Source organism: Ictidomys tridecemlineatus, chromosome 9 (genome assembly GCF_052094955.1).
Source record: "Ictidomys tridecemlineatus isolate mIctTri1 chromosome 9, mIctTri1.hap1, whole genome shotgun sequence".
Taxonomy (NCBI): domain Eukaryota; kingdom Metazoa; phylum Chordata; class Mammalia; order Rodentia; family Sciuridae; genus Ictidomys; species Ictidomys tridecemlineatus.
Genome location: NC_135485.1, coordinates 148507476 through 148568423, shown reverse-complemented (window position 1 = coordinate 148568423; position 60948 = coordinate 148507476). Strand labels below are relative to the sequence as shown.

Below are 60948 nucleotides of genomic sequence, written 5' to 3'. Positions count from 1 at the left end.
TAACAGAGATCTATGAGAATGTTCTGTTTGTGTGGCACTATGTAATATGCAGGACTGCATTTTATATACATATATCACAAAGCCTGCTCTTTTGAATAAATCACTTTCCAAGTCTGATGAGAATAAGGAATGTTGCAAGAGTCTTGTGATCTGGTGGAGGTGTTTCAGTTTCGGAGTCAGACACAGCTCATCCTGATTATTAGCTGTGAGAGTCTGTCCACAGGAGAAAACATATATTACAGCCTGGCCATTGCGTATAAACCCAAATTGCCAAATATGTTTGCATTTGATGTATTTAAACAATAGAGTGAAGACTGCTGAAGATTACAGGCTATGTGTTCCTAACCTCCTGGGATCCCAACTTCCTTTTCTTTTTTTAAAAAAATATTTATTATTTTTAAGGTGTAGATGGACACAACACAATGCCTTTATTTCTATGTGGTGCTGAGGATGGAACTTGGGTCCTGCCCGTGCTAGGCTAGTGCCCTACCGCTAAGCCACAATCCCAGCCTCCATCTTCCTTTTCTTGCTGTCCAATACCTACAATGGGAAAGAACCTGAGACCAGTATGATGTGGGAAAGAGTGATCTACTTTTGGACACTTCCTGGTTGGAGCTTCCTGCTCCCACTCAGGGCATTGTTTCTCCTAATTTTGGGCTTGAGGAGAAATATTAGTAAGAAACTGTATTACTCAGCTCTAGCATATAAAGAGATAGACCATACCCTTAAAGTCCCTGATATTAGGGGACCCATAGCTCTCAAATCTGGAATGTGGTTCCTGTGAACTGAGATATGATGGATCGAGTCAAACTTGAGGATGTAGTTCCAAAAGCACACGTACTTCATTAGTAGTATTCTTAGTCACAGAAAGATAATATTCTGGATATTCTGAATTATGTTATTACTATCAATTTCAACTGTCACTTTTAACATTATTAATGTGAATATTAGAAATATTTAAATTACCCTTGTGCCTTATGTGTTGTTTTCATTGGATATTGTTGTTTTGGGGGTTGCTCCCCAGTTCAAATTTCAATCTGTCTCCTAACAAGAACAGAGGCCAGAAAAGTTAAATGAAATTTTATAGTAATTGTCATTGCATTATTTTCATTCATGAATAATATACAGGCATATATAATCCATAAACTGAAATGACCTTATATGTAAGGTTAGATGCAAATGTTCTGCTGGTTGGTCTAGATCCTACTTTTGGAAGGAAATCTTGCCATAAAATAGCATCAGCCTGAGGCTCTGAGGTGTAATTACCAGACCTCAAAAGAAAAAAAAAAAAAAGAAAAAAAGAACCTGCCACCAAGAATCTGTCATTCTGGCCTTATGCATGACTGGACTGGGTATTATTTCCTATTACTCAAAAAGAAGGTTACTGGGCTCAGACTCAAGAGCACAGTCTGAAGCCCTGTCCATTCACCAGCACTGAATGAGAACTGTCCAATCCCGTGTGCAGCCAGCGATGAGGGGGCGGGCTTCCGCAATCGGGTCCCCCCCCCACTCCCCGGAGTCCGCCATTTCTGCCATTTGTCTCCAAGTTTCACTCTCAAGCTTCGGAGTCCGGGTTGCTCTGCTGTGCGGGTTCTGAAGATCCTTAGGGAGCAAGCCTGGCTCCTGAGCACCAGGAAATGGTGAGTGTGCAGTGGCACCTGGAGCCTGGGCAGGGAGGCTGGGGAGGGAGGCTTGGAACCCGGGCACCGGCTGGGGCGGGACAGGAGATCGCAGACGGGGTCCGGCCGTCTCTGGAGCCTGGGCAGGGAGGCTGGGGAGGGAGGCTTGGAACCCGGGCACCGGCTGGGGCGGGACAGGAGCTCGCAGACGGGCCTCCGACCGTCTCTGGAGCCTGGGCAGGGAGGCTGGGGAGGGAGGCTTGGAACCCGGGCACCCGCTGGGGCGGCACAGGAGCTCTCAGACGGGCCTCCGGCCGTCTCTGGAGCCTGGGCAGGGAGGCTGGGGAGGGAGGCTTGGAACCCGGGCACCGGCTGGGGCGGGACAGGAGCTCGCAGACGGGACTCCGGCCGTCTCTGGAGCCTGGGCAGGGAGGCTGGGGAGGGAGGCTTGGAACCCGGGCACCGGCTGGGGCGGGACAGGAGCTCGCAGACGGGACTCCGGCCGTCTCTGGAACCTGCAAGCCTGAGCCCGCCATTGGGGCAGTATGCCCCCAGTCCTACCGGCCATCTAGGTGGAGAGATGACAGTGGCCGAGATCCATGGCCACCTTTCTGATCCTCGCAGGGCATCCTGTCTGGCAGGTGTGCGCCTGCAACCCAGACTCTTGACGAGCGCTGGTGACAGGTGGGACGATCCTCATGACCACATCTCCACCTGTTCTTTTCCTGCAGGAGAGAAGCTGTGTCTATAGGGACCTCACTGTGGTCTATAGGGACCTCAGCTCGTTTTCATTTTTTTTTTTTTTTTTTTTAGTTACTGAAAGTTGAACTGCGGGATATTATACTACTGAGCTATATATATCCCTGGTACTATTTACCTATTTGTTTGTTGAGACCGGTTTAGCTAAGCTGCTGAAATTGGCTTTGTTAGGGTTTGATTTATCTAGACTTTTCTATTGCAATTAAGTATATATTTTTACATACATATGGATTCATATATTGATTTTGCTAAATTGTGATTCCTTGATATTATGGTAATATAGTATAGTTTTATAATATACATGAATATCAGGTAATGATAAGTACTTATTTTACTTTTATAGTTGAAAAGTTTCTTGGCTAAAGTTATATATAACTTTGTGGATGAATTTTAGAACTTCATGCCTTGGTTAGTTATTTCATTAAAAGTAAAGAATGTTGAATTTTTTTTGTTATGGCATTATAGCTATACATAATATTGGGTTCATTTTGACTTAATTATACAAGTATGGAATAGAATTTGCTCCACTTCATTACCCAGTGATTCCCCTTTCCCTCTTCCCTTCCCTCTCTTCCATTTATTTATAGTTTTTAAAATTACTGCTTTATAGATACACATAAAGCTAGAATTTACTGTGATATATTCATATATGTAATAGCAATTTTGGTGGGAATATATTTTGTAGGTTAATTTGGGAAAAATTGTCATCTTTATAATGATGAGTTTTTTCATGTACACATGGATGTGTAATTGAGTCTCTGATGTAGTTGTGATGACTTTTGTTTTCTCATAAGTTATACATATTTTCTTTCTAAACATGTGTACATGTGAAATACACATGCATATATACAACTTAAATATGGTGTTTTACACTATTTTTTAAACTGGATAACTATGACCAAAAATGTGACTGGCCCCTAGTGACCATTTTTCCACAGGTTATTATTTATCTGTTCCAAGATGTGCATTCTCCTGAACCATCCCCCTGGGTTTCAGGTGTTCAGATGCGTGCTGTTGTGTTCTACATATTGTCATGGTCACATAAGCTGTGATCTCAGGAAGTCTATGATGGGGAGTATTGTTACATTCAGTAGCATACAGTTTCCACAAGCAGGTCATACTAACTTAAACTGCTCTTGAGTTTAATGAGTATTCATTTGTTTTACATCTTCATCAATATTTAATTTTGTCTGTGATGGGATTTTATTTTATATTTCTCTAATTTTTAAAGATGCTGAATTTTTTATGATTACTGAATACTTAGGTTATCTCCTGTATGAATTGGCAGTTCAAGGCTCTTCCCTGTATTTCTTTTGTGGTTTCTGGCTTCAAAAATAAGCAAATAAATCCAACAAGGCAGATAGAGTTTGATTTCAAGAAAAAACCAATAATTTTACTTTTAATTATTTAAAAAAAATCACCTTTTTTCTTCCCCTGAGTATATATTGTATGTTTCTTGTCTGCTTTATATTTAGAGGTTATTTCAAATAAAATTCTAGACCTTATCTTTAGAAATTCTATTCTTTTTCTTTTTTTCTTTCTTTTATTTTTATTTTTTTTGTGGTACTGAGGGTTGAACCCAGGGCTTTGTGCATGCAAGGCAAGTACTCGACCAACTGAGCTATACCCAGCCCTTATATTTGGAAATTCTAACAGGAAAAATAAATAAGGAAAATCTCCCTTCCCCTATGGCTGCAGGAAAATGAATATATTTCCTCAAAATTATTTAGTAAGTAAATAAATTATTGAATGACACATTTACTAAAACATCCACTCCTCTTCCTTGAAGGTCTTTTTTTTTTTTTTTCTTCTTGAATGTTTTTGACAGTGAATCATGCATTTTATTATCTGGATTTTGGAATTTACTACAAAATCATATTCGATAAGATTTGGCAAATCCTAGAAATATTCATCCAAACTTTATTGTTTACTGAATGATGTGCTTAGAGATAACTACCAAAGAACATATTTATTTTTTGAAATAGTTACCTCATTTTTCTTTCAATTTGTTATGAGCCTTTTGGATGTATTTCTTTTCTGAGTCAGACTCTGGTCCTGTGGTGTGCTTTTTTGCACCCTGAAAGCTCTAAGCATTTACCCTCATAAGGAATCTGGGTTGATAGTTGTGCTGGTGAAGAGTTCCTTAACCTTAAAGAAGGAAAAACATTTGTGTTGCTCCTGGGATGTCTTTTCTAGGCACTCTCTTCAAAATGGAGAGAAAATATTTCTCCAGACTGACATCCCCTAGATCAGGAGCAAACCAGCCTTTGAGGAGCTTTGAAGGGATTTCACACGGCTCCGTCTCTGGGTAGTTCTCTGTGTGCTACTGAGTTTCCATTTAATGTCCAGAAACCTGTGTTTTCTCATCTTTACAATGGGAATAATTTTAGGGGACACAGATGAATCATGCTCTTCATGGAGGCTGCTAATACATGTGTGTGCTGTGGCCCACGTCTGACAAACCACTGTGCAGATACTAATCGTTTAACCATTATCTGCCACTCACATGAATTTTCTTTCAAAAGGTTATAATAATCTTTTCACTGTAGACACCCATGTCATCCACATCCCCAAATATAAAAGGTTGAATCTTCTTTGTCTGAATTCCAGATTCCAATTCTCTTGTGTTCAAGGTGGCAAAACTTCATTGTGTTTCTCCTTGTCTTTTTACTTTGTGTTCCTGACAAAATATTTCTCTGCTTCATGCCTCTGTTACTGTTCATCTATGTTTAGAAAATGACATGGAAACCTTTATTATTTGCTGGTTGTAGAGGAAGGTTGAGAATACTTCTGGCTGCTGTCTGTCCTTGTTACAAATGGAACCAGGACTCTGCTGGGTCCTGGAAAGGGAGCCCCTTAACCAATCAGGTACATGAAAAGGTCTTGTTGATATGTTATATATAGGTATTACATATGTGCATATTACATATAATATGTACATATTTTATACACACACACACACACACATAGGTGCAGGTAAGTCTATTGAGTGCATTTCTTTTAGGTGAGGAATACAGTTCTTTACCAATATTTCTTCTCAGGTTCAAAAGAGAGATATTGCCCTGTGTGAGAGCAGGGAGTTTACCCAGAAAGTTTCCAGAAGTAGACATTTTCCCACCAAATGCTGGCCGTGGTCCATTCCATTCCATATATCAGACAGCAAGCAATATATATGTATATGTAAATGTAGTGTACAATATATAAGTGTATATATTACATAGTAGTATGTACACACTCATACATAGAAATCCTGCTTTTTTGAACAAATATCACTAACAACTCCTAAATTAATAAGAAAAAAAGAAAAGTTGTATGAGTCCTGTGGTGTAGTGGAGGTATTTGGGTTTCAAATTAGATGCAGTTTGTTTTTGTACTGGGATTGAAACCAGGGGCACTTAACTACCGAGGCACATCCCTAGCACATTTTCATATTTTCTTTAGTTTACAGGGTCTTGCTAAGTTGCTCAGTTTTGAACTTGCAATCCTACCTCAGCCTCCCAAGCTGCTGGGATCACAGGTGTGTGCCACATGCATGGCCACAAAATTCATCTTTTTTCTTAATATTTATTTTTCAGGTGTAGATGGTCACAACACAATGCCTTTATTTTTTTTTTAATGTGGTGCTGAGGATCAAACCCGGGTCCCACCCATGCTAGGAGAGCGCTCTGCCGCTGAGCCACAATCCCAGCCCCGCAACAAAATTCATCTTGATTCCAAGCCCCTTGCTTATTGAGGGGCTTTCATCATAGGAAGAAAAAAATGTAATGGACTGGCCATTGGGTCTAAGGCCAAATTGGAAAATTTTGCAAAATTGCAAAATACTTCATTAGTAATTATGGTCAGATATTGGTAATATTTACATAATGATTATGTTTCATAATGTTATTAAACTCAATTTCTACTGTTTATTGTTTTATGTGAACACTAGAAAATTTTTTAATTACCCTTGCACCACATATTAGTATTGATTATTGTTGCCTTAGGGTGATTCTTCCCAGGGCAGGGAAGTTAATGAAATTTTGCAGGATTTTCACTTTGTTATTTCCACCCATGAATAATACAAGACTTATATAATCCAGAAATTGAAAGGCCTTATATGCAAGGTTAAATACAAATGTCCTCCTGGCTGGGCTAGATCCCACATCTCTAAGGAAACCTTAACTTCAATTAGCTGCAGCCTGAGGATATGGATTTCAATTCCCAGCACCTCAGAAGAAAAAAGCTACAGGCAATGACCTGCCATTGTGACTTCATTTATTTCTGCATTTGATGTCACCTCCTGTCACTCAGAAGACTCACTAGGCTCAGTCTGAGCATGTGAAGAGGTAAGCCCTGTCCACTCAGGACCCCTTAGGTAAGCATTGTCCAATCCAGCACACAGCCAGTAAAGAGGAGCAGGTTCTGACCACCTGGCGTGGCTTTTCTCTCTGGAGCCACCAGTGTTGGTGTCCATCTCTAAGCTTCCTCTTTTATGTCAGGGGACCTGATTTGCTCTGATTTGCAGGTGCTGGAAGATCTATATGGAGAACACTGGGCCCCTCAAAATCTAGCAAATGGAGAATGTGCAGTGGCATCCTGAGGCAGGGGGTGAGGCTGTTTGAAATTGGCTGCCCCAATTATGGTGGGAACTGGCAGTTGTGGCCTGGAATCCTGTGGTAGTCTCTAGTGTCTGCAGGCCTGGGTCTTCCTCTGGGGAAGTTTAGCCCTGAATCCCCACTGGTCAGTCAAATGGGCTTATATCAGCAGTGGACTCTGGAAGTCCTGTCCTATCCCTGCAGATTATCTTCAGCCCCTGCCTGAAGTCCTATCTGAGCACATATGTACCAGCATTCCAGCACCTTCCCGGATGGTGGGGGATTGTGGAGTGGAACGATAATATCATGGTGATACTGGCTTCATAGAATAAATTTGGGAGGGTTTTTATTTTTCTATATCAAGGAATAACTTGAGAAGCATTCTGTTAATTTCTTCTGATTATCTGATGGAATTCAGTATTGAATTCACTTGTCCAGAAGTTTTTGTGTTGGAAGGCTTGGTATTAGTGCTTCAGTTACATTGCTTTTTATTGTTATTTTAGGTTTTCAATATCCACTTTGTTCATTTTGGGTAGGTCATAGGTACCTAGAAATTTAACCATTTCTTTTAGATTTTCCAATTATTAGAATATGAGTTTTCAAAATAATTCCCTGATAATCCTCTAAATTGCATTGGTTTATGTGATAATGTGAGCTCTTTCATCTCTAATTTTATGTTGAGTTTTCTCTTTTCTTTGAGTTGTTTGTCTAAGGGTTTATTCATGTTGTTTATTGTGTCAAAGAATTGACTAGTTTTTTTCATCAATCCTTTATATTCTTTTATTCTTTATTTCATTAATTTCATCTCTGGTTCATATTCTTGTGCTCATTTGGGGAATAATTTGTTGTTGTTGTTATAAGACTGGGAGACTGATATGTAAATTATTTGATTTGAATCTTTCTGGTATTTTATTTAGGAACACAACTGCATTTTCCTTTTAGAACTGCCTTTAGAGTATCCCAGAAATTTTGGTACATTGTATTTCTGTTGGTTGATTCTAAGATTTTTATCTCCTGGTTTTTATGACATACACTCAAAAGTGTGTGATTCAATCTCCATATGATTGTATACTAGCTTAATTTTTCTTGCTGTGGATTTTAGGCTATAATTATCTGATAAGATACAAGGCATTGATTCCACTTTTCTCTATTTGGTAGGACTTTATTTGTGGCCATAAATATGATTTATTTTGGAGAGAGTTCCATGAGCAGGTGAAAATAAGTGTGATCAGCTATTGTTACTCATAAGTGTGATCATCTATTGTTACTCAAAATATCTTATAGATCCTTATTATTTCCATTTTATCTATAGTATGATTGAATGCAAGCCATTTGTTTTCTTTAAAATCAGGATTGATTTTGTAATTGAACAGTAGATATGGTCGTGTTAAATCAGTTTCATATGATTGTAGGGAAGGCAAATGGATACAGAAGCGAAGTGCAGAGGCAAGTGCAGAGGCAAAAGCAAAAACTGCTCACCTTAGATGCCAGCTTTATTTATATCAATAGATGACTTTAGGTCATTGGCTTCATTAGTACACATTGTTCATAGTCAGGTTACAGACTTAGCAACATTATGCAGCTCATCTCTCAGTTACATAATAAGTTGCAATGTGCAATGTTAGGAGCTTTGTGTAGCTCTCAAGAGAATCCATTGTAAAAAGTTACTGTTATGTTGGCAGCTTTAGGCTCAGTGAAACATTGTGGTGTCCAACAAGAGAGATCCTTTATTTCTAGGAAGTGCTTGAGATCAAAGTCAAGGCTGATAGACTAGCACAGAGCCTCCTCATAAAGGACATTACCATAGCAGCTAGGCATTGCACATGTATTAGTTATCTGACTAGTTCCAGGGAGTAACTGCAGAGCATTCTAAGGGTTGGAAACAGGGTGCCAGTTATCCCCCAGGAGTTTGCTCACCAGAGGAATGCTTCCCTGTATATTTCCACAGTCAGAATCCCTACAGATATCATAGTGAACTTGGAATAAAACTGTGGAAAACCTGTGGGAGTTGGATTTTGAAATAGTGATGTTGGTAATAAAATGATCAGGTAGCTATCTAAATTGGATTTTTGTCATGAGCATATGTCTACAGTATTCATAAGGACAATCTAAAAATAACATGTTAGATATCTTCTTTATGTTCTACTTATTAGTCAGGTTTCATTTTTCTATTATTTATTGCCAATATGGCTCATTTCTCATGCAGGTGACTGTCCCTTTTGTACAGTTGCTTCTGTATTAGTACAGGAATATCAGATGTAGGTTTTGTTTGTTTTTCCCAGCACAGTCTTGTGTCTAGGTGTGGTAGATACAAAAGTAGGGCTTATGTACTAGTGTAGATTGGAGCCATTGCAAGACTGAGGAGACTATAAAGTCCAGAGTACTGAATACATGGTGAAATTGATGACACTGATCATCAGGGAAACAAGGTTTGATTTTGAGTTAGATACACAGGCAATTATAAAAGACATATGTGTAAAATAGTACAAGATTGTGGTTGACCACATGGAATTCTTAGCATGTGTATTGAAGATAATAATAACAAGAATAATAATGATGATGATGATTATAATAATAGGATATTACTTAAGATATGAGAAAAAATCATTTTAATAATAATAATGGTATAAAACAATAAAACAATAAATATAAGAAAGAGTGAGATTAGATTATTTAACAGAAAGAAATAATCAAGATTAGAAATATACATTTGTGCTGGAGATGGGACTCCATGGTAGAGAAGTTGCCTTGCTTGTGCAAGAACCCAGGTTTAATTCTTACCACTACAAAAAAATTTTTTTAAAGGAATTTTTTTCTTAGAGCATTATAGTTATACATATTAATTGTGTTTATTTTGACAAAATCATACAAGGTTCAATTTGATTTGCTCTCTTTCAATCCTCATTACCTTCTTTTATCTCTATCCTCCCTCCCAATATTCTCCCATCATCATGCCCACCCACAAGAATAGGATCCTAATTAGAATACAATATATCCCATGCTTGCATAATTTCATCACAATGGATTCTACTGTCGTGTAGAACTAAGAAGAACCAATAAAATTAAATAAAACATGAAATTGTTTGAAGAGTGAGATAATTTTATGCTGTTAGAAACATCACATATTATATACATGTATCCCAAAATTTTTATTGCATAAATATGTACAATTTTTATTTTACTATTAAAAATAAGTTTAAATTTAAAAAACAAAAATATTCAAACAAGATTGTTGTTTCTATTTGTTATTTTAATAATATACATAAATACCATAAAATATTTGAATTCAAATTCAATATTTACTAAAGTAAATATTTCCTTTAGTTTTCTACCTTATTGCATTTCAAAAGTTTGTCTTATACCACTGGTATTGGAATCACTAGAGAGGTTGCTACATATTCAGAAAACTCAGTTCCATCCCAGAACTATTGAATCATATTCGGCATTTTAGTAAATCTCTGATTCATGGTTATGCAATTAAAATTGAGAATTCCCCTTCTTAATCATCATAACTTTCTCATCTGAGAGATATATACAACTTAGATTATGATATAAAATAACAAATGTATATTCTTGTGTTGATGCCTGAATTTTTATATTTTATTTCATAAAAGTGGAACATATACACTCTTTTTGGACTTATGTCACTTTTTCTTCAGAGGTAGATAATGGTATCACTGTGTTTAAAAGTATCTTTATAAATTTAATTAAAGTCATCACTTACATGAGAGTCTTTTTACAAACTCTCATCTCAACTTTAATTAGATCACAAACTCTGTGGATTATCATTTGGTCAATGTGCTATTTATTTACCTATTCTTGTTTCAGGAACTGTTGACATTCAGGGATGTGGCCATTGATTTCACTGAAGAGGAGTGGGAATGCCTGCAGCCTGCTCAGCAAAAATTATATAGAGATGTAATGTTAGAGAACTACAGAAACATGGTCTTCCTGGGTATGTATAACTTCCATTCAGAATTCTTAATTATTGTTATTTAATTTTCTTCCCTTGCAGAATATCTTCTGGGAACGTCTCTGCAAGAATGAGTTTTAGATTTGTGCTTTCAAGAAAAAGGCATTGTTTGGTACAGATAAGTGTTAATGATATTCCTTTGAGTCTTTAATCTCTTCTTTTCTTGGTTAGTTATATATTCTTCACTTTACACAACGGTACTTAGACAAATTCAGTGATGTAAAATATTGTGGCCTACACATAGCATTGGACACATTGAGAGGCCCAAATGTCAAGGAGGACGTCAAACTTCAAATGTTCATGGAAAAGTTATCCACCAGAAAATATTTTTTTAGAAGCTTAGGTTTATTTCTCTTGAACACAAATGCTCTATGTTTATCATGCTTTCAAATTCTTTAAAGTCTCCTTTTTTCTCCAGTGATGTACCAAGTACATTCAAATTAACCACCAAACTCCCCTTAGCTTATGAGGATCAGCATGGTCTAAAAGATATACCATTATTTGTGGGTCTCTAGGAAATTGATGCACATTTTTGGAGAACTTTAGGTCAAACCATTGTAATAAACTAATATTATAAAGCAGTCTCTCTAATAATATTCATATATGTATTTATTAAAATTTTATTATTAGAGCTCTAAAATACTTTAATGGATTTTCTGTGAAGTGAATCAAGGTTTTCAATGAATGCTCTTTTGGGGTCTGTAGTCACAGTTGCAAAATGTAGTTATATAAAAGGGCTTGTAAAATAGTATATCTGTGGTTATATACAATTTTGTTGGTTAAATTTTCTTTTTCTTCCATTTTATTGAATAGGTTTTATGTTGTGGAGTAGATTTTCTCACATAATTTGGTTCTGCTTTATTTTATCCATTTTTTATGATTAGATGGCAATTTCCATTATTTCACAAATTAGGACAATGTAAGTTGAAATTAAGATATTCATGATCCTTGTTTCTATTGCCAATAAAATTACATGTGCTTTTACTTGCTTGCATAAATATTATTCCCTTTTAATGACATTTATATTTTATCTGAATTAGTTTTTCATCCTCCCTATGTACAGAGTAATGTAAATTTTGTATATGTTAATGTAATGGGGATAAAACCAGGCATGAACTAGTAATGAGCTGTGCCCCAGTCCCTTTCTATTTATGTTTGGAGGAAGGTTCTCACTAAATTACTGATGATGGTTTTGAAATTGCAATCTTCCTGCCTCAGAATTCCTAGTACCTGGATTACATGCATGTGTGTGTATGTGTGTGTTTGTGTGTATAATGACATTTTTAAGGTAGCTTTAAAATATTTTGCAATTATTTTTATATTTTATGTGTTGTTTGAAATTTTAATCAAAACCACAAAACAAAACTTGCTGTCCACCATATCAAGTATATTGTTCAGTAATGTTAATTCAAATTTTTATGTAATATATCTGTAGAAAGTTTACATCTCAAAAATCAATACATAAATTCTAATGTAAACAAAGGCTCATTTCTATCTTCTCCCCTCAGTAATGCCATTCTCATTTCAGTTCAGAAAGTTTTTGTTTGTATGTTTGTTTTTGTTTTGTTTTAGGCATCTTATATAAGTAGAATTCTGCCATATTTTTCTTTTTGGTAGGGACTTATTTCAGTTAACCTAATATACTGAAGATTTATCCTGATGATAGATTTCGCAAAAATTTATGGATTTTTTAACATGAAAAATATTCTCTAGTTTCTATATTACAAATTGCCTCATCCACTTATTTCAAGGAATATTTGGTGTGCTTTCTCATGGTAGCTCTTTTAGGTAATACTGTAACAAACAATGGCATGCAAATGTTTTAATTTGCTACATATGCAAGAGATTATTACACTCCCAATTTAATGTGCCTATCTGTTTAACTTGATGTCAGTACTACCCATTGAATATTGTAACTTATAATGTTTTTAAGTCATGACACAACATTCTCCCAATTTTGTTTATATTTTGAAATTTTGGGGGCTTTTCATACAACTTGAGATTCCATAAAATTTCTGGAATATGTTTTTCTGTTTGCAAAAGGAAATGGGAGTTTGATAGATATTTACATGAAGTCTCCAGCTAACTGAGGTGTACAAAGGTCTTTTTTTATCTTTCATTTCTGGAACAAGACCATGTTCAAGATTCTTCAAGCAATTGCCACATATTTCTAGATTTTTGAGCATCCCTTCCACTTTTGATTTCTAACTTTATGCTATGATATTTACAAAATAATTTTACTATTTTCATACCTATTAACCTTTGTTTTATTCCTTACCAGTTGGTCAATCCAGTTTAATATTCTATTTGCTATTGAGAACATTTAGTATATGTTTAAAGTATTTTTCAAAGGTTTTGTTTTGTGATTACCATTTTGTTTGACTTTTTCTTACAGTAAATGGGGATTAGTGTCTCCTAGTATTATAGTGTTGCTTTCTATTTCTGTATTTACTTTTTTTAATTTTACCTTTTTAATGTCTGAGAAGACTTGAAAATATATCTATTCTCATGGCAGTATTCTAGGGAAAAGTTATTTTTATCTTTGTATAATCTACTTTGCCTCTTTTTAATTTTTTTAATTTAGAATATATTTTATGCCATATAACTTCTTGTTTTAAATGGTTTCTGTATTATAATTTGGCAATCCCAGCTTTTTTTTTTTTTTTGGTCACTTTTGTATGTAACACTCATATTTTTTTGCTTTCATCGACTTCTTTCCTTAGATTTAGGGTTCCCTGTAGATTATATACAATTAAATTTCTTTCAGATTTATTATTTTTTATTTTTTGAAATTTTTATTTGTTCTTTTTAACTATACCATAGTAGATAAATGTATTTTGACATATTTTACATACATGGAATATAACTTTTCATTCTTGTGGTTGTACAAAATGTGGAGTTACACTGGTTGTGTATTAATATATGAATATAGAAAAATTCTGATTCATTATTCTTTCTTATTCCCATCCCACTCCCTTCCCTTCATTCCCCTTTTCTTATCCAAAATGAACTTCTATTTTTGCCCACCTTCTTGTGTATAAGCATCTGCATATCAGAGATAACATTCAGTCTTATGAAGTAATATTTTACTTCCTCTATATTTAACACACAACAGTCACTTCTAAACATCTATACAGACTAGATTTTTCAATTAAGGACTCAATTTGTCTCCTACATACATGACAGTCTTGAATAAATTGCACATATGTAACAATAGTCCTAATTTGAAAATGTCTTCAAAATATGATCATTCTGGCCCTTCCCCAACCCTGTGAACTCTAATGATCACATTTTTAGAAGACAATTCTTCCCAAGAATTTTAACACAAAACATACAAAATTTGTTTACTAATTATACTTTTGTCATACACTGGCAACCTCTTTAACAGCTAGAAAAGCTAGATGTAGATTAGGACTTGTTGGTCCTTTATATACACTAAGTACACAGCACAGTAAAACAAAACCCACAGACATAGGAACAGTGGTTACTCTTGTCTCACTGTAAGCACACTGGCATGGTACTCCAGAGAATCAGCACACAATATGTATTACTCAACAGGGGTTTTGGCTATTTCCCCACCCGCAAAAAAACATTTCATATGAATTTTAAAAAAAATTTATACAATGTGTTATATTTTACCACTTCTACTTTTGACATATATTAAGTACTTTAGAACATCTAGAAAGTCTAGATATTTCTTTTAAAAAGTACTTAGCATTAGTAATTAGTACTTAGTAATGAGGAGTAAAATACACATACAAAATAATGGTTATAATAAATGAAAAATTTCTTTTACATATAACCAGTCTGGCACAGGACAATTTCTTCTTGTGGTCCAAGTCTTCGTAATGTCTTCTAACCCACTGAAAAAAATGTGGATAACTGCCACTGCTAGATGTGGTCTAAAAACTCCATTTCAGGGCTGGGAATGTGGTTCAGGCGGTAGCGTGCTCGTCTGGCATGCGTGCGGCCCGGGTTCGATCCCCAGCACCACATACCAACAATGATGTTGTGCCGCCGAGAACTAAGAAATAAATATTAAAAAAATTCCTCTCTCTCTCTCTCTCTCTCTCTCTCTCTCTCTCTCTCCCCTCTCTCACTCTTAAAAAAAAAAAAAAAAAAACTCCATTTCAAGGTCAATTCCAGAAGATGTTTCTGATTTTTTAAAACAAATGGCCATTTTCAAGACATTATTATGTAACTCTATTATATGTTGTCAAACTATTTACATTTAGAATGCCCAGATGTGTGGCCTGGGGATGTGGCTCAAGCAGTGATGCGCTTGCCTGGCATGCACAGGGCGCTGGGCTCGATCCTCAGCACCACATAAAATAAAATACAGATGTTGTGTCCACCAAAAACTGAAAAATTCTATCTATATCTCTCTTCTCTCTCTCTCTCTCAAAAAAAAAAAATGAATGTCCAGATGTGGCAAAAGTTTTAAAAGTTTGAGAACAGCTTTTTCATATTATATACACAGGCCTTGTACAACAGGCCCGTGAATCTACCTGAAGTGTGGTAGACATTTTCAATTGATCGAATATAGTATGTTACCCTACAGTTTCTCTCTTTGGTTGAATAACACCAAATACCCAAGGGTGTCCACCCTTCCACCCATCATGCTCCAGGGCTTCACTCAATTCCAGGGTGGATAAGGCCTTTGTTTGCCTTGTCAGGACAAGTTGTGTTCTCGTGGAGCCCTCCTGGAGTGGTCACTGAGAGCCCTCGTCTGTGCTGATTGGCTGCAGAATCCATCATCCACTCACCTTCTTAGGCCCTCAAAGCCCCCGATGGCCTCTAGGCATTTGGTTGGCCACCATTCTTCTTGACATGCTATGCTCCCACCATACAGAGTGGCCATTTTCTCAGTGCTGGCTTTGCCTAGGATGGACAGGATTGGGCCAGGAGATTTGGCAGCCCAGAGATCCTGGGTCTGAGGTTCTGTAGATCATTGCCATTATCAGGTCATCCAGGCAGGGGGACAGGCTCTCAGATTCCTCACAGCCTTGGCCAACCAGTGGACAGTAACACTGGGAGCTCCAGGGGTCTGCAGGGCAGAAACTGTAGGCTTTCCTGGGCTCCCCAGCTCCTCACTAGCCTGGGGCTAGAGCACCCCTGAGCACCCTAGGGAGCAGGCCATGCTCCATTTTGTACAACACTCTGTGGAATTAATTCAGCAATTCCTTTTTCCTTTTTAGATCTAATTTTGTTAGTAAAGCTTTTCCTTTTGATTTGTGGCTTGTAATAATGCATTAATAATCAAATGAATTTTTAAAAGTGAAGAACTTGCTACTGTTACTTTGAAAGTTGTTTTCTATATTTCTTATAATTGTTTTTCCTACTTTGCTTAATGCTTTAACCTGTGGCTTGTCACTTTTCATAGTGGCATACTTGAATTTCTCTACCACTTTCCTTTACATATTCTATAGGTTTTTAATTTTGCACAGGATCTCACTATGTTGCTAAAACTGGACTTGAGCTTATGGTCTTTCTGCTCAGCCTCTCCCAGATTGCTAAGATTACAGCTTTACACACCATGAATGCCTCTTTCAGACATTTTTTTTTTCTTGAGGAATTATTCACATTCACAATTTCTGCTTATTTATATTAACAATCTTTGTCTAAATTTAGTTATCTAATCTCCCTTCAATGTTTACTTAGTGTAGTTTGGGTAATTTATGACTCTCACTATCCTAATGTTCAATTCCTAATGTTTTGGGGTTTTTGTTATTGTTGTTGTTGTTGTTGTTGTTACTTTGATTAAACCACGGTTTCCTTTATCTTTATGTGCTGTACTATTGTTAATTGATTTGTCCATTAAAAAAAAACAGACAATAGTAGATTATATATTCCTTGTGGAAAATAGTTTTAAAATAAATTTTAAAAGGCAAGTATAGTGCTACAAGCTTGTAATCATAGCTAATTGGAGGCCATGCAAAAGATTTCAATTTTGAGGCAAGTCACAGAAATTTAGGAACATCATGTCTGAAACAATTTTAAAAGCTGTGTTGTAGTTTAGTAGTATAGAACCCTTGGGCTTAATCCCAAGCACAACACATAAATAATTAAAAGTAGAATGACCTCATGATACAGAAAACATTGTTCTCAATATTCAAGATATGGTCTCAAGATATGATCTCATCAATATTCAAGATATGGTCTCAAGATATGATCTCATCAATGATCAAGTTAGTAAAATTGTGGTATTTATATGCCATTGCTATTTAGATATAAAAATATCTTGCCATTTAAAGGAACATAGGATGAATATGCAGGACTTTGCATTAAGTGAAATAAGGCAGATACAGAAAGTCAGTTGCAGGAAAATTTGACTAACATGTGGAAGTCAGAAATCCACAGAGTAAAATTGTGGTGACCAGGTACTGTGTTTTGTGGAGTGTTGGCATATTGTTAGTCAAAGTTTAGAAATTTTTATTTGAATGGGCATAAGAAGGTCAAGAGTATTTTTTTATCACATGGTGAGTATGTTATGTTCTTAGTAAGTACTAATAGAATGAATGCAATACTTTGTAAGCACAAAACTGATAAATATATGAAATAATGCATGTAGTAATTCACTTCATTTAGTCATTTCGCTTTATATGTATATACCTTAAAATACCATGATATAATTAGCAAATACACAAAGTTGAATTTTTCAATAAAACAAATCAGCAAATAACACAAATTAAAAAACATAAAAAACAACTTTTTAGTTTTGAGTGCCATGTTGGCTTCATCCAAATAATATGGATGTAGGCTGTGTAAGGTTTTTATTCCCTCCCAAACTAGTTTTCATGGAGAATTTTCTAGACATATGTGTGTATTTTTCTTATTAAAAAATTTGTCCTTATTTTTTTAAGAGTCCATAGTCTCTTTGCTCTTGTTGGATAACTGTGGTATTATCATCCAAAATCTATCTGTTATTTCCAGATCTCTCTGTCATGGTAGATGGAAAGTAGTTTTCAAACACTTCAAGAAAGCCACAAATGCTTGTGTGTCTTTTATATTTTTCTTATTCTACTGAGAATGAAGGTTGGTGGTGGATTTTTTCTAATTGCACAATGCTATATTGTGGAGAAGCTGTATTTGGAAAAATTTACATTTTTTTCTCTCTATTATTCTCCTTAGTAATATACTCATCTTGGATACTATGATCTCTACAATAGTTTGAGTAATTTTCACAAGGTAATTTTTGTTTGTACATTTTTACTTATATATTTCTGGAGTAATGATGACCTTCGATTTACTAATATGCTATCCCACTGATTTCCTTACATTGTGATAATTTCATATCTTATCTATGAAAAATATATTCATCCCAGTCTAGTAAGTAAAATAATTTCTATATTGGTTTATTTCAGGCATGGCTTCTCATTATATGCAAGAATTTTCACAAGAACAGGGCATAAAACATATATTTCAAAAAGTAATAAATGGAAAATATGGAAATTATGAACTTGACGATTCACAACAAAGAAAAATATGGAAAATTGTAAGTGAGAATGAACATCAGACATTATATTATCAAAAGTCAGCCCTTATTCACAACCATAGAATTCATATTGAAGAGAAGCCCTACAAATTTAAAGAATGTGAGAAAGTTTTTAATGAAAAATCTCACCTTATTTGCCATCAGAGAATTCACACTGGAAAGAAGCCCTACCAATGTAAAGAATGTGGTAAAGCATTCATTAAAAAAACACACCTTATTCACCACCAGAAAATTCATACTGGAGAGAAGCCCTACAAATGTACAGAATGTAGCAAATCTTTCATTAAAAAAATGCACCTTATTTATCATAGCAGAATTCATACTGGTGAGAAGCTCTACAAATGTACAGAATGTGACAAAGCTTTTAGTAAAAAATCAAGACTTATTCGCCACCAGCGAATTCATACTGGAGAGAATCCCTACCAATGCAAAGTATGTGACAAAGCTTTTAATCGAAAAAGTAGCTTTATTCGCCACAGCAGAATTCATACTGGAGAGAAGCCCTACAAATGTAAAGAATGTGACAAAGCTTTTAATGACAAATCAAACCTTACTTACCACAGCAAAATTCATACTGGTGAGAATCCCTACAAATGTAAAGAATGTGGCAAAGATTTTATTAAAAAAGCATACCTAATTCCCCACCTGAGGATTCATACTGGAGAGAAGCCCTACAAATGTACAGAATGTGACAAAGCTTTTAATGAAAAATCAAGCCTTGTTTGCCACAGCAGACTTCATACTGGAGAGCAGCCCTACAAATGTACAGAATGTGACAAAGGTTTTAGCAAAAAATCAAGCCTTGTTCGCCATCAGAGAATTCATAGTGGAGAGAAGCCCTATCAATGCAAAGTATGTGGCAAAGCTTTTAATCGAAAAACTAGCCTTATTTATCACAGCAGAATTCATACTGGAGAGAAGCCCTACAAATGTGAAGAATGTGGCAAAGTTTATAGTCAAAAATCAGCCCTTAATTACCACAGCAGAATTCATATTGGAGAGGCTTACAAATGCAAAGAATGTGGCAAAACTTTTAATCATCCATCAAACCTTACTAGACATCAGAGAATTCATATTTGAGATGAGATCTACAAATGATAACATTATGCCGTTTCTTCAAGGGTGGGTCAAAATTTATTCCACACCAGAGCAATTGCAGCAGAGAAAAATTAGTCAAATGAAAAACTGTGACAATGTAAAAATGTCTCTAACAGTTGGTCACCCCTTACTCAGCACCTGAGAAAACATACTAGTAGGAGAGAGTATGAGTGGAAAAAATTGTTTTAAAACTCATAGCCATTGCTCAGACACTATTGAACTTTGGAGAATTCATAGTGCTTAGCAATCTTAAAAAGTTAAATAATGTTCCCAAGCCTTTATTTAAATTTCAAATTTATTGAACATCTGAAACCTTATACCTGTAGTGAAGGTTAAACAGCATTTGTCCAAAATATGTGTTGTATATAACAGCAAAATATTTACAATAAAAAAACTTGACAAGTATAAAAGAAGTATAGTAAAGTCCTTATCCATACCTCATAACTTGATATATTTGAGAGTCAGTAAAAGAGAAAATCATTTAAATATAGAAAATGAGCAACTGGCTTCAACATTTGCTTAAAATTTATTAATTATTATTAGGAGATATGGAGAAATAAGAAAATCATTGTAAATATTATACATCCAGAATGCAAATAGCTCATCTTTGAAAGGATACACATTTCTTATAAATCAAAGATTACTGAATATTTGTACTTTTGAATACTGGAAAAAAAATTATAAGAAACAATTATAAGAGGCTTTACATTAAATTTTAATGTTTTAAACTTTATTTATTGTACTGTGGGTTAAATTAAAGGATGCTTAACCACTGAGCCACATTCCCAGTCTTCCCCCCTGGCCCTTTTAAATTTTGAAGCAGGGTCTGCTAAGTTGCCTAAAACCTCATTAAGTTGCTAAGGCTGACTTTGAACTTGTGAAAATTTTTCCTCAGCTTGCCAATGTGCTTGGGTTACAGGCACGGACCACCATGGCCAGTTTACAGTGCATTTTTACCTATATTCACACTATGTATGCAACATGTTAATGAATATAAGTGAATGTTAATATGTTAACACTGTCATGTATTGAATCATGTCATTATCTCAAAGATATCACAGTTTTCCACTTGACTAAGGGATTTATGTAGCAGACATACTATTGGGAAAATAGTACTGTAACATCTCTTAATTATTTAACACATTAATCAAACTTATTTGGGAAATATAATTTGCATAAATCAAATTGTTATAGTTTTTCTGTTTGTGTTTGTGGAGATATTAAGAGAGTTATAAGAATGATATTGAGATATGAAAATGAGCCCTAGATCTTTATATTTTGAATTACAATATTAATATCTTACCTTATAGAATGACAGTACTCCTAAAGGCTGGGCATCTCTGGAAAGTCATAAAATCTCCCAATCAGGTGAATTATGAACACCCCAGAGACTAGGATCCTACAGTGCATATTTTGTTTAGAGGAGTCATTGAAGAGAGAGAGATTCTCAGTGCTTGCATGGGAAATCCTGTGGTCAACAAGAAACTGGCCTATCATGGCTCTTGGCATGTTCGGTAGAGAAAAAAGACTGAGGAAGACAAGCATTCCTCATAAACTAAATAAGAGTAACTCCTGACTGGCCTCCAAAAATTTAGAAAAACAGCCCAGAATAGGACCACCTGTTTAGTCTTGGACACCCCACAAGGAAATATGACCAGAAAAAAAGTTTAAAATTACATAGACATTTTAAACTCCTACAATTTATTTTATTAGGTATCTTTTGATTTTAGAGACCTCTTTTATTCTACTTTATAATATATAAGGGCTATTACAGATTGTAGGATAGATAGTATATGGCATGCTTTCCCAGTACATCTGTACATCTCAGTCCTTATATTGTAAACTAAACCTGTCCCTTTTTAGGTCTTACAGGTACAGTAGCACATGTCTCCACACAGAAACACAAAATTTGATTCAAATGAACACCAAAAACACACAAAAATTATCCTATACTTCCTCCATGTGTTAGCACTGTGGGTCAACAAAACACCCACAAACTTTGATTTCATTTAAATTAACTTGGATATAAAACATTGCAATCTAATTATAACTTTTCTGGGCAAGAGAACTGTGGAAATAGTAATAATGTGTGTGTAATTTTTTAAAAATTTATTAATTTATTTGTTTGTTCAAATTTGTTATCCATAACAGCAGAATGCATTTCAGTTCTTAGTACACAAATGGAGTACAATTTTTCATTTCTCTGGTTGTGTACAAAGTAGAGTCACATCATTCGTGTCTTTATACAAGTATCTGGGGTAATGATCTCCATCTCATTCCACCATCTTTTCTATCCCCATGCCCCCCCTTCCCCTCCTTCCCCTTTGCCCCATTTGAACTTCCTCCATTTCTCCCATGCTCTCCCATCCCCATTATGGATCAGCATACACTTATCAGAGAAAACATTTGGCCTGTGGTTTTTTTGAGATTGGTTTACTTTACTTAGCATGACATTCTCCATCCATTTACCTGCAAATGCCATGATTTTATTCTCTTTTAATGCTAAATAATATTCCACTGTGTATATATACCACAATTTCTTTATCCACTCATCTATTGAATGACATCTGGGTTAGTCCCACAATTTAGCTATTGTGAATTGTGCTGCTATAAACACTTGATGTGGCTACCTCCCTGTAGTATGCTATTTTTAAGTCCTTTGGGTATAAACTAAGGAGTATGCTAGCTGGGCCAAATGGTGGTTTCATTCCCAGTTTTCCAAAGATTCTCCATATTGCTTTTCATATTGGTTGCACCAATTTGCAGTCCCACCAGCAATGTATGAATGTGCCTTTACCCCCACATCCTCACCAACACTATTTGTTCTTTGTATTCTTAATAGCTGCCATTCTGGCTGGAGTGAGGGAAAATCTTAGAGTAGTTTTGATTTTCATTTCTCTAATTGCTAGAGATGTTGAACTTTTTAAAATATATTTGTTAATCAATTGTATATCATCTTTTGAGAAGTATCTGTTCAGTTCTTTAGTCCATTTATTGATTGGTTCATTTGTTTTTTAGTGTTAAGATTTTTATGTTCTTTATATATCCTGGATATTAGTTCTCTATCTGATGTGCAAGTGGTAAGAAATTGCTCTCATTCTGTAAGCTTTCTGTTCACCTCACTGATTGTTTTCTTTGCTAGAAGAAGATTTTCAGTTTGAATTCATTCCATTTATTGATTCTTGATTTTATTTCTAGTGCTTTAGGAGTCTTGTAAGGAAGTAGTGGCCTAATCTGGCATGATAAAGATTTGGGCCTACTTTTTCTTCTATAAGACACAGGGTCTCTGACCTAATTCTAGGTCTTTGATCCACTTTGAGTTGAGTTTTGTGCATGGTGAGAGATAGAGGTTTAATTTCATTTTGCTGCATATGGATTTCCAGTTTTCCCAGCACTGATTGTTGAAGAGGCTATCTTTTCCCCAATATATGTTTTTGGCACCTTTGTCTAGTGTGAGATAACTGTATTTATGTGGATTTGTCTCTGTGTCCTCTGTTCTGTACCATTGATTTACAAGTCTATTTTGGTGTGATTACATGCTGTTTTTCTTACTACTGCACTGTAATATAGTTTAACGAATGGTATTGTGATGCCACCTGCCTCACTTCTTCACTTTTCTTGTTAAGGATTTCTTTGACTATTCTGGGTCTCTTATTTTTCCAGATGAATTTCATGATTGCTTTTTCTATTTCTATAAGGAATGTCATTGGGATTTTGATTGAAATTGCATTAAGTTTGTATAGTGCTTTTGGTGGTATGGTCATTTTGACAATATTAATTCTGCCTGTTCAAGAACAAGGGAGATCTTTCTATGTTCTAAGGTCTTCTTTAATTTTTTTTCTTTAGCATTCTGTAATTTTCATTATAAACATCATTTACCTCTTTCGTTAAATTGATTCCCCGGGTTTTGTTTGTTTTGAGGCTATTATAAATGGGGTAGTTTTTCTAGTTTCTCTTTCAGTGGATTTGTTACTGGTGTATATAAATGCATTTTTTATGGATCTTAATTTTATATCCTGCTATTTTGCTAAATTCATTTATTAGTTCTAGAAGTTTTCTGGTGGAATTTTTCAAATCCTATTAGAATCATATCATTGGCAAATAGTGATAGTTTGCTTCTTTTCCTATCCATATCCTTTAATTTCTTTCATCTGACTAATTCCTCTGGCTAGAGTTTCAAGAACTATGTTAAATAGAGGTGGTAGAAAAGGGCATCCCTGCCTTGTTCCAGTTTTTAGAGGGAATGCTTTCAATCTTTCTCCATTTAGAATGATGTTGGCCTTAGGCTTAGCATAGATAGCTTTTACAATATTGAGATACGTTCTTATTATTTTATTTTTTCTAGTGTTTTGAAAGTGAAGCAGTGCTGTATTTTGTTGAATGCTTTTTCTGCATCTATTGAGATGATCATTACAATTCTTGTCTTTAAGTCCATTGATGTCATAAATTACATTTATTGATTTTCATATGTTGAATCAAGCTTTAATCCCAGGGATGAACCCCACTTGATAGTGGTGTACTATCTTGCTAATATGTTTTTGCTTTCAATTTGCCAGAATTTTATTGAGAATTTTTGCATCTGTGTTCATAAGAGATATTAATCTGAAGTTTTCTTTCCTTGATATGTTTTTGCCTGGTTTTAGAACTGGTGATATTGACCTCATAGAATGAGTTTGGAAGTGTTCTCTCTTTTTTCTATTTCATGGAATAATTTGAGGAGTATTAGTATTAGTTCTTCTCTGAAGGTCTTGTAGAACTCAGCTCTGAATCCATCTAGTCTTGGGCTTTTCTTGGTTGGTAGGCTTTTGATGGCATCTTCTATATCATTGCTTGAAACTGATTTAACTTGTGTATAATGTCCTGATTTAGTTTATGTAAATCATATGACTCTAGAAATTTGTTGATGTCTTCAATATTTTCTATTTTACTGGAGTACAAATTTTTTAAATAATTTCTAATTATCTTCTGAATTTCTGTAGTATCTGTCATGATATTTTCTTTTGTATCACAGGTTTTAGTAATTTGAGTTTTCTCCTTCTATTCATTAGCATGGCTGAGGGTTTATAAATTTTACTTATTTTTTCAAAGAACCAACTTTTCATTTTGTCAATTTTTAAAAATTGTTTCTTTTGTTTCAATTTCATTGATTTCAACCTTGATTTTAATTATCCCCTGTCTTTTATTGCTTTGGGTGTTGTTTTATTCTTTTTCTAGGGCTTTGAGGTGTAATGTTAGGTGATTTGTTTGTTGATATTTTTCTTCTTTTAAGGAATAAACTTAATGAACTTTCCTCTTACTACTTAATGAACTTTCCTCTTACTACTGCCTTCATAGTGTCCCAAAGATTTTGATATGTTATATCATTGTTCTTATTTATCTCTAGGAATTTTTTAATCTTCTCTTTGATGTCTTCTGCAACCCATTCTTCATTTAATTACATATTATTTAGTCTCCAGGTGTTGGAGTAGCTTCTATTGTTTGTTTGTTTTGTTGATTTGTAATTTCATTACATTATGATCTGATAGAATGCTGGGTACTATCCCTATGTTTTTGTATTTGCTAAGAGTTGCTTTGTGGCATAATATGTGGTCTATTTTCGAGAAGGATCTATGTGCTGTTGAAAAGCAAGTATATTCACTCATTTATGGATAAAATATTCTATATATCTGTTATGTCTAAGTTATTGGTTGTATTATTGAGTTCTATACTTTTTTTGTTTAGCTTTTGTCTTGAAGACCTATCCAGTGGTGAAAGAGGTATGTTAAAGTCACCCAGTATTGTTGTGTTGTGGTCTGTTTGACTCTTGAAATTGAGAAGAGTTTGTTTGATGAATGTAGATGCCCCATTGTTTGGGGCACATATACTTATAATTGTTATGTCTTTTTGATGGATAGTTTCTTTAAGCCATATGAAATGACCTTCTTTATCCCTTTTGGGTAACTTTGGCTTGACATCTACTTTATTTGATATGAGGATGGAAACCCCTGCTTGCTTACACAGTCCATGTGAGTGGTATGTTTTGTCCCAACCTTTCATCTTCAGTCTGGATTTCTTTTCTTATGAGATGAGTCTCTTGAAGACAGCATATTGTTGGGTCTTTTTTTTTTTTTTAAATCCAATCTGCCAGTATATGTCTCTTGATTGATAAGTTTAGGCCATTAACATTCAGGGTTTTTATTGAGACCTAGTTTGTGTTCCTGGTCATTTTTGTATTTTAATTTAACTTGATTTCTCATTTGATTGATTTTTTTCTTTAGTGTAATACCTCCCTTTGTTGATTTTCTTTTTTTTATTTCCTCCTCATGAAATATTTTGCCACAGATGTTCTGTAGTGCAGGCTCTCTAGTTGTAAATTCTTTTAACTTTTGTATATCATGGAATGTTTTTATTTAATCATCAAATCTAAAGCTTAATTTTATTGGATATAAGATTCTTCATTGGCATCCATTTTCTTTCAGAGCTTGGTATATGTTGTTTCAGGATCTTCTAGCTTTCGGGGTCTGGCTTGAAAACTCTGCAAAGATTATAATTGGTTTTCCCCTATATGTAATCTGATTCCTTTCTCTTGCGGCTTTTAAAATTTTCTCCTTATTCTGTATGCTGGGCATTTTCATTATAATGTGACTTTGTGTAGATCTGTTGTGATTTTGCACATTTGGTGTTCTTTAAGTCTCTTGTATTTGATTTTCCAATTTATTCATCATGTTTGGAAAAATTTTTAGTCAGAAATTTTTCATTGAATAGATTGTTATTTCATTGAATAGATTGTTTTTGGTTTGTAAGTCTATGCCTTTCTCTATTCCAATAATTTCAAATTTGGTCTTTTTATGATATCCCATAATTCTTGAATGTTCTGCTTATGGTTTTTTGCCATTTTCACTGTGTGGTTGACTTTATTTTAAGGATTATATACTTTGTCTTCATTGTCTGAGGTTCTGTCTTCTGACTGATTTAATCTGTTGGTGATGATTTCTATTGAGTTTTTAATTTGGTTTATGTTTTCTTCATTTCAAGGATTTCTGTTTGTTTTGTTTTGTTTTTCAGAATCTCTATCTCCATATTAATGTAATGCCTTGCTTCTATATTGCTTATGTAGCTCTTTATCAAAATGATCTTTAATGCCTGTATTTGCACTCTTATATCATTCTTTAATTCAAGGAACATTTTAATCACGTACACCCTGAACTCCTTCTCTGACATTTCTTCTTCTGTGCTGGCCATGGATTCTAATAATGTAGTATCTTGGTTTGTTTGGGGTACTTTCTTCCTTTTTTTTTTTTTTTTCCATGTTGGTCTTGTGTCTTCCCTTCTAGCACTGTGGATCTTAGGTGTTAAAGTTTTTACCCTATAGATTTATACTGTCCCTGTAGGGTTTCAGTACTTGTCCTTTAAGGGGCAGGTCAATATTAACAGATCCCAATTCAAACAATACACAGCCTTAAACCAAATAGCTCCTATTAAGACATTTATGTTTTTGTTACAATATACAGAAATGGTGAGTTCACTTATTATCTACAATATAAACAGTAGGTTTGCAAAAGGGTCTATAGGTTTTTTTAAAATTTTTTTTAATTTTTTTAAGTTGTAGATAGACACAATATCTTTCTTTCTTTCTTCCTTTCTTCTTTCTTTCTTTCTTCTTTCTTTTTCTTTCTTTCTATGTGGTGCTTAGGATCAAACCCAGTGCCTCACATGTTCAAGGCAAACACTCTATCACTGAGCTACAACCCCAGCCCAAGGGTCTACAGTTTCTGATGGTGGACAAAGAGAGAACTGGGGGTGGGGTGTAGGATAAGATGGTAAGATAGTGGGAGGTGAAGATACAGAGGTACTAGATTTTAGGAAGCATGAAAAAGGAATTGAAAGAAGTTGGCTGTTAGCAGGAGAAAAGAGAGAAAGTGATTTGGGGAAGACAGGTAAGTGGGAAGATAATAGAAAGAGTACCCCCCCCCAAAAAAAACCCAAACAAACAAAAATTAAGAAATATAAAAAATATAAAAATAAGATATAAAAGAATATACAACACAACTGTAATATACTATTCTGACATCACAGTCCTCAGTAACCTAATCCATGAAAAGTATTTGGGCAAAAAAGAGAGAGAGGAAAGAAAAAAAAGAAGAAAAATCCTGAAAAAAAAATAAAGATTTTTTTTCTATTGGAGTTTTGTATCTTTCCTGCTTCCCTTCGTATCCAGTGAGAGGGGTTGTCTGCTGGTTGCTGGTATCTTCACCCTCAGGATGGTGAAGGTTATCAGGGAGGGAGGGTTGGTCTTGGAGGTGGGGTATAGCACTTTCCAGTCCTTGTTGGAAGATTGCACCCCAAAGATATCCTTTGGGGCCTGCACCTGATCTTTTCTTCTTATCTTGCCTGTAGATCTCATAATTCCTGATCTCTACTTTAGCCTTTAAACTGTATCTCAATCACCTCCTCCCTTTCTACTTCTCAATCAGGAACCTCTCTGGAGTTTTTGTGAGCTGCACTCTGGGGCCTGTGCACCTTTCTCAGAGAGCTCTTTTGAATCAGGAAGGTCAGGACTAGTCTTTGCAAGCTATATACTGGCCACATAGCTGCAAGTGCTGTGCCAGGTTAGTGGCTAAAGGGGAGAAGGAGGAGTTGGAGTACTATAAATACTTGATATTGCTTTTAGGCTCCAGCCAGTTTCCCAAGCTGAGAGTTTCCCCAACTAAAGATGGCAACAAAAGTGTCCCAAGCTGGAGGTGTCTGCTTTCAGAGTTGGGGTGTTGGGTCGAGTTGGGCTGAGTAGTGGCATTGGGTGGCATGTTAGAAGTTGTAGCTCTGTGGCATGCAGTGTTGTGGTTGGCAGCTTTCTCCAAATGCTGTTCTGTGTGAGGGTAGAATATTATATTATTATTATAATATATAGTATAATATAGTATAATATATAATATTATATTATTATTTTTGTGACTCAATGACATGCACAATGTGTGTTAAACTGTGGTCTGTGGCCCACCTGTATCAGAATCACCAGTGTGTTAAACTGTCTGCATCAGAATCACCTGGGATACTTACATAATAATGCAGATTCTAGATTAGAGTCCCACAACCAATAAAGTGCTGGATATTACAGTCCAGGGAGTCACTCCCACAATCCCCACAACTGATTGTGAAACAGACCCCCCCCCACCTTTGAAATGAAAATCTTCAAATTCTTTTTAACTTTTGATCTTTTTTATACTGAGGATGGAGGCTGATGGACTGCCCGGCCCTGATGGGTACTTCAAAGGGGAACATGCACTGAGACAGATTTTTGCAGCCTAACTAAATATATCCTTGGGTACTTCCTGCCTTTTTCTCCACTGTGCCCTCTGTTCTTACAAAAGCTTTCCATGCCTCTCAGTTACCAAAGATGGAGACTCGTGAAAGAAAATGTTCTCCATCTTGCTCAAACCCAGGATGGAGAGAAGCCCAATTCTCCATTGCCATCCTGACTGCTGAGTTTTAATGCTGCAGACTAAACAGCAACATACACCCTTCCCTGTGAAAACTGTAAAGGCACATCAAAGTTAAGAATACTGTCCTACCTTAGAGATTTTTGCAAAATGGCAAAGAGGGAAAATTGAATTTTTTTAAAAATTAGGCTTCAGAATTAGCCAATAAATTTCTTCCTGACAGTTTCATTTTCTATTCTTTTAAGAAAAATTTATCTTTTTAATTTTAATTTTTTAGGTTGTTCTAATGAGTTACTCATGACAGCATTGTATAAAAATGGAGCACAACTTGTCCTTCCTCTGGCTGAACATGGTGCAGAGTCACACCAGTGGTGCAGTCACACATGTACATAGAGTATTAAAGTCCCTCTCATTCCACCACCCTTCACACCTCACATCTCTCCCCTTCCCTCCCTCTGCTCTGCCCAATCCAAAGTTTCTTCATCCCCCCACCTCACTTTATGGATCAGCATCTGCTTATCAGAGAAAACCTTCAGTATTTGGTATTTGGGGTTTGGCTTATTTTATTTTCTATTCTTAACACTTGTTCTAGGGACTGGTGTACAAATGGGAAACAAAGCCAACAAAAAGAAACTTTTATACAAATTTTGCTTAAAAAAAATAGCCACCAAAAGACTGTTATGGTATCTCACCCTCCCTGTCCATGAATGATGTTGGCCTTCAATGTATGGCTACAGCAACATAAATAGATCCCTATCTTACATTTATACACATCTACTCACATCCTAGGAGCATTCTGAAGACAAAAAGAAGGCTTCAGTACAATTGGGGCCTGGCCCACACCACTAAGAAACAAGTAGAGGCTGCCAGATGAAAGACTTTGCATAGTCTTGGTGTGGTCATCAGTCTCATATTCCCCTGAGGGAAGTTAGGTTAGCAAAATGGCACAGCATACTTAATGGGGGGGGCAGTAAAAATAAAGGAAGCAGATTGTGCTAGGCTATGAATGAGAGGGCATCTTAGGGAGTCACCAATTTCCTTCCTTTCATAAACTGAAAGAAGTCAGTCCTGATGGTACAGTGCAAAGTCTAGCCTGGCTTGGCCCAGAGGAGCTACCTGGTCAGGTGGGGGATCTGTGAAAGATGTTAGCCGAGTTCCACTCACATTGTCCAGAAGTGCCCCACTGCTCACTAGGGTGCTTCTAAAACTGCCAAGGAGTTTCACCTTGGGACTACATGACCCATGTGTAGGAGGCAACCATTTCCCCCAAGTTGATCATCTGAGGATGGTCCTGCTGAGGTGAGAACCATGCTGTGGCAGGTGCTGTGCCGCTGAGGTTCTCCAGAGGCAGTGTCACAAGGTTTACCATGCAATCTTAGGTGCACTTTGCCTAGTGCTAGGCCTGGTGGTATTTGACTGCTGGTATTCCATCACTGCCAGGAAGTTATCCTGCCTTTCTGTCTACCCTAGTAGGAGACATCTATGATCACTTCTTCAGACCTGAACCAGTTTTGGAGTAATAGGGCCCAGATGCTCTTTAGTAGAGTCAGTTGTTCAGATGTGGGGAGAGAGGGAGGTCTAGACTTCCTTATGCTTTAGGGACCTGTGGTGGCTTTGCTTCTTGTGTGGCTCCTGGAAGGCAAGGGTCTCAAGGCTGGAGCACACAGCAGGGCCCTAATGATTTCACCTGCAAGCTAACATAAAAGAATCCTGTTCATATGGAACTGTCAGACACTACTGATGATGCCCAGAGTCTGAAATAAGGACAAAGCATATAGGAAGTCAGGAACATGGTGGGAGGTGGTTAAAAGGATGAGCCCAGGGAATGCACTGGGTCTGGAAGAGATTCCAGGTTCCATCTTAGAGGATAGGCCTCCCTTGTGCACTCAATCCTTGCTGCCCCAGCCACAGCCCTACTACATGCCATATAGTCAGATCCTACTATTTTTCTTTTATTAGCCAGTTCATGCTACAGGTTATGTGGTCTGAAGGGAAATAAAGGTCTTTGTCATCTTCCAGGAAAAGAAGGATGGAGCATGAAACACACACAATGAGAAACAGCCTATTTGGAGAGAACACGTTGGGGATAGTTCCCCTGTTAATTGTGTGTCTCAGTTTTCTTAAGAAAAGGTAAAATTGGCAGGGACTTCAGATGAGAGGCAGAAGCTCACCGAGACAAAGGGGCCAGCCAAAGGCATATGTTATTGTTAAAGCTTCGTCCCAGGGTTTCATAAATTGACTTCCAAACCACTCACATATAATCAAATCAAGCTTTTATTGAAGCACACCAGTGGTGGCTGACCAGAACATAAAGCTGTTCCCCTGATCAGCCCTGAAACATTCCAAGGGCGCTCCTTATAAGCCTGAAAACCACAAAAGGGACGTTCGGGGGTCCAGCCAATGCAAGCCAGCCAGGGTACAGAAGCGGGAGAGTGCAGTCAGGCGGAGGGAAGCCTAACCAATCACAGCTAGCCCAGTCACCCCAGTTACAGAAACAGAGCCCCGTTACCTAGTTACAGAACAATGCCCCATTTGGTATTTAATATCTATTTAATATAGATGTCATTAAAGTTAAAAGCCACAGGACATATATTAGTTTAAGATGTTATTTAGTTTAGGATGTTAAATTAATACTAAATTTCACAGGGCATCTATTGTATTAGTTTAAGATGCTAATAAGTATATTTCTTTAGTATTGAAAACTCAGGGTAACTATATTATAGTTTGTGATCATATAATATAATATAATTTTATCACAAAAGGCTACATGAGCTATTACATTAGTTTTCAATTCTATGACAAGGATTTATATTAACATTAAAGGCCACAAGGCAGCTATTATATTAATTATATCAATTAGAACCAAAAGCTACAGAGCAGCTATTATATCAGTTTTCAAAGCAATATTATGTTTAATATATTAATACAAAAGGCCACAGAGTAGTTATATCAGTTTTTGATACTACAGGATGCACATGACAATTGGATTAAACACAACAGGGCAGCTATTATATTGCTTTTAGATGCTGCAATGTAGATATCATATGAGCTATGAAGGCCACAGGGCAAATACTATATCAGTTCTATTTATTTACTTATTTACTTATTTATTTATTTAGTACCAGGGATTGAACTCAGGAGAACTCAACCACTGAGCCACATCCCCGACCCTATTTTGTATTTTATTTAGAGACAGAGTCTCACAGAGTTGCTTAGCATTTTGCTCTTGCTGAGGCTGGCTTTGAACTCACGATTCTCCTGTCTCAGCCTTCTGAGCCACTGGGATTACAGACATGTGTCACTGCGCCTGGCCCTATATCAGTTTTAGATGCATATTCATATCAGAGGCCACAGAGCAGCTCTCATATCAATTTTAAATGCTATATTAGTCTTAAAGGACACGGGGAAGCCACTTTATCAGTTTTTGATGCTTTAGTATGAATATTATATCAGTATTGAAGGCCATGGAGCAGGAATTACATCACTTGTAGATTATATGGACATTGAATAGTATTAAAAGTTATGTGGAATTATTATATTAACTTGAAATGCCATTATTTTATTATTATTATTAATTAATGGATATCATTTTATTATAAAAGGCTACAGTGCATCTATTTTAATAGTTTTGGAAGCTCAAGCATGGATATTAACATTAAAGGCCACAAGGAAGCTAGTATATTAATTTTACATGCTGTTCTATGGATATCATAAAAATATTAAAACCAAAGGGAAATTATTATATTAGCTTAAGATGCAATAGTATAGTTATTACATCAATATTAAAAGCCACAGGGAATGCATTATATTTCTTTCAGATGTTATAGTATAGATATTATATTAGTATTAAAGGTCACAGTGAAGCTAAGTATTAGTTTTAGAGATGATACTAGGATATGATGTTTGTATTAAAGGCAATAGGGCAACTATTATATTATTTAAGATGATAAAGTATAGATACTACATTAGAATGATAGACCACAGGGCTGCTATTTTATTAGTTTTAAATGCTATAGTATTTAATATAGTATAAAAGAATTGAAGGTTACAAAGTAGGTATTATATTCATTTTAGATGCTGTAGTATAGATTTTATATAGTATTAAAAGGCCACAGGGCAACTATTATTTCAATTTTAGGGGGCACAGTGTTGATATTATATTAGTACTAAAGGCCATAGGGCAACTAGTATATTAGCCTTAGATGCTATATGTGAATATTGTATCAATATGAAAGGCCACAGGAGAGTTCTAGTATTACTTTTTTTTAATGATGTTCATATTAAAGAAGCCACAGTATGGTTATAATATTAACAATAATGTCACAGGCAGCTCCTACAGTACTTTAAGATGCTGTAGTATACACACTGTATTAGTATTAAAGCCCAGCCAGGCAGTGGCACATGCCTGTAATCCCAGTGCCTTAAGAAGCTCAGACAGGAGGATTACAAATTCAAGACCACCCTCAGCAACTTAGTGAGTCCCCAAGCAATTTATCAAGACCAAGTCTCAAAATAAATAAAAACTTTAAAAAGGGATGGGGATGGGGTTAAATACCCCTGGTTTCAATTCCTAGTACCAAAAAAAAAATGTATTAAAGCCAAAACTTCAGTTATTATATTAGTTCTATATGCTATACTATGTTTATCCTATTAGTATTAAGCTATTATATTCATTTTAGATACTATAGTTTGAATATCATATTACTATTAAATGCCAGAAGGCAGCAATTATATTAACTTTAGATGCTTTAGTATGTATATCATAATAGTTTCAAAGTCCACAGGGCAGCTATTATATTAGTTTTAGATGACATAGTACAGAGATTCTATTAAATTTAAGGCTAAAGGCCATAAGGCTGATATTATATTCATTTTAAATGCTATATTTATAGATATCATATTAGATAGATATCATATTAAAGGCCACAGAGCAGCTAGCATATCAATTTAAGATGCTATAAAAAGGATGTCATTTTGATATTAAAAGATACAGGCCAGCTATCATATCAGTTTTGGATGTAATCATATGGATATTACATTAATGGCCACAGAGTAGATATTATAGTAGCTTGAGATGCTATAGCATGAATATTAATTTATATAAAAGACTACAGGGCAGCTATTATATTAGTTTTGGATGATATAGTTTGGATATTTTATTAACATCAAAGTTCACAGTGAAGCTATTATATTAATTTTAAATGCTGTGTATGGATACTGCAATAGTATTGAAACCCCCGGGCAGTTATTATATTAGTTGTACTTGCTATAGTATGAATATTACATCAATATTAAAGTCAAAGAGCAGCTATTATATTAATGTAGATACTGTAGTATGGATATTAATATTAAAGGCCACAGGAGAGCTAAAATATCCTATTCTGTAGCCACAGTATGCATATATTAATACTAAATGCTATAGGGAAGTTTTTATAATAATGTAAGATGCTACAGTAAACATACTTCATTAGTATTAAAGACCAAAGTTTAGTTCTTGTATTAGTTTTAGATACTATATTATGTTAGTTTTTGATATTATTATGGATATCATAATAGTATTGGCAGCTATTATATCAGGTTTAGATGCTATATTATCGAGAATTTATTAATATTATGGCCATAGGGAAGCTGTCTTATCAGTTTTAGATGCTAAAACAGATAATCAAATTAGTACTAATGGCTGCAGAACAGCTAATATATTAATATTGAGACCACAGGGGAGATATTATATCCATTTTAGATGATAGAATGTATATATCTTATTTGCAGTCAAGGCTACAGGGCAGCTATTATATCAGTTTTAGAGGCTATACTAAGCAGCTTTAGATGTTCTACTAATATGATATCATATTAGTATTAAAGACATTAGGGCCAATATTTGTTTTAGATGCTACAGTATGTATATTATTTAGTGTTAAGGCTACAGTGCAGCTATTATTCTGATATTATATTAGCATCTAAGGCCACCATATGGATATTATATTACTGTTAGAAACCACAATATGGATATTACATTAATATTAGAAGTCACAGTGTGGACATTATGCTAACAGAACTAATGTTAAAGATGATAGGGCTGAATGTAATACAGCTATGGGCACTATATTACTATCAGAGGCCACATGTGGACACCTTAGTATCAAAAGTCACTATCGATAATGCATGAGCATTTGAGGTCGCATATAAATAACACGTTAGCACTATCACATTGACATATCAGTAGCAGGTTACCACTGGGTCTGGGAAGGTGGCACGCCCTCTGATAGCTGCTGGGACTCAGCGCAGGACACTGCAGCTCAGAGGTGCATGCCCATCCCCTCCTGGCATTCCTGGGAAATAGAATTAAAATCCTTTTCAGAAATGCAAATTTTAATTAGAAATAGAATTAAAATCCTTTTCAGAATTGCATATTGTAAATAATTTGTCTCAGTCTATAGCTTGTCTTTTTGTTCTGTCTTTCACAGAGTATAAAATTTAATTTTTCAGGGGCCTCAGTGGTAGGGCTCAGTGGTAGAGTGCTTGCCTAGACCCCCACACCCTCATGCATTGCTGGGAGAACATAAGGCACAACCACTGTTGGAAGACAGTGTGCCAATTCTTTCTCAAGTGAAATAAGTCTAATCTATGACCAAACATTGTTCCTATAAATTATTTGCATTTAGACAAGTGCATGAAAAAGATGTCCAAAGAAAACCAGAATGTAATTATACACAGAAACTTTAATGATGCTGATCAAATCACAAGTCAGAATGTCCTTACATAGCTGAATGCACAATCAACACAGAACAGAAAGAAATGAACTACCAACCTACACAGAAACACAAATTTATCCTACCTGGTAATGCTGCTAAGTAAAATAAATGAGGCTGAAGAGGCAACATACTGAATAGCCCACCTTTTATGACATTCTAGGAAAGACAAAATTACAGTCAGATGAAGTGTGCAGGATGAGGCCCAAGAGGGTGCCCCATACAGGAACCTCTGTCCACATGGAGGTAGGAAGCACCACCTTCCCTACACATGGGTTTTTTCAGCAATTCAGAAACCCCCTGAACTACTTATTTTAGAGACTTCTGTGGAGACTTAAATCATGTAGTCATGATGGATTATTAACTCAATCTCCAGCTTTTTTCACCACAGAATGGGGTTAGGGACTGAAAGTTCCAAGCTTTCAGTCACTGCTTGATCTTTCTCATGACCATCCTCCAAAGGAAAGAACTCCCAATTGTTAAAGCAGGAATGAACTCAGCAACAAGTGACTATAAAAAAGATAACAAAAAAGAGTTCAAGGTAACTATGCATATGACACACTGGTGCAAATAAATGATGATGGGACAAACAAATGGGGTTGGCTAGAAACCTCTTATGCAGAAGAATTCCAGGTAACTAAGGCAGTCATGGCCACTGAGGAGCTGGAGTTAACTCCCTGCTCCTTAAAGTGACTTCCTCCAAAAGACACAAGCCATGTGGACATGCAGAGAACAGTAACTTCACAGTGAGAAACCAGGCGACCACAGTCAATTCTAACATGATAATTCATCCTGAGGGCCTGAGATGACAGAGGAGCCCCCTACCTCCCAGACCCACAGCCCCAGGAGAACTAAAAGAAAACCTGAAAGGTGCTACCCCATCATCTTGAGGGCCTGAGGGGACAGAGCAGCTCACCACCTCTGTGACTGCTTCCTCCAGGCACATGGCCCCAGGATAAATGTGAGAAAATAACAAGTAAATCCCAAAGTAGAAGAATCTAAAAAATATCCGACAGGTCCTCCTCACAGTGCTGAGGTCACTGGAACAAGAAAATTCAGAAAAACAGTCATCCCAAGAGGAATCTGCGGAGACATGTTGCCTGGACATTATTTGGAGTCCTAAATGGGGTCTTGGAACAGGAAGAGGCAGAACGGAGAATCCAAAGTAAATACAACTTCAGTTAATTGTAGCACACCAGTATTTGTTCTTCATGACACATGGCTTCAGATGTTAACACATCTGAGATAGTGCACATAAGTCATCACAAGGGGAAAATCAGATTGAGGTTACTTGGGAAATTGTTGCACTTTCTTTGAAATTTCTGTATAAAGATAAAAATACTGAAATAAAACCTTAAACATGGTTACATTTTTCAGAAACACCTCTTTGTTTAATTATTTATATAGTTAATTACTGGTAAATGACAGTATTAGTTCTGTATTTTATTATGAACACAAAATTTATTATAAAACAAAAAATCAAATAATTCAAGCTAATATTTAATTCAAGACAAGTGCCTCTGTTATGTGCTGTGTTGATGTAACTTTGTTAAACTTGTTATATTCTTTCCAAAGTAAAACTTGTTATATTTTTATGCTGCAACTAGGTCCTTCTAAAATTTGATCACTTTAGACTAGAGGAAAAAATAACATTTTAGAGATTCTATTTCAACTCATGGCTGAACTTGATCAAAAGAGTGGCTTCATAAAAATATACATTCCAATGGCAAATTGACTCACTCTGACTTTGGATTACTTATCCCAAAGACTCCTTTTCTTTATTTTGTTTCTATGCAGACCCTTTAGCAGTAATAAAATAAAATATCTGCCCTGGACAAATAATCAAAAAAAAAAAGAAAAGAAAAGAAAAAAGGAAAAGGTAACAGCACTGGCGATGATGATGAGTAACACCTTCTGGGCAGAAGAGTTTAAAAAGGACACCAGTGAGCTCAGAGAAGCACAGGTGGCAGTCAGGCTAAGAGTGGTTTAGATGCTTCTGTGTTGTGGGAAAACATTCTACCTTCTACAAATCACAAGGAACTATCAGATGCCCAAGCTCTTGAATTAAAAGAAAGAAGTTAACAAGATTGGCAACCATGATTGTGGCCTTGAGAGCAGTAGAGTTTAAAACGACACCAAGGTTCATTGCCTCCATGACATTCTGAAGAAAATGGTGAGATACAAGGAGCACAGGTGGCAGCTCTGTCCATGCCTGATCTTAGATGCTGCTGTGTTATGGAAAAAAATACTCTACTTTTTAGAAATCACAAGAAATTTTTGGATGTCCAAACTCTTGAATGTTTCCAAATTCAGTAGAACTTCTACATAATTTTATTATCACTCTAGCTAGTCATGAAGCTAATGATAACTAAAGGATCTATGGAGCTGTCAATGCAGCTCAGTGGAAGAGTGTTTGCCCAACTTGCAGGAGGCCCTGGGTTCAACCCCAGCACCACAAAAGAAAAAAAAAGAATGTGTCTTATTTGTGTAATCAAATAGAAAATGAATAATCACTGCTTCTAGGAAAATATGTTGGACCTGAAACACCATTGAGACTATCAGAATCAAAATACTCTTACTGTGAATTGCATAAACTAGACTATCATGAACAGTGGGGACACATCATAAAGCATGTTCATATTAAGCATACCACTGGAAAAACAAAAAGGCTTTATTGACTGTGGAGATGAAAATGGACATAATATAGCTTATGAAATTATTAACACATTGGAAACATGTGATACTGACATTAAAATCCTCCAAGACATGCTAGGCATTTCAACACATGCCTGTCATCCCAGTTACTTGGGGGACTAAGACAAGAGGATCATAAATTTGAGGTTCACCTGTATATATATAGCAAGACCCTGTCTCAAAATTAAATTTTAAAAAGGGTTGGGGATGTATGTAGCTAAGTGCTTGCCAAGCACATACAAGGCCCTGAGTTCAATACCCAGGGAATAAAAAAAAATCTCCAGGCCAGACAGCAGATCATAGACAACCATAGCAGGAGTAAAACAGGGAAAAAGCCATATGTCAACCTCCCAAAAATCATTAAAGTAAACCTGCACTTTGTTCAGCTCACAACACTAACATATCTAACCTCTGCTTCTATTAATTCAAATATAACATTTTAAATATGATAAAAAGTATTTTACTTTTCTAATGAATACAACAGATATGAGATATACTCAACTCTGTTCTAGAAGCCAACTTATAAGTACATAGGGGTAAAACATTAGGATAAAATGTAATTATGGCACTTCATATGAAATACCCTAAATACGAAAAAACATAATCTCAAAAGAAAAAATTCAAATTTCTGAACTCAAAACACAATAGTATATTTTAAAATGATACTTTGAACAGATACAAAACACTAATAGAGTTCTCCCACAAGAATTCCCAGCAATATATAAAGTATTATGCTCATCAGAAGAACCAATCCCTTGCTTGTAACAAATAAGAGAACTTTTTATAAATGTAGAACTTTAGGGGCTGGGGTCGGGGCTCAGTTGTAGAGTGCTTGCCTAATATGTGTGAAGCACTGGGTTTGATTCTCAGCACCACGTAAAAATAAATAAACAACAAAAAATGTAGAACTTTAATAAGACATACGGATATGCTTTCTAAATTGAAAAGTAGAAAAGAAAATGTTTAAAAAATGTTATAGTAAATATTTCTTAATTACAAAAATCAGCTATTGATTTTTTTATTGCAATGATTTGAGACCTGAAGAAATTTCATCTGTAATGGTTTTAAGTATCATGCAATATAATAGTTGACATTGAATTTTTTTCTTAGAATAATTTCATCTAAATCTGGAAGAGGTATTGTTGTGTATGTGTATATGTGTAAATACATGATGTTTTTAAACATATCTCTGGATACCTCTGATGTTTGAATCCTGTCAAAGGACATTGTGTGGGGAGGGGGACAGGGGAGGTGCTGGGATAGAATCCAGGGCCTCTCAATTGCTAGGCAAGTGTTCTGGCACTGAGCTGCATACCCAATCCCCAAAGACATCTTAATAAGCAAAAAATAATTAAAATCATTTAAGATTATTATGAGAATTTTCAAACAAGACAATTCTCTCAATAAAAAAAACAAGAAAGCTAAAAGTATATCTTAAAAATATTGCTGAGGGACAACAGCAGAAGTTCACAGGATTAAGAATTCTATAGAAAACTAAAAAGAGAAGAAATTAAAATTTATATAAGAGAAACATACTGCACAGAACTGGAAACCTAGAGGACATGAGGCATTTCCTAGTAAGTACAGACATTGCAATACAACTCTAAAATAAGAAAACTCAATCAATCAATTAGCATAGAAAATTTTGGACTGGTGCTTACAGAATTCCCACTGGAAAAGACGCTGGAGTCACTGGGGCTCACAGCTGAGTGTTACCTGACCTTTAATAAATTATGGCTTTATTTTAAATGTTTATGATCTAGAAAGAAAAAAAGAGGTGACTTTCCTAAATCCAGTTTGTTTCACCAAAGCCTAATATAGTCAAGATATTTCAACCAATGTAGAATGTCAACGTTTATACAACAGGCTCTTTTGTGCACCACTGAAAATGTACTGTCAGTTAGTGCACTGAGCTGTGGCTGTGAGAGTGGGGCCTGGAGAAGGGCGGGGCCTGGAGAAGGGCGGGGCCTGGAGAAGGGCGGGGCCTGGAGAAGGGCGGGGCCTGGAGAAGGGCGGGGCCTGGAGAAGGGCGGGGCCTGGAGAAGGGCGGGGCCTGGAGAAGGGCGGGGCCTGGAGAAGGGCGGGGCCTGGAGAAGGGCGGGGCCTGGAGAAGGGCGGGGCCTGGAGAAGGGCGGGGCCTGGAGAAGGGCGGGGCCTGGAGAAGGGCGGGGCCTGGAGAAGGGCGGGGGCCTGGAAGAGGGCGGGGGCCTGGAAGAGGGCGGGGGCCTGGAAGAGGGCCGGGGCCTGGAAGAGGACCGGGGCCTGGAAGAGGGCCGGGGCCTGGAAGAGGGCCGGGGCCTGGAAGAGGGCCGGGGCCTGGAAGAGGGCCAGGGTCTGGAAGAGGGCCAGGGGTCAGAAGAAGAGACACAGCCTGGAGTAGGGGCAGGGCCTTAGAGGCTCAGTCAGGGGAAGAGCCTGTGGAGGGTGTGGTCTGGAGGATGGGGGGGTCAAGAGAAGGGAGGCAGGGCATGGCGGAGAGGTCTGGAGGAGGGTCAAAGCCGGTAGAAGGGACCACAAATGGTGAGAAATCGTGACCTTGGTGATCATTAGCTCAGAATCCCGTGTTCTCTAGCCTTCCATCCCAACAACCCACTTGAGGGAAACTGACCTAAGGTGGGCAGAAGCAGTGACAGACTGCCTGACCCATCACCTGCCATGCCACTAGGCACCCACCACCCACCTCCTGCTGCCACTAGGCACCCACCACCTGCTGCACTAGGCACCAGCAGCTTCCCAGAATCTGGGGCAGAAGTCCCTGGGCTATCCACCGCCACTGCCTGCTCTGTACCAACCACCTTAAGTGCATGGAAGTGGCAGGTATTCCACTGAAAGAGGAGAGGAGCCAGGCATGGTGGTATCCACCCATAATCCCAGCTACTAGGGAGACTGAGAAAGGAAAATCCCTGGTTGAGGCCAGTCTGGGCATTAACAAGATCCTGTCTCAAAAAAGAAATGAGGGTGTTGCTCAGTGGTAGAGCACTTATATAGGATACATGAAGTCCTGCGTTCAAACCCCAGTACTAAAATATATACATATTTTTTAAAGGAGAGGGATACACTTATTATAAAACTCAATTCCTTTTATTCTACATTCATCTTCATCATCATTTAAATGCATATGGGGCTGGGGATGTGGCTCAAGCGGTAGCGCGCTCGCCTGGCATGCGTGTGGCCCGGGTTCGATCTTCAGCACCACATACCAACAAAGATGTTGTGTCCGCGGAGAACTAAAAAATAAATATTAGAAAAAAAATTCTCAAAAAAAAAAACAAACAAAAATAAATAAATAAAAAATAAATGCATTTTAATGTTCATGGACAATGAACTATTTTGGCAGAAGCTGTAGAGCACCTGAAAACTAAAACTCAAGATAAATGATTACTAAAATTAAGAGGTAAGTCAGTGGAAAAGCTAGATTGAGCTCATAGAAACCTGACTCTCCATCATATTGGTGCAGGCACTGACTTTCTCAACAAGATCCATAAAGTTCAAAAAGTAAAACCAAGACTCAATAAGTGGGATGCCTTCAAATTAAAATGCTCTGCCCAGTAAAGGAAACAGGATCATGAAGAGAGCCCCTCAGAACGGGAGAAAATCTTTTCCATCTACTCTTCCAATAAGTGATTAACATCCAGAAATATAAATAACTCAAAACACTTAACAACAGAAAAATTAATAGCTCAATAAAAAATGGGTAAAAGAACTAAACAGAGGTTTCTCAAAAGAAGAAATACAAATGGCCAAAAAATACATGGAAAAAAGGTTCAACATCCCTGGCAATCAGAGAAATGCAAAACAATCTACATAAGATTTCATCTCCAGTTAGAATGGCAAACATCAAGAATACAAAAAATAACAAAGTGTGGTGAGGATGTGGAGAAAGACATACTTTCCTGTTGTTTATGGGACTGCAGACTAATGCAACCACTCTGGAAAGCAGTATGGAGATTTCTCAAAAAACTAGAAATAAAGTCCTCACATGATCCAGCTGTCCCCCCTACCTTTTTTTTAATAAAAAGAACTAAAATCAGCATGCTATAATAATACAGGCATATCAATGTTTAAGCCAGAATAATTCACAATAGCCAAGCTATGGAATCATCCCAGGTATCTATCAACAAATGATCAGATAAAGAAAGCATAGTATATACACACAACACAATTTTACTCAGCCATAAGGAAGAATGAAATCACTGCATTTGCTGGTAAGTGGATGGAACTGGAGAACATCATGCTAATTGAAATAAGCCAGACTCAGAAAGCCAAGGATCAAATGTTTTATCTTATATGAGAAACTAGAAATAAATAAGGAAATACAAAAAGGGGGAGATCCCATGAAGCTAGAAGGGAGGTCAGTGGAATAGAAGGGGATGTAGGGGGAGAGGGGAGGGATAGGAAAAGGAAGGAACTGCAGAATGAAACTGACCAAACAATCTAAGTATATATACAATGACATCACAGTGAATCCCCCCTTCATGTCTATCTATAAACCACCAGTTTAACAAAACAATAAAGAAACAGAAGGAAGACCAGTAGAGAAAGGGGAGCAGGAGGACGGAGGTAGAGAGGGAAAATAGAAATACTGGGGTGAAACTGAACAAATTATATTCCATGCATGTCTGCATACATCAAAATGGACCCCACTATTATGTATAAGTAAAATGCACTAATAAAAAACATTTTCAAAAGAGAGAAAATGCACATATACTGACAATTGAACTGCAATTTTCTTAACCAAATAAAAATGTGGTTCATGAGTTTAGTTCCATGAAAGCCATGGAATAAATTTTCTTAATATTTTTAGGTGTAGATTGACCCAATAGCTTTATTTTATTTACTTATATGTGATGCTGAAGATCAAATCCAGTGCCTTACACATGCTAGGGAAGCACTCTACCATGGAGCTAAGCCCCAGCCCTGGAATACATTTTTATAAATAAACTTGTTACAAATAATATACTAAACTGAAATAAAGTAGTGGGCTGTTAACACATGTGCTTTTCTGTATTTTCATATTTTTTTCTACTACTTTAACATGCAATTTAAAAAACCCATTAGAACAATAAGGAAAACAAATACTGGAGTCCCTCCCAGTCTTAGAACTCTCACTCATCATTCCTCCTTCATGCCATCCAGGTTCCCCAGAAACCACTTGGGGTTAACTGTATGAAGATGATGAGGGGGCTGGGGTCATGGCTCAGTGGTAGAGCATTCGCCTAGCATGTGCAAGGCACTGGGTTCAATCCTCAGGGCCATATAAAAATAAATAAATAAAATGAAGGTATTAGGTCCAACTACAACTAAATTTTTAATTATGGCAAAATATGCATAATATAAATTTTTTAAAGAAGATGATGAGGGTCACAACCTAAGGCAGGACCCTGCAGCACAGCCAGCCTGAATGAAATAATAAAGGAGCAGGGTGCACAGCCAGGCTCTCCTCAGCTCTCAGTCCCAGGATGGGGCTCTCTCCTCACCAACACCACATTTCCCACACTTTACATGTAAGTAAAACTTCTAGGGCATCTCCCTCAGGCAGCTCTGAGGAGAAGGGAGCTTCAGGCGTCCCTCGAGGCAGGACCCATGGTGTCCCGGAGCCAGGCGGCTCAGTGAGGCAGCTGTGAGAAGGGAGCTCCAGGAGTCCCTAGAGACAGGACCCACAGTGTCCCCGAGCCAGGCTCTCAGGAATTGGCCCTGAGAAGAAAGCCCAGGCCTCACGGGAAGGAGGGGAGAGCAGCATCAAAGATGGGGGTGAGGCCACACCCAGCAGGACGCTGCTCTCCTGGCTTCTTGGAGGATCCCAGCCCTGTCTCCGCCCTTGGCTGTTCCTGGATGAAGTGTGTTCCCACTGCGGTCACAGGTCTGGCAGTGTTGTCTGTGGCATCTGGAGTGGAATCTCAGGAGAGGAGAAAAGGGAGTCCAGGAGAGCCCTCCCTGTGTCCCAGGAACGCAGGGAGCTGAAACTCCAAACCTGGGCTTTTGTGTTCCAATGAATAAAGTCAGACCCCTGGAGTTTTTGACCTTAGCTGGTCCTCTCCAGAACAATTACGATGCCCATCCTATTTAGGGGACTTCATCTACAGGTCAGTCCCATGTTAATGTGAGCACTGGGGTCGATCGCTGGTCAGAAGTTACCTGAGTGTGCTGAGCTACTAAAGGAAACTTCCTTCCCACACAAATGGAGACAACTTTAGCCATAATTTCTAGCTTCACACCAACCTCAGTGGACCCTGTCAAGAGCTAGTCCCATTAATCCTTTCTTTTTTATTTATTTTTATTTTTTATTTATATATGACAATGGAATGCATTACAATTCCTATTACATATAATTTTTCATATCTCTAGTTGTAAAAATAGTATATTCACACCAATTTATGCCTTCATACCTGTACTTTGGATAATAATGATCATTACATTCCACTATCATTAATTACCCCATGTCCTCTCCCTTCACCTCCCACCCCTCTGCCCTATCTAGAGTTCGTCTATTCCTCCCATTCTCCCGCTCCCTATCCCACTATGAATCAACCTCCTTATATCAAAGAAAACATTTGGCATTTGGTTTTGGGGGATTGGCTAACTTCACTTAGCATTATCTTCTCTAATTCCAACCATTTACCTGCAAATGCCATGATTTTTAATCCTTCTTTCTTGATGTGTCTTCCCATTAGCTCCTTTATTTTATGCTTCTGTTTATTTTCTACAAATCAACTACCACCCTTTGCATTCTCATCTACTTTGGAAGTAGTTTAAAGAAGACCCTAAAGTAATTTAAAGAACACTTGTGACCTTGCCTGCATTTCACTGCTCATCTCTAGCTACTACCTAACACCTGCACCACAGCCCTATGCTCCACCAGGCCAAGTGCTGCTGCAGCCAGGGGCCAGGTGGGCAGACATCGGCAGCTGCAGGAGTCCCCCAGACACTTCACTCATGCACCCAAAAGCAGAACACCAGAAACAAGCCACTGCAGAGGTCTCTGGGCAGTGTGGTCTTTGAGACAGAGTGACTTGGCAACAGGCTGCCCAATTTGAGGATCATGATTTTTAAGGGAAAAAGTCATGGCTGGATGTGGTGGCACACACTTGTAATCCCAGTGGCTCTGGAGACTGAAGCAAGAGGATTGCAAGTTCAAGGCTAGACTCAGCAATTTAGTGAGCAACTTAGCAAGACCCTGTCTCAAAATCAAAAATAAAAGGGTGTGGCTCAGTTGTTAAGCATCCCTGTGTTCAATACCTGGTGCAAAAAAACAAGTTATATCGAAGTCAATGGTGGCCTCTGTCGAGGTGAGGAGAGCCTGACTTCAGATCAAACCTCCTGGTGGCCTCTGGGAACATCAGCTTTATCCCCGTGCCCTGGAGCATTCTAGATAATTCCTTCTAGATAATTCAGTTCTCATTGTGGATGCCTCTGGGATCTGCAGGCTACACGTTCATTCAGAATTCCCAGGGATTCTTGACTGTGTAATCTGGTGTTCTGCCCACACTGCCCTTGTCACAGAGGACCATGGGGGCTGTGTGCCATGTGCTGGTCCAGGAACCCTGGAGGACCCTGCCAGTGTAATCTGCTCTTCTGGCCATTTAGCCCTTGCCACAGATGACCTGAGAGCTTGTGCTACATGCCAGTACGAGCACCCTGGCAGACCCTGGCAGTGTTGTGTGGTGTTTTTCCCGTGTATCCCTCACCCCAGAAGCTTATGGATGCTGCAAGTAGCACATACCCCCAGGATTCTGCCTAGTGTAGTCCAATATTCCACATTACAGCCCCCATTGTAGAGCCCCTGGGAGCTGCAGGCTACCTCATCACAGGGAAGCCCCTGGGTTTTCTGGGAAGTGTATTCTGGTGTTCTGCTCATGCAGCTCTCACTACAGAGGTTTCTGGGAGCTGCAAAGCTTCAAGGATCAGGGACATTGTGGTATGGTGCTATGTTGGTGCAGACTACACTATAGTGACACCTCTGAGCCCCAGGAATTCTGGGTATTGTAGTCTCCATTCTACTGAGGCAGCCCTGACCTCAGAAGTCTCTGAGAGATGTGGGCCACTGATTATTCTGGGCAATGCAGTCCATCTTCCCTAAGTAGACCTCACCATCAAAGCTCCTGTGATCTTCCTGGACACCCCAGATAAGTCTAGGTCCTCAATACAAAGCTTGTTTATGCAGCCCTCAATAGGGAGGTGTCTGGGTGCACCAGGCCCCAAGGGATTCTGGATAGTATAATCTGGCTTTCTGCCTGCACAACCCTCACTGTGAGGTCTCCAGGAGTTGCAGGCTGCACACTCACCTAGACAACACCACCTTCCAATGATTCTGGGTAGTAGAGTTAAGTTCTCTGCTCTACTGTTGTTACCACAGAGGATCCTTAGAGCTACAGCCTCTGAGGGCTGTGAGTCATGCAGCCAAGTGTTTTGCCCACTCACTGCAGAGGATTACCGGAGCTAAAGCAGTCTATAATTTGACCTATGCTGCCCTCACTGAAGGCTCTGGTAACGGCAGGCCCAGAAGATTCTAGGTAGTGCAGGGTATTCTGCCCTTTACAGCTCTCACCCCAGTCTCTCCTGGGAGCCGCTTGCTGCATTCTCACAAACCATCCTGGGGACTCTGGGCAGTGTAGTCCAGGATTCTGCCGCTTAGCACCCACCAAGAAGGGGCCTGGAAGCTTTGGCCTGTGTGCCTGCCCTGGTACACTGAGGATTCTGCGTAGTACATCCCACAACTGCCTGCCCAGCCAAGTATTCTCTACAAAGGCCTCTGGTACACTGAGAATGCAGAGTAGCACATCTATCCCAGAGACTGCCTGCCCAGCCAAGAATCCTACACAAAGGCCTCTGGTAACTGCAGGCCACACGGTTGCCAGGAGCCCCCATTAATTCTGGGCAGTAGTGGTCTGCCTAAGCAGTTCTCACCAGAGGCTCTTGGGAACTGTGGGCCTCAGAGGATTCTGGGTAATGCCATCCAGCATTCTGCCCACATGACCCTCAGTGTATGGCCCCTAGGAGCTGCAGGCCATATGCTGGCCCTAGTACCCCAGGGATCATGGGTACTGCAGCCAAGAAACTGCCCATGCAGCCATCACCATTGTGATACTTGCCAGATGGCCCACCCCACTGGGAATAGACTCACTTAGCAAATCCCCAGCATCATTAGGTTTCTTCTAAAATATTGTAGTCATGTATCAGAAAGAAGTCCTTAATACAGCCACAATTTAAAATAATCATAATTCTTTAATATCTAATACCCAATTAATACACAGATCTCTCTAGCTACTTCAAATAAATTTTATAGTTGGACACAAATTGGGTTCAAATTAGGAGCATTTATTGCATTTGGTTAATATATCTTAAGTCTTCCTTTACCTGTCACCTACTTATTGACAAAGGTGGTTAATTTATACTGTAGCTCTTCAAGTCTGTGTTTTGCTTCTTTGTTTTACTTCATAGTGCATGGGATTGAGCCCAGGTCCCCACGCATGCCGGGTACCACTCTACCCCTGACCTACAATCCCACACACAAGGTTCTTCTTGTAACCAACACAAATACAAATATTGATGGAGTCGGCTAACCATGAACTGAAACTCTGAATCCATGAGCCCAAACTAAATTCTTCCTCCTGTAAGTTGTTCTTGTTAGATACTTTGGTCACAGCAATGAAAAGCTGATGACTTTCAGCAATGTCCACTAGATTCATTTATAAAAGAACCCAAGCCACAGAAACCTGCATGAAACAATAATCCTTCTTTATGCCACACAAATATTTTTTATTTGTTGTATGTGCCACAGTATGGAATAGTTGGCAAATAAAATGCTCTATCTTATTTCTCTTTTTGCCATTTTTTATTTGTTCTTTTTAGATATACATGACAGTAGAGTGTATTTTGACATATTATACATACATAGAGTATAGCTTATTCTAATTAGGGTCTCATTCTTGTGGTTGTACATTATTTGGAATTATACTGGTCATACATTCATATATGAACATAGGAAAGTTCTGTTCGATTCATTCTACTGTTTTTCCTATTCTCATCCCTTTTCCTTCCCTTCATTCCCTTTGTCTAATTCAATAATTTTCTATCCTACCCTCCCCGCACCACCACTTATTGTGTGTTAGCATCCGCATATCAGAGAGAACATACAGCCGTTTTGTTTTTGAGATTGGCTTATTTCACTTAGCATGATAGTCTCCAGTTCCATCCAGAAATAATAACTTTTTAAAGTAGTTGGTAACCTTATTTTGTGGTGAGATGGTTCTTGATAGATTCTCTTGAGTATTTGATATTGGGCTGAGAAATGAATAAAAAGTTTTTAAATCTTTTGATTCTAGAGCACAGAAAAGGAGGAGATTATGTAACGTCTTTGAAAGAGGAAAAAAGAAAAATAAAATGGACCTACCAGGAAAGTAAGGAAGAAGGGAAGGGAGGAAGGACAAAATGAGCACAAGCTGGGCATGGGGGTACCCGACTGTAATCCCAGCCACTCAGGAGACTGAGAGGAGGATCCCAAGTTCAGAGCCAGCCTCAGCAATGGCAAGGCACTTAGCAATTCAGTGAGACCCTGTCTCTAAATAAAAATACAAAATAGGGCTGGGGATGTGGCTCAGTGGTTGAGTGCCCCTGAGTTCAAAAAAGAGCACAAAGTACAAAAAAAAATCCCCAGTACAAAAAAAGCACAAAGTTGAAACAAGTTTTATTTATAGACCATATGGTACACATTCTCAGTGGTGCCTCTATCCTGCCACCATCTACCATAAAACAGGGAGGACTATGCCTCTTCCAGCAGGTGGTGCCACAATAACCTACCCTAGGAATGAGAGGCAATGAAAGTAGAAATCACTCTTTCTCCCTCAATATCAACATATATGTACATTTTAGTTGACATCAGAAGTGCATGCTGATTGTTCAAGTATTTCCAGAAGATTCATTCCTCTATGTGTTACCCATTCACTAGTGTGGTTCACTGAAAGATCACAGTGCTCTACATGAAGTCAACAGATTAGAAATACAAGTGCTCCGCATTGCTTCACTTAAGGAGCACCTTCTCTAGTGGTGCTGATACTTGCCATGAGCAGGTTATACAAATTAGCTAGAGAGGAGGGAACTTAGACGGTACCATTTTCACAAGCCTTTCCTGATCTTCAGGTGAAGATTCTCTATACCCGAATATCTCCCTGATGCTAAGCAACCTCTCAGACTGAGGGAGGACCCTGTGCCGGAGATAGCGTGCATTTTTGACCTTTGCGAACAACTCTGAGAAGGCTGGCTTTGTGGTCTCACCTTTGCAGCCTCCTACACATTCCACAGAATGTGGGGGAAGTTGTTCCACAGCATTCCTCCATGGCTTTAGACTGGCATCTTTTGATCTAATCTCATCAAGGTTGACCATTCCACTACCACAGGTACTGCTGGAAGCCATTTGGTCTTGATGTGCCACAGAGGTGTCCTTGTTGGGGTCTATGCCCTGAGGTGGGATTACAGACTCCTTCTCCTGGGCTGGCAGCTTCTCTGCCATGAAGCAGGCAGTTCTGTGACTCGGAGATCGCCAGTTCTCTTTCCTCCTGGTGGGGTTTTTGAGGCCAGTGTGACATAAAGGAGGCATCTGGGACTTGATTTTGTACATTTCCTGGGTCGTGTTGGTTGCCAATGCTCTGGGAAAAGAGGTAAGAAGAAGAAAGATCTCTGGAAACTGAGAAGAGACTCACATTTAGACTTCTGGGTCACTGTATGGCAGCTCCATCAGTGTGGAGTCTCCTGAGTCACGGGAGTGTGGGAGTGGAAGCAGGTGAGAATGGAGGCTCTGGTGAGCTGACGTGTCTGTCTCAGCAGAGGAAAGCAGCATTTCCTCGGGGACTCAGGAGATGAGGAATTTAGGGTCACACGCGTGCACTTAATGAGTATCTTCTTACCTGACTTCATGTTTTGGAGGTCTGTGCTTCTGTCCTTGCTGTGGTGGGAAACTGAGGACACATTCTGGCCTTTTCTGAGTTCCATTCCCAAGAGAAGACAATCTCACCTTGACAATATCTGCCTTGAGTTAATGGAAAAGTTCATGGGAGAAATTGTGCTCCATAACTTGGCACGTTGTGGCCCCAGCCCCAGTGCTCCACCCCTCAGGCTCTTTCCAATAAAGCAAGGCCTTTAGGGTGGGTCCTGATCCATTTGAACTGAGACACGTGGGACACAGGAGGGCACCCTGTGAAACACATGGAGAGAGGACAGCCCCCCACCTGCTGGAGAGGTCACAGCCCTTCTCCTCTCCAGTACCCACCTGTGCAAGGGGCAGCCCCCCACACACACACTTTGATTTTGGCTCCTAGACTCCTGAGTCAAGAGATCATGAAATTTCTGTTAAGTCACCTGGCTTGCTGTGCTTTGTTAGGGAGCCCTGGAGAACAAATAAGAGAAGAAATTCTGGGAACAAGGCTCCAGTGTGTGGCATTTTCCCGTCACATACCGGGCCGATCTGGCTTAACCAAGGAAACAGAAAGCCTTTGTGCAGCTCTCAGTGTTTATACATACCATGTTGGAGAGGGTTTATAAACATCAAGAACAGAGTTTAAACAGCCCTGGCCCATGGAAGTTTACTTGGCAAGCACAGTGTTTTCAAAGACAAAACAACTGGTGTGAGCTTTTTGTCTCATTCACTGCAATTATGTGACCTGTGCACCGATGGCAGGAGTTTGCAGCCGCCAGCCATGATCAAGGGGACTCCACCGGCTGAGGGGATATCTCTTCACCCTGGTCTAACTGCCATAGGGAACCCCCACGTTCTCAAGACATCTTACAGGCTGGTCACTTGAGGATGAGAGTCTCGGAATAATATGCTTTAAAGAGAGCGAGTCCCCTGAGGGCAGCGGTTAGCTCAGTGGCAGAGTGCTTTCCTCGCCTATGCAAAATTCTGAGCTTGATCCCCATGCCACAAGAAATGAAGACAGAGCACACACAGGCAGAACAGTGGTCGGCAGGTACCAGGTGGGGATGAAGAATTCACATTAAACTTCTAATCTCTGCAATCTGATCACTTCTTTGTGAAGCAGTTGGACAAGAGATAGTCCTTTGTGGGCCACTCTTCTTTGGCAGTCTCCTTGGGGAACTCACCTGTTCCCTGTAAACTAAGGAATGGGGAGCTGCTCCTCCTGCCAAGCCACATGTTTGCAGCTCAGATCTGTTGGGCTGGCAGGTCCAGGAAAGAGCTTATTGATTCTCTGCAACATGTTGTAGAGAATCTCCCCAGCACACCCTCTGTGGAGGCAGACCCTGCATCCTCCTCACATCCAGCCAGCCAGTCCACGAGTCTGCACCTTGGTTCCTTGGACAGGATATTAATCATAAGCCTCTCACAACTCTATTTGCTAAATACCTTGGGAGGCTGACCAGTGCCTGAGTTCAGCCCTCAGGTCATGCCTGCACTCTGGAATTGTATCAGATCTGCTCTGCCTTCACCCCGGGGCAGAGTGAGCCCCAACATGTGAGCAGGTGATCTCCCCACTCCCAGCCCTGCAGGGGAAACCTTGTTGCAAGACCTGTGGAGCTGTCTGTGACTGGAGACGCTGGCTGTCCTGCATTGCCTCCAGCAAGCCGCCCTTGCTTCCTGCAGCTACCCTACTGCAGCACTGTGCAAGCTGAGCTCACTTAGCATCTCATGCACACTGCAGGTTTCTGCAAGGGTTGGCCCTTCCTGCCCTCCTGACAAGTGCCCTATCCCCCTCACCCCTTCTCCTCCAGGCTCTGCTCACATACCACCTATTTTAGGAGAGCTTCCTGAGGGCCCTTGACAGACATCAGGAGCTTCCAATGCTCCTGCCCAACTTTGTAAGTAATTCTAATTTAGCAGTTAGCATTCTGATTTTTTTGTAAGCACAGCTAATTTCCAATCTAAATATGAACATCTCAGGAGCAAAAAGCACGTTTTTCCATTCCAGCTTCCGAGTAACCATAAGAGTGTTTTGTAAAGGTGATCTGTGAAAACCTTACCCAGAACAATCTGCCTTGGTATCCATAAAAAACTGGATGTTTGAGCTTAAATTTCCAGCCTGTTAATTCAAATCTCTGAGGCACCTGGCGATGTGCATCTTAAACAAGCCACCAGTGGTACAGAGTGTTAAATGACCACGGAAGAACACTGCTAACTAGTGTCTGAAAAGCACCAAGACAAAGCATGTCTCTTCTTCCCTTTACCCCTTTCGACTGTTCTTAGTTGAGAGAGAGTATGACCTTCCAAAGAACATGGAGAGGGGGCCTGGTATCGGGCCCTCTACCTCCTGGTCCATACTCTGCCACACACCTGCAGCCGAGGCAACTGCTCAGCAAGACATCCTCCTGAGAATGGCCACTGAGTCACCATAGCCTCTAGAGATCAGTGGAAATCAACCAGTGTCCTCAAGGGCATTTCCTGGGCCCTGCTCTTGTTCTAGGTAGTTTAGGTATTCTCTGAAGAGACAGGAAAAAAAGCTCCACTGCGTGCTCAGAGTCACCCTTCAATCCCAAGGAGACTAGAAGTGATTATATGTAGCTTGGCCCGATGTCTGGACCTGCTCTTGGCTTCCATGACTACGTTAAACTATGCAGACCTGAGGACTTTCTACTCTGTGTGCAACTGCTTTCTTCGGTGCCCCTGGGTTTTGGCACCTGCATTTGACAAGAAGGCTGTCCTGAAGAGCTGGGTTCATCTGCTCTATGCTAAATTTTGAAGCAATATTAAAATCTAATTATTTTAATGATGAATGAAGGAGAACTAGTTTCTACAAACTCTATAACTCTAACAATGTTCAACAATATAGCAGGAGAGTTTCAGTTCTGTAATGAATCTGTACTATTTCGTGAGAAGAAGTGATTCCCCAGCACTTGCTTTGTGTCTAGGTGTGTTCCAAGTGCTCACCAAATCCTCGAATAGCTTCACAAGTTAGGCAGAATCACTTCCATGGCATGTTTGAGGAAACTGAGGTCACAATTCCAAACTACTTTATTCTTCCTTTATAAATGGGACTGGTACTGGGACTTCTACCTTAGTAGCTGCTCAGTCAAGATTGTTAGCTCAAATATGAAAGAAGACACATCAAGAGAGGTGAAACCAAACTCAGATGAGCGGGAGAAAAGCAGAAGGTGAAGCTGCTTGAGACAGTGGAGTTCTGGCAAGAGAGAGAAAACTGGAGATGGACAGCACCTGGAAATCAAGGTTTCTGAGTGTGCCATTCAGTACGGTTGTGGGACTAGGGAAGGCAGAGGGATGTGGAAGCCCTGACCAGGATACGAAGCTCTTGCTGTCCTGGGTCCAGGGCCCCAAATGGCTGCCAAGCAGTGAGAGCATCACTCTTCCCTCAGAAGAACCCTGGTGTTGCCTATAGCAGCCCACACTGCCAGGAAGCCTCACCTTGCTGCAGCCTCTGCTGCTCTCTCTGGAGCTGCCTTTGCTCCCTGATCAACAGCTTCAGGTGGAGGAGGCAGATATCCTCTAGACTCTGCAGTCGTTGGCGGAGTCTGGCTTCAGCCTGCTTGGCGATCTTCCTCTCCAGATCCAAGTGCTTATGCAGTGATCCCCTGACTGTACTCCTCTCCATTCTCCTCACTGTCTAGAGACAATACATAGGTTCTTCCATGTACTGCAAACAGTCTGACAGAGCAGGGCCTGCTGTTTGGTCAGGCGGCACTGAAGCCTGTGTGCTTCTGAAACACAGCTGCCCAGTCAGGTCAGGCCCCATTGTCAGAAAACACTGACTAGAGTAGGAGTTTCGAGAATCTAGAAAGATGGGGGTGGGAGATCAGGTCATTTCCCATCCTTGGCCTCCTTGCCTGGAAAACAATCGTAGGCAGAGGGCTCCCTACAAGGCCCAGATCAAATTGCTCTGTGTAAAGATCAGTTGAGAAATGTGAACAGCTCCTTTTGCAGCAGGGAGAGAGTATGTGGATAGAAGCTTTCTACATATACAAGACATTATTCACCCAGAACAAGAAACCCTTCTACTCTTCTCTAAAGATTCCTACTCCCAAAGAGCTTTCTCAGAGACCTGAAGACATCTGAGCACCTAGGCTCAGCCATGCTGGCCCTCAGCTCATTCACTCACACACACGCTCCTTCAGTCTGTGGTTCTGCAGGGGACCAGTTGCCCTCCTGAGGGCTGAGGGCAGTTGTAAGACAGTTCCTACTCTCAAGTAACTTTAAGATTCTCCACTCTGGAGTCTAAAAACTCATGCAAAATCTGAACAATCAACATCTCAAAGAGTGGGCAAAGTGGATCTACAATTGCAAAACAGAACAGCATAAACAATAAGCAATTCAGGTGGAACTGGGGAGTCACTTGGGGCATGAGTTCCTCTTCCACCCTCACCCACCTTCTCAGACTGTAGGTTCTTTCCACCCTTCATGCACCCTGATGCCCAAATCTGCACTAACTTCACCTCAGCCAAACTCAGTGGCACTAATAGGCCAGGATATGTCTTTCCTTTCCTTAGAGATCTTTGAAAAACTTAACTCAGAGCTCAGAGGAGGACATGTGTACAGAACATAAATGAATTGCTATCAATAAGGCTTTGGTGGGAAAACTACAGGAAGAAGGTTAGCATTAAAAGGGAGATGAGGTCAGGCACAAAGCAGCTCAATCTAAGACTCTGCTATACGTCAGCTTGATTTAGAGTCTAAAGCGAAGATTAAACCTTTAGTGACACACATGGTGAGCAGCACTTACCTACAAAGGCAGGGTTCTTACCGCGAGAACAGTGCTTGCTGCTTTCGCTCTGTCAGAGGCAGTCTGGATTAACAAATTTGTTTTATGCTCTGAACTGACAGCCAGGTGTGGGTGGGGGCAAGGGAGCACTGGAGAGGTCTGTGGGCAGTGCTTGGTGCACTGGAAAGCTCTCTCCCTCCCTCCTGTATCCCCCCACCCCATCTGGATCCTGGGGCCATGGGCACCAACCCTGGAAGAGAGGCTCTGAGAGTGCAGGAAGACTGCTGGCCTCAAGCCCTCCCCTAGAGGGGCCACGTGGCTTGTCCTAGCTGTGTCCATGGGAGCCAAGAATGAGGAGTGGCTTCCTGTGTGCACAGGCCCCCTCCCCCAGGTCCTGTCCACCTCGCCCTCCCCTTTTGCCATGCTTCCCTCCCCCCACTCATCCTCCTTCCTGGATACCACATTTGGCCCCTAAAGAAAGCACCATTTTCTCTGCTATGCTTGTGCACATTCTGCACAGTGAGTACGGGAGTGCTGCCTGTGATTATTCTGCACCATTGCATACCACACTGCTACCCCCAGGCTGCTACCCACGTGCAGCACACTTCAGAGCTTCTCACCTCTTCAAGGTCCTGAAAGCTTTGTGCTCATATTTGGACAGCTGCAGGAGAAGGCAGAGTTGGACTGTTGGTTACACAATAAGATACTGAGTGAGATTTTCACTGTTGCCTTGGAGCTACATCCAAAAATAAGAGTCAGTTATATGCCAATCTAAGCCACATAAAAACAGCTGGCCACCAGCCAAACAGGCCCTGCCAACCACCATCACCACACAACAAGCAAGCTGTGTAAAAAGATTACTGGGGAAAGGGACCAAGAGCAATTGCGGGGTGGGGAGGATTGTTTGTTCAGCAGGAAGCAATTCCTTTCCAGTCCTTTCCCAAGAGGTAATTCCCTCACCTCCAGAATTTTTATGGACAGAGTAGAGTTCCAAGAAACTCACCACAAAGAAGAAAGTACCACACCCTGGAAACTGGTCCCCACTGTCCAGCTAGAGACCTGGTGGAATACAGACGATGCAGAGAAAAGGCCCATGGCACCCCGAGTGGCCACGAGAGCCGACATCACACATGGGCCACTGGAAAGCCTCTTTCCTGCCATGTTGTGGAGAGCTGAAGAGGAGAGGCTACAGAAACACCCACTGCTAGAGGGCAGGGAGCCCATGTTGGCCCGACCCATGCTAGGGGAAGTGCTGTAGAGATTCTGGCTCCACATTCCCTGGGATTTGTCACAGGGATTTTGGGAGCAGCAGAAACCAAAACAGCATCATGCATTCCTGTCACTGGGAGGTACTGTTCCAGCCAGAGAGGAAATGGAACCACAGGCAAGGCCAGAGAAAGGGAGAGACAGGAGATCTGAGTGAAGGTGAACTTTCTCAAGAAAACCACACAACCTAAAAGCAGAGGCTATCAGGAGCACACAGAGCAGGCGCAGACAGGGAGGGACAACCAGGCCTCAGCATGAGGACTGCAGCGGCAACACTGAAGAACTATGGTTCAGATCCCACCTATATCTTCAACCCAGACGGGAGCATAGTAGAACTGAAGACACAACAGAGGTGCAGAAAGAAACAAAGAGCAACGGAAATGCTGAATATTAAGGCTTTGTCTCCGTCTTTTCATAGAAAAGAAAATGGACTGTTGAGGGAAAAAATTAACCCTGAAAGGTATACTTTATAAATAGATACAGAAGTAGAAGACACTACCTAGTTGCTCAAAGGATGAATGGTACTAATCACCTGAGTTGAAGAGGAAACCCGGCATGAAATCCACTGCTTTTTTCCATGACGAGGCACAGAAGAGCGCATCCTCCAGCTCTTCTTCTCTTCGGAGTCCATCAGATCTTACTGCCAAAGGCTTCGATACCAGGCTGGGTAGTCTGCTCCCGCTGCTCAACAGAGCCCTTCAGGAATTACTGGGATAGGGAGGCAAGGAGGGACACACAGTGTCCTGGAAGGTGCCAGTGACGTCATTCAAGAGCACTTGGGACTGCAGAGCCCAGCTGTTGAGCAGCCAGAGTAAAGAGCCATAGAACTGAGTCTGATAGGTAGAAGTGGCTGGAGTCTGCAGAACAGAGTATCAGGAAGCCAGTGTGCACATGTGTATACACACACACACACACACACACACACACACACACACACAGTGAGAATGAGAAAGTTGCAGAGAACTGCAGAGGGCTCCCTCTGAGTCTCAGCTGAGTACTGATTTGCTGATGCAAGGGGAAAATCTCCAACAACCTTGGGGAGAAATAAACAGACCCTAGTACATTTATACAATAAGAAGCTACTAGGCAGTAAAAAGAATAAGAGTACTGATACAGGCTAGGAGTCTAGATCTCAGAGCATTCCGCTGAAGCAAAGATGCATGCTTCCTGGTATCAAACACAGTGAGCTCTAGAACATGTAAACTTGAAGGGATATAAAATGCAGATCAGTGGTGTTTATGGGTAAGGCTGACAGCATGGAAGGAAGACACGGTTCCAGTCTACATCCAAGTCTTAAAGGATGAGAGAAAACGTCCTAAAAATATTTTTTATGCTTTTGTTTGCATGAATCTTCATACTTTGTACTGAAAATGGATGAATTTTATTAGATGTACATTGTACCTCAATAAAGCTGGCTTTTAAAAATAATACTGGAATCACTATGAAAAGCCAATTATTTTCAGAAATTACTTTGACAACAACTCACTATCCTGAAAATTTTAAAAAATAATCAAGCATCAGTCCTGTTTTTCCCGTATATGAGCCATATTTTCGGAGATTAAAGAGTCAGAGAGAGAAACATTTTTAGAAGACATAGCTAATAGATGCAAACTCACCATTTTCAGCATCTAATGAGGTGACAGATCCAAGGGACAGTGCTGGTGTTGGAAGCTTAGGTGGAAGGTCCAGGGGAAGCTCCACAATGGAGGTATCAGCTAGCACCATTTGAACCCACCCATCAGTCACAGCATTGCTGATGGAAGGACTGAGGAAATGCCCTTGCATAAAGTAGATCTACCCTGAGTCCAGTCCAATCTCAGATTCTGACTGCCACTTCATAGATTCATGAAAAAAAAATCAGTCAACATGAGAAAGCCAGATCCAGAATGTAGATCATTTCTGGTGGTCAGCTTTTTCATAACTATGGCCAAAAGACCCAACAAGAACAATTTTAGAGGAGAAAAGTTTATTTAGGACTCACAGTTTCACAGGTTTCAGTTCATAGACAGCTGACTCCATTACTCAGGGCCAGAGGGAAGGAAGAACATCATGGTGGATGGATGTGGAGGACGAAAGCAGCTCAGGACATCACACTTGGAAAGAGAGAGAGCTCTCTTCACCACACAAAATATATACCCCAAAGGCACATTCCCATTGACCCACCTCCTCCAGCCACACCCTACCTGCCTGCAGGTACCTCCCAGTTAAACCCCATCAGCAGAATTTTAATGCACTGATTAGGTTAAGGCTTTTATAATAGAGGATGGGCCTGGGATTGGGTTGTCTTGTGAATTTGAAGAATGAAATCCATGGATACAAGGATGAGAGTAAAGTAACAGGATTCATTAGAGTAACAGAAAAAAAGAAAGCAAGAGCTCCCAAAGCAGGAGGAATATGGAAGAGTGGCTTGCCTAAGGGTTTACACGAATCTACAGGACTAAGGGAAGTAGCCTCTACCCAATCCTGGGAAGACTCTCAATATCCACAAGATCTTCATGCACCGTTTGGTCCAAACAAGTTACTGTTCCCCCCCATTTTTGATGGTGGTTTGGATACAAGATAGAGGATGCCCCACTGGCAGTTTTTTTCTGCCTATATAGGAGTCACCCTGACCTGGATGAAGCCTGGTTTGTGTCAGCAGTTTCTCAGCCCTGAATAGAAAACCGGCCTTAAGGGAGCCCAAGGCCCCTGCCTGTTTATTTTAATCCCTTTTCCTGCCTAAGCAACACAATATTTTTACCTCTAAACTTCTTTGCAATGTTTCACACATGAGCTTTTAGGGGACACCTTATATCTAAATCATAATAATTCAAAAGAATTATCTGATATTTCTGGCAAATCAGTAGCAAGAAATTAAAAAGTAAACAAAAGGGCTGGGATTGTGGCACAGTGGTAGAGCTCTTGCCTAGGACTTTCGAGGTCCTGGATTCAATCCTCAGCACCACATAAAAATGAATAAATAAAATAAAGATATTGTGTTGGGGCTGGGGATGTGGCTCAAGTGGTAGCACGCTCTCCTGGCATGTTCGCAACGCTGGGTTTGATCCTCAGCACCACATACAACTAAAGATGTTGTGTCTGCCGAAAACTAAAAAATAAATATTAAAAAATTCTCTCTCTCTCTCGCTCTTTCTCTTTAAAAAAGAAAGATATTGTGTCCAACTACAACTGAAAAATAAATATTTTTTTGTAAAAAAGTAAACAAAAAAGGAGGGGCTGCTTATAACAAAATAATATTGAGAGAAATAAGTACTAAAGTAACGTGTAGCCTGTTTGGATCCTGATCCCCACAAAGCAATTGAAAGCATCTTTGGGTTGAGGGGGAAGTTTGAGCAGAGGATGGATATTAAAAAATATTGAGGGCTGGCGATGTGGCTCAAGCAGTAGCGTGCTCGCCTGGCATGCGTGCGGCCCGGGTTAGATCCTCAGCACCACATACCAACAAAGATGTTGTGTCCGCCGAGAACTAAAAAATAAATATTAAAAATTCTCTCTCTCTCTCTCCTCTCTCACTCTATCTTTAAAAAAAAAAATATTGAGTTGCCCTTGTCAACGGCATTGGGTGTGATAATGGAATCTGTTTCAGTCTGTCCTGGTTACTCTAAAACAAACCAAAAATGAAAATTCATAAACAATGGAAGTTTACTTTTTACTGCTCTGGAAACTGGGAGCAGGAGGTGTGGGCTCCTAGATCAAGAAGACCACATGTTATACCTCACATTCTGGGTGGCACAGCAACTCTGGGGTCTGTTTCTCAGGGCACTTATCCTGTTCAAGAGGATGCCAACCTATGACTGAGTCACAAGTCAAAGGCCCACCTCCTGAACCCACACACTGGTGATGAGGATTCAGCATGTAAACTTGGAAGGGACACATTCAAACCAGAGCATCATGTTCATGTTAATGAAGTATTGTCAGCCCAACACACATACCAGGGGTCTACAGGTGAGTAGGCATTATATGAATCTTGGTTTTGCTATAAAATACTACACAAAGAAATAAAATAATGAAATTAGAACACAAGGGTCTCCGTGCATGGTGACAGGAATACTGCAAATGCTAACTATAAAGTCAAGAGGTAGTTTGAAAGCATGTTCTGATTTGGAGGATATTTTAAATTCCCCATATAAAAATCTGAATAAATACATAAGCTAGCCAGAAGGATGGGAAAAGGAGAGACAGTTAGACTATTAACTGATAATTCAATAGCAATAATGTAAAATAGGAAACTGCATGTTTTCAAAACCAAATAAAAATAAAGCACCAGCCAAAAATTCTGCACAGTAAAGGAGGGTAGACCAGTGAGAAGAAGGCAGAAAGTCTGACACCCTTCCCAGTAAAGTAGAGGAGTGCAGAACAGTGAGCAGAGGAAAGGCAGTCTGAATTCCTAAACACGACATCGAAAATATGTCTCTGCAATTTTAAGAATAATATGGGGATATGAAAATAAGCACCAGATTTCTATATCTTGAATTACAACTTCAACATCTTACCTTTTACAGTGACAGTATTCTTAAAGGCCCTATGACCCTGGAAATTCAATGTACCAAGCAGGGGGATTATGAAAACCCCAAAGTCTAGGAGTCAACTACACATATTCTGTGAAAAGGAGGGTCACTGAAGAGGGAAATTGCTTTATTAGGAAGTGAT

The 60948-nt window shown here is 39.1% G+C and overlaps 2 protein-coding genes across 4 annotated transcripts; one reads left to right on the top strand and one right to left on the bottom strand.

Moving 5' to 3' along the window:
- The first annotated feature begins 1482 nt into the window (after positions 1–1482).
- Positions 1483–27681, top strand: LOC101956634 (uncharacterized). Its single transcript, XM_013365711.4, has 3 exons — positions 1483–1640; positions 10781–10907; positions 18290–27681. The coding sequence occupies exons 1-3, from the start codon at positions 1638–1640 to the stop codon at positions 19498–19500; spliced, it is 1341 nt and encodes a 446-aa protein (XP_013221165.1). The 5' UTR covers positions 1483–1637; the 3' UTR covers positions 19501–27681.
- A 20482-nt stretch (positions 27682–48163) lies between these two features.
- On the bottom strand, positions 48164–55394 carry Ccdc190 (coiled-coil domain containing 190). 3 transcript variants are annotated; one of them, XM_040293366.2, is made up of 4 exons: positions 55054–55394; positions 53742–53940; positions 50278–50395; positions 48164–50019 (listed from the first exon to the last, which is right to left on the bottom strand). In XM_040293366.2, the coding sequence occupies exons 2-4, from the start codon at positions 53926–53928 to the stop codon at positions 49458–49460; spliced, it is 867 nt and encodes a 288-aa protein (XP_040149300.1). In that variant the 5' UTR covers positions 53929–53940; positions 55054–55394; the 3' UTR covers positions 48164–49457. The 3 variants fall into 3 exon arrangements, with proteins under 3 accessions (XP_040149300.1, XP_040149301.1, XP_040149299.1); XM_040293367.2 differs by having other exon boundaries at positions 53742–53936; XM_040293365.2 differs by lacking the exon at positions 55054–55394 and having other exon boundaries at positions 53742–55041.
- Between the last annotated feature and the right edge of the window lie 5554 nt (positions 55395–60948).

Coding starts and splice junctions, on each gene's coding strand:
- LOC101956634 (XM_013365711.4), top strand. Junction 10,908..18,289: donor CAGAAACATGGTCTTCCTGG/GTATGTATAACT, acceptor GGTTTATTTCAG/GCATGGCTTCTCATTATATG.
- Ccdc190 (XM_040293366.2), bottom strand. CDS start 53,928: ATGGAGAGGAGTACAGTCAGGGGATCACTGCATAAGCACTTGGATCTG. Junction 50,396..53,741: donor GCAGCAGAGGCTGCAGCAAG/GTGAGGCTTCCT, acceptor AACTCAAGGCAG/ATATTGTCAAGGTGAGATTG. Junction 50,020..50,277: donor CCTCCAAAACATGAAGTCAG/GTAAGAAGATAC, acceptor CTCTTTTCCCAG/AGCATTGGCAACCAACACGA.